This window comes from Scomber japonicus, chromosome 4, assembly GCF_027409825.1.
Source record: "Scomber japonicus isolate fScoJap1 chromosome 4, fScoJap1.pri, whole genome shotgun sequence".
Lineage (NCBI taxonomy): Eukaryota > Metazoa > Chordata > Actinopteri > Scombriformes > Scombridae > Scomber > Scomber japonicus.
In genome coordinates this window covers 29,700,829-29,772,917 of record NC_070581.1, presented here as the reverse complement: position 1 = coordinate 29,772,917, position 72,089 = coordinate 29,700,829, and the positions used below count along the sequence as shown (strand labels likewise).

Here is a 72,089-nt window from a genome sequence, read left to right as displayed (position 1 = left end):
TGATTTTATGATCCTATGTTTTTAAAAAATAAGATTTATTATGAACCGGAGTAATGTAACTATTTCAATTACTTCATCAAAATAATGTAACTTATGACATTTGATGACTTTTCTAATTTTCTAACCAATGTTTTCAGCTGTTAGGGTAAATGTTCCCTCCATATTAGGGCTGGACGATTAATTGAATTTTAATCGCGATATCGATTTTGGCCTCCCGCGATTATAAAAATGTAATAATCGACATAAAACGATTATTGTTCCGCCCGGCGCGGCGCACCTGTGACATAAATCCAACGCCCCGTCTTTCCCAGCAAGTTCTGTGTCCCGCCCCTTATGACCCGCTGGAGGAACGGTGTGTTTCTGTGCAGATCTGGGTGATTTAAAATGACAGAAAGGCCTTTGGTTGACAAGAAGAAAGGTAGGACTGGGACATCTTCAGTGACATCACACAGCTGTCAGGACGCTGCACTCTCACACGCGCTGCATTGATAGTCACACACACGCGCCCGCAGTCACTCTCTAGCGCGTGCTCTTGCTCGTTCACTCCAGACTTCGGGAGATTGTGTCTCATTTGCGGGCGTCAGGGAGCCGCTATCAATATGCAGAGAGTTGGGATGTATGGATTACATAATATATTAATGTCTGTGCGGTGGGATCGATCACTTCTCAGCGTGTGAACGGCTTGACACAGTGCACACCATGGCAACATGACCAATTTGTTTAATAAGCTATGTTTTGGCTATTTATTTTTATTTATTATTTTTACATATTGCTATTATTATTTCCATTTATCATTATATATTTTTTTCTTGATTTTAATGTATTTCTGGTTATGCTGTTCAAATATATTTCAAGTTGAGTTCTGGTGGTTCAATAAATGCTTATGTTTACACATCTATGAATAATCGTGTTTTATAATCGCGATTTCAATATCGATCAAAATCATCGTGATTATGATTTTTGCCATAATCGTCCAGCCCTACTCCATCTGTACTTCCTTCCTACCTTCCTTCTGTCCTTCCTACCTAGACATTTAAAGATGACCCTGAGCTATTAGCACAGACACTTTCACTTATTTTCTGATATTTGAATTAAGAAAATAAACAACTGATTAATCAATAATGAGAATAAACATTAGTGGCAGATGTTGACTAGTTCACTTCATCATTCTCTTGAGGCTAGCTGCTAATCAAATGAGTTTCATTAAGTATCACTGTATGTTAAACTCTCCTCCTGCAGCTCTTTGACTCAATCCTTTAACAATGATGATTAAAAGTGTGCAGAGGGTAAAGAAGGGATTAAGAGTCCTACCTTTGCAGCCTCCAGCATTTCCTGTGTTTCTTCCTGGGTGTGGCTGATGAAGACGTCACCGATCTGATAAGGGATCAATAGAGCGTCGTCGTCGAACATCATCAGGTCGTCACTGGCGTCCTGTAAGTTCTGCAGGGATTTCTGCACGGAGACATTAGTGAGACTATTAGAGAGTTGATTAAACACTATACTTTATAACATTAAAGGTAGACTCATCTTTTAGTTTAACAGCCTTTAAAATAACAGAAGAGTTTAATCAACACCTCTCTAGACGAGATTAAACAAACTGATCATTATAACTGTCATAAAAGTATTTCTTAAACTGCCAACTAAATATAAGTACATCAATTATCAATCCGTTAAGCCTATCAGGATTGTCTTATTAGAGCTATAATGATTATTTGATTATCAGAAAATTATTCATCATCACTATTAATTACTACTAATCACCATCTTGATAACTTATAAACCATTTTGAGTCTTTTTTTCTCAGAATCCAGCTTCATTCAACATTTTTCACAATTTTTTGTCATTTTATACTTAAATTTATATGTGGCTTTTTTTTGCAGACTCACTGTCCTGATACACTTTCACTTGGCAGTTGCAGTGTGCAGACTTTTTTCCTGCTATTAGGCTTAAATCTAAAATCACATTGGGCATGCTGTAGTGGGCGGGGTTCGTGCGCTAGCTTGCTAACTTTAAGCAGAATGTATCTGTTGTTATTGTTGTTAAGGCAGCTGTAGGTGTGTATGTGCACGTACATGGATGTATAAGTGTGTGTGATGAGTGCTGTGACCCACATGCTGATTTTGAGCATTTTGAAGACTTTCTAATGCATTTGTCTAAAAAAAATCAAATCATTTAGAGTTTAGTCTTTATACTAGTATATTCTGATTTTTTTTTACATAGTCTTTATCATGTTAATAGAAATGCACATAATCTCCCTTTCTTTCTCACACTGTTATTTATGATTGTGTTTATTTTATTATTGCCAATGTTTATTATTATTTCTCTCTTGACATCTAGACAACACTGAACTCTTTACACTTACTACTTGGGTAATAAATCAGATATTTTTACCTAACCTGACCACACACACAGTGACTGATTATTATGTGAGTGTATTCAGAATAAATACTTACTTTCTTTGCCTCTATTTCATTTTTTAACTCCGTCATTCGACTCGTGTTCCTCGCAAATTTATTGATCTTCTGCTGGTCCTCAAACGTGACATTAACATCTTCAACAGCCTGCAAAAGAAAGATAGAGAGAGAGAGAGAGAGAGAGAGAGAGAGAGAGAGAGAGAGAGAGAGAGAGAAGTTAAAGGTGTGTGACAGATAATAGTCCTGTTAGTCAGTGAAGCTAAGAATAGCACAAGCAAGCTATACACAGACAGTTTGGCGTCTTATCACCATTATTAAAAATCACAACCATATTTTTATTAACATTATCATCACTATTAACATCATGATAATTATCAGGGAGCAGGGCTTTTCAGATATCTGCTCTTCATTGAGTTAAATCAAGGCTAGCAGGGCGTTAGCATTCAGAGCTAACACACACGAGGGTGTCACTAACGTTTAAATATCATCGGCGCTGATACTTGTTGTCGTTTTTACACACATGCATTTTAATATTTAATTATCTTTCACACACTAAAGAGTGACAGAGTGGCTAGAAAATGTTGATATGTCTTTTTTTTAATTTTAACTTACTACAGGTCCCTTCATAGCCATGGTTGCTGCCATCTTTGCTTCTTCGGCTGTTCAAAGACGGCAGAATTTCACACAGCGGGCCGGAAGCAGCGCCATCTAGCGGCGACTGAAACCTGGAGTATGACCATAGACTGTATGAGTATGACAGGAAAATATGAAGTGAACATGCTATATTCTATGTTCAATATCTTTATTGAGTTTTCTACAACAAAAACAACATACAAAAATATACAGCGCAGACTAGGGAGACAAGAGTGGAAGGTTATGCCAGATGTAGCAAAAACAAAGTAGTACAGTTTCAGTTCCTTCACACATACGAACATGCTATATTCTGAAAAATAGAAATAAAAATAGAAGATTGTTTGTTTATATAGCACTTTTAAAAAAAATCTTACGTTATCATGAGGTTTTAAGAACAGATAAAAAAACTAGTGTGAAATACAAACAAGACAATGTTTTAAAATAAATAAATCACAGAAAATAAAACCTTCGCTAAAGTATGTTTTAAGAGGAGATTTTAAATAAATCATTGCGGGGCGTAAAACCCGGAGTATCACAGTACGAATGCTAAAGATTGTTTATTTATATAGCACTTTTAAAAAATCTATGTTACAAAGTGTTTCACAAAGGCAGAAAAAAAATAAAAATGAGAATGAGTTATCATGTTTAAAGAACAGATAAAAAACAGTTTAGTATGTAAAAACTAATTTAGTGTGAAATAAAACAAAACAAGAGAATGTTTTAAAATAAATAAGTCATGAAAAATAAAAAACTCAACTAAAGTATGTTTTAAGAAGAAATTTTAATGAAATCAATGCAGGGCGTAAAACCTGGAGTATTAAAAAATGACAATATCAGTACCAATCAAAGTACCTATAAAGTGAGACTGATACCAGTATGCAGTTGAGTGCTTCATTCAACACCCATCATGTGAATACAAGCATCAAATCGCATAAAATGCCACAGACTTCTCCACATCTAAATAATTAGATTTTTTACACAAATGCATTTTGAAAGTTTTCAAATTATTAATATATATGAATCAATGATCGTTGCGTTTATTGGTTGTGAACAAGTCTGTACAAATAGTCATATTTTCTAGATCTGGGTGCAAAAAGGATCAATTGCAGGTATCGTTTTATTTTGGTTGAGCACCAATACCAAGGCCTAAGTATGACAGTAAAAATACTATGAAAAATAATAATGATTATGTTTATTTATACAGCACTTTTTAAAAATTGATGAGGCAGAAAAAAATAAGAATGAGAAATCATGAGATCATTGGGTTTTAAGAACTGATTTAGTGTCAGAAAACAAGACAGTTCATAGAAAATAAAAACTCAACTCAAGTATGTTTTAAGAAGAGACTTTAAAGGAATAAATTACTTTCTGTTTATTTTCTTATAAGTCATTCAAGAATAAACAGTTTTAGGGATTGTGTCTGAGGGCAGATTTCATAATTCCCACCAGTGAGCGAGGACTCAGAGACAGCAGCTTACGTTAATACTCAATTAGCTAAAAAAAAACAAACAAACAAACAAACTCATAAACATGATGAAATCCTCTGTGTTACACTACAAGACTATAAATGTAATTCATAACTTATCCACACACAGTATTCAGTGTCCTGCTTCAGTTATGGTTGACGCAAAAACACTGGTATTGACACAAATCTCTTCACAGATCAGCCAAATTATGTTATGTAGGCTTTTTTATTCATCTGATCAATTTATAAGATGATACCAAGTGAAATCTATTGGAGTTTACATCATTTCCTACTGTAGATTTATATGAGTCATGTGAAAGATTTGACGTAATCAATGAAAGGGAAAACGTTAGCTCTTTTAAGCGGGCCAAATATTTTTTGTGTGAAGGTCATATTTGGCCCCTGAGCCACTATTTGCCTACCACTTTGCTTTACTTTGTCAGTTTTGTCCATTTAGTTAAATACATTTTCTGGCCTTCCCTTGACCTCACAGCAGAGCAACAAACATCAACCATGACCCTTTACGAACAATCAAACACTCACAAAACTAAGAAGTTGAACCAGTTTTCGTCATAACTGAGAAAGTACACAGTTTGGTTTACTTTTAGGGCTATCATTAAATATTTCGGTAAATGTTTTTGCACTTGATTACAATATGTCTAACTCGTTATTTTATCAACCGGAACTGCTGCTCTGTAAATATATGTCTACAGCAAACAGTACTGCACCCAAGTTCAAATATTTACTGGATACATCTGTAAAGCTACAGCACTTTTAAATTGGTTCAGACAAGATGCAAAGGATGTCAGTGAATCTTATTTAGTCTATCACTGCAAATGTAGGTAAATGCAGTTACACATTATCATGAGAAATCACATTTATTTATTTATTTATTTGACCTGGGTTGAATAAATCTTGACATACATGCCTGTTCTCTCCTTAAAACATCAATGGCCTTTTTGTAAAGTTTGTGCCACTATAAAAACATGTAGGCTGTCATGCGTTGGTACAACATGAAGAGACTGTTTGAGGTCTCTCAGCTGAAGGCTTTGCATGAAGTCAAAAGTGCACGGTCCAAACAGGGGAATCCAACTCCCACCTCAATGTGCAGGCTATAGGCTACAATTGGGACATTGTCTTCATGGATTCCAATCTCCGTCATAATAATTTCAATAAATACTGCACATTTTGGGATCAAGTCATTCAATTAAAACACATTTTTATTCAGCAGCTGCAGATAATGTGTAATTTGACTGATCTGCACAAAGAGGTTTAGAAGAAACAATAAGGACTAAAACACAATGAATGTTATGGAGCTTTGTTTAGCTTAATCTTGGCTTTTTTTTCTCACAAACGCAACAAATAATACACAAAGATAAGAATTAGAAAAAAGAAGGAAATCAGCTGATTAAAGTCAGCTTGCCTTTGATCCCTGAATGCCTCTCTGATAGGTATTGATAATCCTTTAAAGACATTTAAACAAGACTATGTAAAAGTCTCTTAAGAGAGATGATTTAATTACAGAGTTCTCTGTCTGTTTTAAATTAACATAATGAGGCAGATACTTGCTCTTTGCAACCCCCAAAAAAGCTTCTTTTTAAAAAGAAAATCAAATAACACCAAGGTAATATAATAGATATTTTAAGGTGCATGCCAGTTTGATTAATTTGAATAATTGGCTGATTTCAATCTTAAAAAATAACACACTTAGCATAATTAAATAAATGATGAAATGCTTCAGGTTTTTTAAATTATAATAACCAGGTTAATTCAACAGGGTTGTAAGAGTAAACATGTATATTTTCTTTTTTGGCAGTGTGGACTAGTATCCTTAACGCACATCCTGTTACTTCCCAGTGACAATTGTCAATAAAACTGAGCTTCACCGCCTCATCATAGTGTCCTTGATTATAACGTCACCTTATTATGATCGTTTCTTTTTCAGTGAGATTACCATGAGCTAATCATGTGCCTTTACTGAGAAGCACCTACACTCTGTTGGGCGGATGACTGGAGGAAATCCAATTGATTACTTAAAAAACAGTCCCACCCATTTTTAAAGCACACATAAAACAGCATGTTAACAATAGCCTATATACACAGTTGAGCAGGAGCAGCAAGGCCATCCCTCTGACGGAGTGACACTATCCCGGTTGTGTTTTTTTGAGGAGGAGATCACTTTAAGGCATAACAAGGTAAGATATTTGAATGATACTGAAGTCAAGACATTGCCGTAATATGATCAGATGTACAAATTTACTCAAAAGAAGTTGAACTTTATTTGCTGTATATCTTTGCTCGTCAATGCAATCTAACATAACACATTTCTGGTGTCTCAGAATTTGTTCCAGTTAAATTTGTGTTGGAAAAACCTGTTTCTTGACTGGAAGAAGTATGGGGAACGAGCACTCCAAGAACAAAGAGCTAGCGAAGGTAACATTATACTAATTACACAACAAACCTGTAACTTCAGTTTGGAAGAACATGGAACAGTATTTTTTTTGCTTCATAGAGCCAAGGTTTGAGCCCCCAAGGTTTCCAATCATTCATTTGTCTTCTTGGAAACTAAGTCCCTTGTGAACTGTGGAGCTGGCACATCCCAATATTTGTTTTCATTATTATTTTTATAGAACGGGAAAATATCTGGAAATGGAACAGTGAATGGCATTTCTACAACCGTCACAGCTAATGGTGAGTGAGATTTTCTTTATAGATAAATTAATGGGAAAGAATTCATGATAATGACTTCACAGCAGCACTGTGTAATGTATAAATTCAGGCACAAATGAAGTACACCTCTATAAAAACAGCAGCTAAATGCTCCACACCTAAATGTTCTCTAAATTTTCTTGTATTCTTTATGGAAATATACTGTATATCAGCTGATCTTCCCATGCACATGTTAGAATAGTCCTTTGGACTCCTCTAATACTCTGTAAACACAGTAACTCCCAGCTGGATGGTGTCTTCAGTCTTCCAAAGTAAACTCTAGGCGTAGTCTCACACACTGTCGACCTGTCATGGTGGTTTGTATCCCTACACTTACAGTAATGCTGAACGGATTCTCACCGACACTTAAGTTTGTTTAAGAGCTAATGCTGATGCTGGAGATAAGGATAATGTCACTTTCTTGGACTAACACATTCACGTCATGGTGGAATGCACAAGTACAAATCAGGCATGGTGCTGCATTCACAGACCTTAACATTTACATCTACATTGATATTTACCATCAGCAACACCTTTTTATGTGATAAAGTAGATGATTTATGAATTAGAAGAGCTGTCATACAGTGTGGGAGTGGTGGTAGAAGTCTTTTGTTTACATTTTGATCACTCATTATTTGTTTTTTGCAGTTAACACTGAGACCATAATCCTGCAAAATGGCACGGCCACATCATTAAATCCTGAAGTCACTGAATATGTGATAATCGAATCAGCCAGTCAACATGTCGATGGTCCAACCCCTGACACCGCTGTCCAGAAGGAGGAGATTCCAGCAACTGTCCCGAGCACTCAAGAAGAAGAGACCTCAAATAAAGATCAACCAGATGAAAGTGTTCCTGCCACGGATCCACGGCCGGTGAGTGTGTTTATTTTTAAAGGTGATATTTTCGTATTTACTTATTGCAAATTCCATGAAAAGTTCAAAACCAACTATGTATTCATCCTATAAGACGTATTATTTGTGAAGCTAAAGCATGATATCTTATCCTTCTTTGCCATAAGGCTCCATTGGTTTAAAACAAATATATATTTAAAAACAAAAGAACAAAAGAGCTACACCATTACATGGTGGTGACATGTTCTTTCATTACCATTAGACACACTGTAGTTTGTCTTGATTCAATCCCACATACATGTAATATGTGTTAAATGTTAAATCCACAGCTGAAATAGTCTCCAAATTATTAATTAGCATTATTATTTACTCCTGTTTCAGTAACGTTTTTTTTTTAAAGGAAATCATTTAGCTTCATTAAATACTTATATATATATGCATGACCCGCTTTTAAAGACATGGGTTTTGTGATCACTGAGAGACACGCCAAAGCAATGTTGATTTAGATAATTTCATAGGATTTGTTGACAATAAGAAAGCCAGCCTTATCTTTTAATGTTGTGCTATAATCTCTTTTGCCTGCCAAAATTGTCTGAAATCAGTCAAATTCAAATCTGATTTACTTAATAGCGTCACTTTTAGCCGTGCATAAACCATTCCAAGGTCATATTGCAAAAAGAGAATAAAATAATTTGTGTAATCACGAAGCAATTACATCACTGAGAGACCTGAAAAACATGAAATGCAATACCAGCCCTGCAATAACTTCTTCCTCACTTAAAAACATGGGATTGTCGTTGACACAATGGCTGAAATTGAATTCTGTGGTACATTTTGAGGCTTTTGGTGTAATCTTATTGTGCAGCATTATATTGAGAGGTGTTTATAATATTTGTCCACCTGTTTTACAAACATTGAGCAGTAAAATGTTATAAACACCTTAAAATATAATTAAATTCAATACAGTGCCACAAGCTAAAATATGCAGAGTTTAGTCAATACCTCTGTGACAACGATAATTAAAACTATTTTTCTTTTAATTAAGTATTTATCTTTTTGTTGGACTGTTGTACTACATGGTATTTCAATGAAGATGAGTTTCTATTTTTATAGTGGCTCAGTGTATACGGAGTGTGATCAAGCACATGGTTATTTGTCCCAGAAACAAACACCAGTTGTGTTTTATCTAAATGTGAATGTTGATGATTTTCATGATAAAGGAGTCGGATTCAAGTGGAGAAGAAGCTGCTGCCGGGATCATCGTCGAGCATCGAGAGGAGTTTGAATGCCCCCAACAAACGGTTGAAATATCAACGCAAACAGACATGAACACTAAAGCAGATATTTCAACGCAAACTGGTGATGACAGTGATTCAACTATTAATACTGAGAGCCCAGTGGAAGAGTTCACTGTGATGGAGACGGCAACAACTGAAGAACAATTACTACATGTATCTGCTGTTTCCATTGCCGAGGAGGTAGTTGAAGACACAGAAATTGAGGAGCCTTCAGACAACCAGACAGCTGGGATCATCATCACAGAAGTGGTCGAGATAGACAACAATGTGTACGAGAATATATTGTTCAGAGCGGAGAGGGTGGAAGTTACGGACGGTTTTGAAATCAGCCACATAGAAAACTTAAATCTTGAGGGAGACAGCATCGTTGAGCCACAAATCACCACAGAACCAGACTCGAGCCCAAGTGAATCCAATTTTGTAGATGAAACAGCTGCAGAGGACAATATGATTGAGGAAAGTGTGCCACTGGAGGTGTCTTTCAGCCTTCCCAAAGTGGTGGCAGATTGTATTGAGGCAGTTTTCTCTGCTGTTTCTGAGTCCAGTGACTACCCTGCTGTAAACACACCAGAGCCACAAGTGGATGAAGTAATTACTGAAAACAACGGTGAAGGAGCTGGAGACATGTCCGCTGATGTAGCACTGATTGAAACCACTGAACCTGAGCCTAATGCTGTCACTCCTGCAGCCGGGGAATCAAATGGCGTTCCCTCCCTAGACGGAGAGCCAGTGACTAAGGTGATGGAAACAATCTTTGTTATTTACGAGGAGCCAAATGCTACACCCGAAAACCAAGACATGCCTGTAGAAGAACCTGCTGTTCCTCTTGAGACACAAATTCTAGTTAAGATGGAAACTATCCATGAAGAAGTCACCGCCGATGGCGCTGCAGCAGTCGACGATGTATCAGAAAACCTCACCCCTGTGTCTGACGATGAACCTTCAGAGAAGAAGTGTGATAGTTGCCCTGAGGAGGAAATTACCACACTAGGGGCCATTGTGGAGGCTCCTTCTGAAGAAGATCAGCTTATCACCATTGAGGAACATCCTGAAGAAACTCAAATCAAGCTTCAGTCTATTTCTGATCTTACTATTACAGACGTTGATGTTGGTGAAGATGTGATAGCTCGAGTGGCACCTGAAACAGTTGAAGAATCAGAAGTCAGTCCTGCTCTTGTCAAAGAAGAATACAATGAGGTGATACTGGAGGTAGCAATTGATGCCCTCTCTCAACAACTTCAACTCAGTGTCGTCACTCCTCCAGAGCATGCAGCAGCTAATGCCGGCCCTCTGGTCGAAGAGTTTTTCTCTGCAACAGTGTTTGTGCCGCTCTCTGCAGAACAAGAAGCAAGCCCTACCATTCCTGAGAAGCCTGTGGGAGAGATGATTATCCAATACAAAGATGAGATAGTTGCTGAAGAGATGAAGGAGGAAGCTATACAAGCTTTATTATTTGACTTTGAAGCAGTGCCACAAAGTGTTGACGAAGATACCGCAAGTCCTACCATTCCTGAGGAGCCTGTGGTAGAGACGATTATCCAATCCAAAGATGAGATAGTTGCTGAAGAGATGAAGGAGGAAGCTATACAAGCTTTATTATTTGACTTTGAAGCAGTGCCACAAAGTGTTGACGAAGATACTGCAGGTCCTACCATTCCTGAGGAGCCTGGGTTAGCATCAATTATCCAATCCAAAGATGAGATAGTTGCTGAAGAGATGAAGGAGGAGGTTAAACAAGCTTTATTAATTGACTTTGAAGCAGTGCCACAAAGTGTTGACGAAGACACTGCTGTCCAAGAAACATATACTGCTGTAGAAGTTGTAATTTTTGAGGAACTTGTGGAAGAAAGTGACGTGGCAGGACAACAAATATCTGAAGATGAGCCACCAATGGAAGCCACAGAGGAGCCTGATGTAGAAGAAAATGTCACCCTAGCTGAAGTTTTGTCACAAGATGCTGATAAAGAGGCGGCTACTCCATCTGTTTTTGCTGTGGAAGTCTTGGAAACTAGTCCTGTTGTGTCCGAAGAGGCAGTGGAAGACAGTGCGAGCCTTCTTGAGCAACAACCAAAAACCAACATGATAGTGGTAATCTACGATACAACTGAAGATTACTTTACAGAAGTGTTGACATACGAAACAGACTATTCGGGTAATGTTGTATCCACGGTTGCGAATAACTCTGAGAATTCTCAAATTGCTGCTGTAGAAGAGAGTGTGGCAGCATGTGTTGAGGCCATTGTAGAAGAAATCACTTCAGAGGATGCTGCCGAAGTCGAATCTAACCCTGTGTCTTCAGAGGAGGGAGCGGCAGAGATCGTCACACAGCCTGAAGAGAAGTCAGAGGATGAATCAAGTGTGAACTCAACAGTCCCAAGTCCAGACCAACAGGAAAACATGGAAGCTGTACTTGTTAAGTTGTAGTCAACATGTGCATCAGTTGTTGAAGAATCAGCACATCAGCTAGGTGGTGGTGATTTAGCGATATCATCACCAAAAAATAGTATTACTGTTAACATCCACGTGGCTCCAAAGACAGAGCAGCAGTGAAATGTTACAGGTTTTGTAATGAAGAACATTTATCTACCTCATGTGTCATGTAATTGTGATTACACCTGGATTGTAAAATGATGGCAGCATGTGTCGAGGCCATTGTAGAAGAAATCACTTCAGAGGATGCTGCTGAAGTCGAATCTAACCCTGTGTCTTCAGAGGAGGGAGCGCCAGAGATCGTCACAGAGGCTGAAGAGAAGTCAGAGGATGAATCAAGTGTGAACTCAACTGTCCCAAGTCCAGACCAACAGGAAAACATGGAAGCTGTACTTGTTAAGTTGTAGTCAGCATGTGCATCAATTGTTGAAGAATCAGCACATCAGCTAGGTGGTGGTGGTTTAGCGATATCATCACATATAGTATTACTGTTAACATCCACATGGCTCCAAAGACAGAGCAGCAGTGAAATGTTACAGGTTTTGTAATGAAGAACATTTATCTACCTCATTTGTCATGTAATTGTGATTACACCTGGATTGTAAAATGATTTCTGTTTTGTAATAATCCGTTTTGTATGTATCATCATCTCAAAAGCTCACATTTTAAAGTGCTGAAACATTTTCCAATAAAATAAAAAATGAAACCCTGAATTTACAGCTTGCATTTCTTTATCCATGGCTTTGTTCATGTTTCACATATTCATGATCTGTTTGGTGATAAATAATCCTTGCTTTCACAAAAAAAAGTGAAGTAGTGATTTAATATAATGTCAGAAAGGAATACGTATAAAACCATAAATTAATATTCACACATTGAAGCAACAAAATAATCTCTAAATCCGGTTTGGGGAGTTGAGTATTTTAAATATACTCACCATCAGTACATAGCAAGGTATTTGAGTTTCCTGACATTTCTCAGGGCATAACTCTCACACATTGTTGAATATCAATGAGTGAGGGGTGGGACACACACATTAATAAAAGGGTGATTGTTGACAATGCCCCGAGTAGGCTGAGGCATGGTTGGAATTGCGCTCCCATCTCAATGCTGCGATTAAGACACTCACTGCTTGCATATCAGCCTCACTGCTCTAACGTAATTCTCAAAGGCTAATTCTTTGTGATGGTGTATAGGAGGCAGGAGACCTAAAGCAAGAACCAGAATCATTAACTGAGCCAGAAAGAGGGACGCCAAACTCTGGTCCAGGGGAAGAAAAAGCTCCTCTTGACGAGAGAAAAAGTGAGCCTGTGGAAAACCAAGAGGAGAGTATCCAAGAAGAGAATCCAGTTATGAACTTCTTCAAAACACTAGTAAGTGACACAGTTTGACTAAATGAAATGGAGAGTGGTTTATTTGTTGTTGCTTCTCATGTAAAATTCGAGTGTCAATGCTGCTTTAAAATTAATTCAGAGAATTGCTGTAATCAAAAGTAAAAACATTTTCACCCTTATTATTATCTGATGGTTACTGAAGGCAAACATCTGCTTAAACAGTAAACAGCTAAATGAAGTTAATGTGTGTGCTAATTATTGTTTAAAGCCTCACTGAGGCCAAGATGTTTGGTAATTTTCCTGATAAAGTGGAGATCAGTGATAATTAATTAGACTTCAACAGGCGAGTGCTTAAAATGTGACTGGTCTGTTTGTGATTCCTCTTATATTGTGTGGAGGCATGTAAAAATAGGAGATTGTAAAAAGCTGGTTTACTGGCATTAAAGGGATCCATAACAAATTCTGCCATGATGACTGTGCTTGATGGAAGACCTTCAAGACCTTCAAGACTACAAGAAGCTATTGTTTTTCCTCTTCATCATGCTGTCTTTTGGACTCATGCCGTTTTAAAGAGTTACCATTGCCCTTGCCCCATGCTAATCAAGTCTTTGAACATGCGGGAATGTGGTGGCCTATTGTTCGGCCCATAGTGTGAGCTCACAAGGGAGGCCTGTGCAGTTGGAAGTTGAGATTTGTGAAGATAGAGCGAGGGCAGGCCTACGCCATCGCCGGAGCACAATAGCTGTCACAATGACAGCGCATGTACTGTATGTGCTCTGTCAGGCACCTCAGTGTGGACTCTGTTTGCCTCAGTTAGCTTATCATAAAGGCCTATGTCTGCATTCATGAAAGGCCTCTGTTTTATCTAAATAATTATTTTTCTGTTCCTGTTACATCAACTATATCCTCTTATTTTGAACGCTTTATACTGCAGCTTTATTGCCAGCTACATGAAATAACATAATGCTCCATGCTTATACATTTAACATCTGAAGGTTAGGTATTTTACTTAGCTCAATTAATTGAGACAAAGTTCATTTTCCTTCCCTTGTTGCACAGGTGACTCCCACTAAAACATCCAAAAAGGAAACAGCTACCCCTGATGCCACAAAAGAGCAGGTGACCATCACATATAAAATATATTAAATGCATAACTCATGCAAGTACTATATTTGATTTTCTCTCTATTGTTTGATACTCATATTTATTTTTTAGAGCTATATCAGTGAATTCAGTAATGTTAGGGACTGACCACTAAACACAGGCTGTTGGTTTGGGAAATGCAGATAATTTTAATGGGTTGTTTCAGTTCTCTTTCTTGCTTGAATAGATTGTATTTTTTGCTTCCAAAACAATGCATTTTATTTCTAATGGACCAAAACGTCAAAGCATTTATATTACAGGATATGTAAACAAGCTTTTTGCCTATCTTTGTTTGCTTCATTTTAACTTTTCTTTTCTCTAACTGCTGCCTTTTTTTTGGGTTGCCAAATGGTCCCAGAAGGAGGCCGAGCCAGAGCCAACCACTACTGTGAGCACATTGCCTATAAAGTGTCTTAATTTGAAAAGTAGCAGAACTTGCAATGCACTATAAAGGCACATTATGTACATTTTTGGGTTCTGTTAAGTCCCAGAAAATAACATTATTTAATCTAACTTTAGCTGCTAATGCTACATTTTACATCCTAAGTTACAGCTTTGTTGCAGTGGGATGAAAACTTTCTGAATGATCACTGCCTTGCATTTATCTTATCATATCTCACCTAAATTTGACATTGTATATCCTAAAATTTGTTGGATGCACAAAGGTACATGCGTGGACACTTTGCAAATATCATCCAGCAAATAGCAAATTATCATTCTAACTCTCTGTCAATGAATAGGTTGCGCAAGTGTCTGATCCACCTGCAGCTGCACCCAAAGGAATGTCTATCCCACCACCACCTCCTCCAGAGCCACCAAAAATGGAGGTCAAAGCAGAATCAGCTGCCAAACCTGCAAAACCCACACCAAAAGAAGAGCCAAAAGCTGCTGCAAAGGAACCCGAGTCCTCAAAAGGAAAATCAGCCAAAGATACACTGAGCAGATTCTTCCGCTCAAAGGTAAAAACCTCCCCCAAAAATCGTCCGTAATTGCAGATTGCAAAATAAAATCGCTAATTTTACAGGATCATTACTTTATGTACTTTCAGGAAGTGTGTGTTAGATTTATAACGTAGTGTGAAACGTACTGTATGTGAATTTGAGGTACTGCTAGGTTTCAAGGCAACCAAAGAAAAGGGTGCTTCGGCAAGTGGAGCCAATGCCCCGGCTAGGACTGCAGCAGTGGTACAGTAGATTATCATATTCTCAAACTGACAATGGCTCATCCTCTTACTAACTGAACAAGAGCTGTTTTGTCTGGAGGTGGCAGAAACTGAAGCATTTGCTGTTTCCTAACTGGAACCAGTAGCAGTTGTATAGTGTTTGCTCTGTACTGAAACTTTGTATTGAAACTCATGCACGAGAATCACAAATGTTTTTGTTGTTCACTTTCGAATATGTTACTCCTCAATTAGACATGGAATAATGGTGTGACTTTGGTCAAAAGGTTTCACTGGTAACAAAACCTCAAATCTGCATCCCTGTTTCTACCATGGTCCATATTTCTGTGATAAATCATCACCAATGGCATTAGTGCTTCATTTCAATTTAAAAATTAGGTTGACGTTTTGGGAAATAGACCTTTTTGCTTGTATATTTACATGAGATAAAGAAGAAGATCAATATTGCTCTCAAGACTGTGTACTATGTATGGAGCTGATTAGCTTAGCTCAGCGTAAAGACTGGAGGCAGGGTGAAACAGCCAACCTGGCCCTGTCCAAATTTCACACTAAGATCTACAGCTCACTATTTAACATGTGAGCTCGTTTGTTTAATTTGGACTTTGTGATAATTTGTCTAGTCACTACCGTGAGGTTGCCAAGCAACCAACTGAAACTATAGGAAATGACAACGCCCCGCCGATGGTTGCCAAAACAGTGTATATGAAGTAAAGAAATGAAATACAATCTTTTAATGGTGAGATTTAGAGGGGCTGGTAGGCATATTTGTGAAGTTTGGAGAGGATCAGGTGTTTCCCTACTCTCAGTCTTTATGCTGAGCTAAAGTAATCGCCTCCTGGCTCCATAGTGTGTGCACATACATGAGGGTGGTATCAATCCTCTCTTCTAACTCTTGATAAGAGTGTGAATAAGTTGTTCCCAAAATGTCAAACTGTTCCTTTTATCAGCTCAGATTAGTCCGCATTCATTGCCATGATAACATATTAATCATTTCATAATAAATGCTTTTCATGTGTTTTTTTAGGACATTTCCTTTCTGTCTTGTTGGCTTTTACTCACACTAAGAATTCCTTCACTGTCCTGCAGAAAAACATGGAGCCAGAACAACCTGCTATAGAAATAGCAGTGCAGCAAGTTGTTGATTCACAGGTAAACTGGCGAGTGTGCTCAATCTCCTCAGCTGTATTCAGGGAATTTTTCATTCATGTATTCTGATGAGAACTTGAATCTGCATGCACTTGATTTGAGCAGATACTCAGAAAACCTTTCAATAGCACAGAAGGTCTCAACTTTGAACTGAATCATCACCTGAGTATACACAGACATTATTGCCTTTTCAAGGATCACAGCTGTGTTCATAACAGACATGAATTTTACATTTTCATCTTCATTTGCATCACTTCAGAATAAAAAAACAGTTTTATTCTGCAGGAGACACCAGAGGAGGCGGCACAGCCAGTTGTAGAAGTCCAGGTAAATCAATGGAGAACTCAATCTTGGGGTTGTCTTTCATTTTTTATTTTTAGGGAGTGGAGCATACTGCTGATCCTGATTATATCACATCACGTTGCTCTAATTTACATTGCGTTTCTTCCTTTTTATATGTTCTGACTCATTTGCATTTGCTCAGAGAGAAAATGAGGTTGAACCTCAGGAGACAGCAGGGGAGGTGGCACAGACTGTTGTAGAGCAGCAGGTAAATCAGCAGGAAGTGCTCGGGAATATTAATTCTTAATTTTCTTTGCTCTACAGACAAGTCTGACATGGTGTTGTTCCAAATGTTACAAATATTATGTCGTACCACTTTAATTCGTTTCAGTAAACTCATACAATCGAGGAAAAAAACAAAACAAAACAGCTATTTTTAAAGTTTTGATTAATCACTCCACTCATTTGTTAACATGTGTAATCACACTATGCCCAACTGGTGTATAATTTCCATCATGACAAAGGAAGGCAGCGCATAATTTATTGCATTTCTTGATTGGAAAACAAATAACTTTTCCTTCCCTGCAGACGGTGGAAGAGGTACCACAGCCAGTAGTAGAAGCTGAGGTAAATTAAAGGAAATAATGTATGCTTATTTGCTTTCCTGGCTAATGTTAGAAGAAAAAAGATTGATACTCTCATGTGTGTGTACATGAAGGAACAGCTTGGAGGCAGTTAGCTTAGCTTAGCATAATGAATGGAAATGGGGGTAAACGGCTAGCCTGGTTATGTTTAAGGGTAACAAAATCGGCCTACTAGCACCTCTTAAGCTCACTATTTAACATGTTACATCTTGTTAAACTACAATTTCAATTTTTACACTTTGATTTCTTGTGTATTAAACAAACAAGACATAACATGTTAGCTTTACAGGTGCCGGCGGGCTTTTTTTTTAACCTTTGGGTGGAGCTCCACTAGATGTCTCCAGTCTTTATGCTAGGCTACGCTAAAATGCACATGTTGGTTTATATTTAAAAGACAAATATTGATATGGTGTATCATCTAACTCTTGGCAAGGAAACAAATATGCATATTTCACATGATGTTGAACTACTTATTTAAAAAGGACAAGATTTTTCTTACCGCATTTGATTTGACGGGAGAACATTTAACTTTTCTTCCCTGCAGACGGTGGAAGCAGTAGCTGCGGTAGCACAACCAGTGGTAGAAGCTGAAGTAGACGAGGTAAAGGAATTCAGCATTTTGTGAAATGCTTATTTGCTTCCTTGGCTACTGTAAGATAAGAAGATTGCTACCACTCTTATATGTGTTTGTTATATATGACGGTAGCTAGCTCTGTCTAACGGTAACAAAATCGGACTCCCAGCACCTCTAAACATGTTATATATTGTAAAATATATATATAAAAATATTGATATGGTTTATCATGTAACTCTTTACAAGGAAGCAAATATGCATATTTCCCAAGATGTTGAACTAAATAAGGACAATCTCAGAATCATTAATTTTCCTACTTTCTTCTCTTTCTACAGAAAAGTACCTTCCTTTATTTTGTCCGTCATGCTGTGGGGTTCTTAATCCTTACAGGGTCAGGGTCTTGTCTTGACTGATTTTTCTGCCTCCTGTCAGCTCTGATCCTTGATACTTTCTCTTTCACTTTCAGGTGGCAGCTCTTGCTCTTACTCTCTCAGCTTCATGATGGTGGGCCTCATGTCTTTAATTTGTAAATAGCTCATGATGTGTATTTTCCTCTCTCCTGTTTTGATAAAAGAAGGTGGATCCCTCAAAAGCCAGCACTCTGGAGGCTGCTGCGAAACCAGAACCGCCACCGCCTGTCCAGGAAGACAAGAAATTAGCCGCAAAATCATCATCCTTCTTATCTTTCTTCAAACCTAAAGTAAGGACCTATTTATTTAATCCTTAATAGACCTTAAAATATCTGAAAATATTTGTGTGTCAAATGTGGTGGACTTAGAATAACAGATTAATGTGAATTTGAGGTACTGTTAGACAACATGACCACAAAAGTCCAGGCAGCCTCCACAAGTGGAGTTCGGCTTCTCCGGAAAGCTACTGGAGTGGTAAATACAGTAAAACTGCCTAATGAGAATAGATGTATTATTAAACTGTGTAATTTCATTAATTACATCCGGTATGGTTTCACCATTTATTATTATCTTTGAAAGTCATAACAACGCATTTCAATGCTTCTGTGATCATCCCTCATAATGCTGCAATCATTAAGACTGATTAAGACTGGGTCCTAACAGCAGATGTACATGTTAATGTCACTTCAAATTTTACATCTGATGTCATCTCAAATCCATCTAATGACTGGAGCGCATAAAACATTGTTATATAACCACGCAGATGCTGCATCCTCAGTTGCTCTCTGGAATAATTGAGCTTTTCATTATGTGCCCTCGACACTCTCAGGCTGATGAACCCAAGAAGCCGACCCCAGCCCCAGCTGCAGGAGCAGAGGCAGCTCAGACAGTAAAAGCCAAAGATGAACCTAAAGCAGCAGCCAAGTCATCTGAGGCCGCTGTAGATAACAAACCAGCCTCAGATGCCCAAGCTGGAGATGATGCAGCCAAAGGACCCAAAAAACTGGAGAAAAGGAACTCCATCCATCTGTTCTTTAAAAATCTGGTATGGATATTAAGACTTTAAACCCTAGACTTCTGGAGCAGAGATGTGATATTTTGTAGGCTTGTTTTTTTGAATGGCCTGTTATAGCGTTATCTCACCACTAGATGGCAGCAGCAACTAAAGCTGTGAGCCTTTCTTTACTGCATATAATAAGAATTGTGTCCTCTGTGTAACCTAGTTCACATGACACACATTCCATGCAGTGTTGCAATCAATGCAGTTTAGTGAAATGATACAAGTGAAATAAAGCATTAAGCTTGTTGAAGAGGTACTTTTAGAAACAAACAAACAAACAAAAAAAAGAAATTGCTTCCCACAACTAGCAAAATGAATAAGACTTTTATGAGACTCAACATAAATAATGGGTTAGTTCAACTTTAGCATGGCATGACATAGATGAAAAGAGATAGATACTGTGACAAATAAACATTTATGGGTTGTGTCTGTTTAAAACTGCAGGGTCAGAAACGTCACTCTACAGATGCCGGCGTCCAGACAGAGCCAGCGGTTGTTGCTCCAACAGCTGAGAAGGCCAAATGAAACCAAAACCAACACTGACATTTTCCTGTACAGACCCCCTTTCTCTTGTTCTTGCTCTTACTCAATCTTTACTGTATCTCTCTCTCTCTCTTTCTCTCTCTTTCTCTCTCATATCAACCTTTCAACCCCTATTGAATTACTTTAACGACACTTTTTTCTTGTTTTTGTTACTGTTTAGTAGTTACTATATGAAAAAGAAAGGTCGCTAGAAGGATTAGAGCAAGTGAAAAGGTGTGAAAAAGAGGAACAGTGGTCAGGTAGTTGAACACGTGCAGGTTTGAAATAGTCAGAGGTTTACATGATGGTCTTGTTGTCAAGATATATATATATTTTTGATCATACAAATGTCTTGACAAATATAGCAATGTGAGAAGAGTGAAGCCTTTTCTACAGACATTTAATGTGACTTCTTTCTGTTCTTGCAACCTAACAAACTGGGCTTATGCAATATACAGTGCCACGCTTAGCTTTTAGCAATTAATTTGTCTGAAACATTTTTTTTTTTAAAACATGTGTCGTATAGGTTATATTTTTTCAGTTCATGCCAGAAAAATCATGCAGTTGTGGCAACTCTCAGAGGTTAATATGAAATGATTTTAAAATGGGTACTTAAATTTGTATGACACTAAAAATTAAAAGCACCACGATAGATCTGTTCTGATAAGAGCAGCATGTTTATGTAACACACTGCACTTAAGAGATTTTTTTTAACTTTATGTGAAGCTATATGTAGACTAAAGCACATTCGTACATAGCAAGTGTTTAACAGTCATGCTTTGGGCCCATATGGAAAATCACAATCTTTACTGTTCTGTTATATTCTGTGGGGAACTGATTGTAAGTATTCAGACATACCAAATGCATCTAGGGTGGCAGAATGGTGTTGTCGTGCAAATATGTCATTGCGGTACGTTTTTTGCAGTAGTCATAAATCACATCCGATTAGCTTTTAATCACATAGCGGCACTTTGTGTGTCTTGTCATTTTATGGAAGTCTTTTGGTGTTTTGTGTTTGGCATATGTACAATTAATATCATGCTTTCGTTTGCCTATATGTATGCGTGTATTTGTAACTATACAGCTATCATGAAGACAATAAATATGTTCACCATTCGTCTGTTGTTCATCACATGGTGTTAAGACATTTAATCAAGAATAACCGGGTGCCAGTTTGGCAGGAATTGAATATGTAATTTTCATGCATACTAGTAATGCACTAAACTTGTAAGCTAAGGTGTGTGTGTTATGAATCACACCTTGCTATGTTGGGTGTAGAAGCAAACTGCTCAAGGCCAAACTCATCTGTGTATTTATTTGTGACTGACAGCTGACTCAAAAATGAAAAAGGGACCACAGAGCATTCGATCGTTTGTAACTAAGACAGACTACAAGACAACACAACATTTTTAAAGTCCATGAGACACACCTTAGAGATAAAAAGATCAAACAAGTGCTAAGCAAATGTAGATTCCAGGTAAAGGAGTTCCTCAAATCTTTCTCAGCCATTAATTGATGTAATTTTTATGATTGATAGCACAGTGTGGTAGCTTTGAAAGGGTAAGTTTTAGATAGCAGTGTCTGAGACCCACCATTCACCAACCATTAAGTGAAGACTGGTGGACTCGTGGCCCCCAGAAGGCATAACTCACACTGCTCCCTTTGTTGTTGCTTTTGACACATTCTTCTCGCATTACTCTCTGTAATAGGTGTGATGATTTTAAATTGTGAATCAAAGTAATTGCTGTGGCATTGAAAGAGCTAAAGAGATGTATTGCTTGAACATTGTAAGACACCTAGTCCAACATATCTTTAAATTAGGGTGTAACTTACTGGGAGGGGGGGCTGCCAACAATATTACAAGCATATGTGAGTTACCAAACATAAACTATAGTAGTGATGAAAGTAGCAGATACTAATTTTCACAATGAGGCAAAAGGTAATGGAATTTTGAAATAGCAACACTATCCTGCAAACAAAAAACATTCACACAATCTCAAGATAAACATTTATCAACACTATCTTTAAAATGAAGAACTATGTAAAACCCTTATGCCAGTTCCTTGTGTCTTTACTTCCCCATCCTGTTACAGAAATTAGCTCAGCAGCCTTTTATGCATTTATAGATCTCCTGGCAGGACTCAGTACAGACAGAGATAACAGCTGCATGCCCCTACTTGTCTATGCCAGAATTGGGAGCTTTTATTACACAAATGCTTTTAAAGGGAAGGCATTACTGTAATATTATTGAAAACAATCGTATTTCATGAGGGCTAGACAATTCAGACTATAATGAAGTGGGGTGGCTTATTAAAATGGAAGTGGTTATAGGTATGGATTTGACAATGCAAAGACTGTACGCTGCACAAGATCTGCTCGACGACCATGTTGCTGCAGTTCATCCCAGGACAATGCATGTGACTGTGTGAATGCACTGAGCTCAGAGGGGGTGGAACAAGGGAACAGTGGGCAGGGAGGCCTGACAGGAGGCCTGCTGTCAGCACTAATGTGCATCACAGCGCTGCTCGCTAGTAACAGGTCTGTTGGGGAAACATTGGGGTGAAACGATTCCAGAGTCCAATGAGAAGACACAGTAATCGCCATTTCTGATCTGATAACAAATGAATGGCGGTGATCTAGCCTCTACGGTGCAGTCTCATTCACTTTAGCTAAGGGTGAATTAGCAGGTCCTGCAGGCACAACGTGTGTGTTTGTGTGTTAGGGAGGCATTCTAATGCAGATGTGATTTTTTGAGGGTTGGTTTTTTGTGGGTCTTTTCAGGGGAATGTTACATCCTGCAGGAGGAACAAAAGGCGCCTTTAGTTTGATACTGGAAGTCCCATGAATGGCTTAAGCTATTATAATGTCATTCAAAAGTTTTGAAACATTCCTATTGTGAGATATTCAAACATTTGCCTGATATTCAAATCAGTGATGTGATAATATTTGCATGATGCCTGTGTTTTAACCTCAACTGAAGGCCATATGTTTAGAAAACCATTTGAGCTTAAAACCCTATCACAAAACATTTGATGATTTGAATGATAGGATTACAAGTCTGTCTTACCACATACTATATGTACAGTGAAACAGATTTAGCTAAACTGACATGAGGCTTCAGCCATCAGAGTTCAGAGCCAAATCAAGTGGGTATTTTCTGAAATAACTGTCCTTTTGGTGCCAAGTTCCCTCTTTGTGCTTACACAGAAAGTGTTTCCTTGTTGGCTGGCAGTTGGAGGGGAGATATCCACTATCCAGCTCTGACTAACTCAGACTGTTGAAGCCTCATACAAACTTCAGATACACTTGTGTAAATAAGGATTATGGATAATGTCTCCCAACTCTTTCATTGGATGAATTTAAGAAAGGGCTCCTTTAATAATGGCCAGTATGAACAGCAGGAATGTTTACAGCATTAAAATTATGCTTCAGTGTTAATTTGGTCATCTGACTATATATACTGTTACAAGACAGACTTGAAAAACTGTAAACCTATCCTGTAAAGCAAATGTCAGGAATGTGTGTCTGTTTCCATTGTTGTACTTTGTTTGGTTCCTGTTGTTGCAAGTAAGAAGAAGCAGAGCAAAGTGCATTATGATAATGAGATAGGATATAATGAGATATATATTAGAGAGAATTGGGAATTGTAATTAAAATATATGCAAACATGCAACAGAAACAGTATGATAATGGTAAATGTCAGCCGAGAATTGATTTGTAAGGTTAACAACAAAACAATAAAAGTGAGTTATCTTATTTATGGCACGACTGTGGAGATATCAGTCCGTAATACTTTTAATGAACCTCAGATTCAAGGATATTTGGATCTTCAGGATTCTGAGTGTCTTTTCTTGCTTAGCCACAAAGACAGAGCAAATCCGCCTATATTTAGGTGTAGTTGTTTTAAAGAAGACATATTTACATAATTATGTCCCAAGACCCCTGTAGTTTAATATTTGACAGAAAATCAAAGTAAAAAGTACAACGTGATTCATGTTTGACCTAGTTTTGATAATGAGAGAAACACAGACAGATACTACAGGATTAATCCAACGTCAAACTAATTTGATCTAAATAATAATGTCTTCTCCTGAGTATCTCTGTGTACACTCATTTACTTATCATTTCCTTCTTTGTTGTGTTGTATGTGCCTGTTTCTGAAGTGTTACTCTTCTCTTTCTATCGTTTGTAACTATGTCCACATACCGTCTTGAAGAGCCATTATAGAATAAAGAAAACCAAGTCATATTATTTGAGGAGACTTGTTTATAAAGTTGCACTTCCTCCATATAACTCAAACTACTATTGCCTGGTTGTGATATGTTATTGATTTATTTGATGTTGGTGGATTTTAAATATATATATAAAGTAATGTTTTTGCTTTTTTTGTTACTCTTCTCTTTCTATATGTCCACATACCGTCTTGAAGAGCCATTACAGAATAAAGTAAAGTCTTTAAAAAAAGGTATAAAAGTCAAAAAAGGTCATGAAGAGAAGATGGCAGTGCACTATAGCAGTAGAACAAAGCCCTTCCTCTCTTTTTTTTCTCAATTTCTCCTCAAGGAAAGAAGCAAAAATATTTCAAACATGCGCACAAGTCAGAAAAAGTTGCACTGAGGAATGCTTGTGTTGTGGTGACTGATAAAATTTCTTTGATGATCAACTACTACACAACAGCTGGTTGCACTGAATAAACATTACAAACAGACTACGGGGTGAGAAAAGGAGATTATATATTATCAGTGTCTTTCAGGAGTGACACCAGGATTATGAAAGAAGCCAGGCTGTGAATCCGGAGGAGAACAATGCAGTCAGCTGCTCCTGACACGTCAAGACAAAAAACAAGCCACCATAGTCTTTCCCCATCCGTTGATCCAATTCTTATCAGGGTTGTCTGTCTTCTGAATACATAATTATTCATTCATGCATTTTTTTTTTCAAAGATCCTGCTTTATCTTTAATTAGAAAGTCGTTGCTTTGGGTTTAGTGGTTAAAGTATATACATGTGTGTGTGGGGGGGTTTTTTAGCATTTGGAGGATTTTAGCAAGAGAAATTACATTAGCATAAAGTCAAACAACAGGACAAAGTTAATTAAATCAGTTAAAAAGCAAACAATGTTTACCCACTTGTTGCTGTCATTGCCACTATACAGAGGATGCATGCTAATTAAATAACCCGCAATAGAAAAGGAAGGAAAAGATCGTTACACACACACACAAACACACACACACATACACAAAAACTAACATCATCCCCCTTGAAAGTGGGCTTCTCATGGTACAGCATCTCTGGGCTATTGCATGATCCTGAGGCATCATACCGCTGCTCTTCAGATTGATAGCCTTTCACAGACCCTTTGTGGTCACAGAACAATAGGAAATGAGCGGGAGGCCTCGATGTGTCACATGTGGTGCCTTTGATTAACATACTAGACTTGTTTGTGTAACAGGATCTCGTGATGAGGCAAGAATACCAAAATGTGAATCAGTGAGTATTGCAGGAGAGAGAGAGAGAGGAGAGGAGAGGAGGAGGGGGGGGGGTGGTTTATAAAATGTTTTAATTTAGGGCAGCAGCACTTCTTCTAAATGATTGAGTCTTACTAATGCAAAACAGGATCTGTTGTTTTTGTATTGCGGGCGCTTAGAGACAAGCACATGGCCTATTTTCAAGCTTCAAGCAACATACCAACCCAACCCCATACTCTGAGTTTTGATAAGATTAAATAAACATTGTTCTTTTAGTATGTGTAAGATATTTGCTGTTGTATTAGCTTAATGTCTAATGTGTGTAAGGCTTATGATATCTTTATTGGTATCTGGCATGTACACAATAATCACATTCACTGCTGCGGCAAAGCATTTTTAAGAGATCCGCTTGCCAAACCTGCAGATCTACTTGTTGTTGGGTTTTTTTTATTTTATCACATAGCCGATCATGGGTTAGTCAGAGCTGTTTGGTGATAGCAATGACTTCAAAACAGCTTTTAATATATAGGTAAAACAGTATGGTAATCCATAAAAGAGGGAGGGGGGGGTGGAGGGGAGTTGGATAAGGCAACAAGCCAGTCTAAAGTGAGAGATGTTTTTTTTGCAACTGGAGTCTGGCAGTCTTTGTTCACTGTTCCCTAACTGGGAGTGGTTACTGATAAAAGTTTTTTTTTTTTGTACCCTTTCAGATTCAGACATTGCTGCCATTCAGTAAGGGAGACAGTGTGAGTCTCACTAATGATGAGTGTACACTGGAGTCTAGTGAATATCTCTCATTGATTGTATGATGCATAGCTGTAAGCTAACCACCACCATTGCCTGCTGTCTCTCTTTGAGGAAGGCTGTTAAGGGTGGAGGAAGGGTTTTATTTTCACCACACATTACTCACTGTAGGTGTTGATCATTATCTCACACACAATCTTTTTTTCCATGTTGTAATTTAGTATTATCAATAGCATTTTTTAAATTATTATTATAGATATCTTTAAATTAAGCTATACATTAATCCCTCCCCCCACCCTTATCTTTAAGTTCAAACTATTAAATTCACATTTGACACTATCACAGTTGACATGATATGAGAATGAAGCTGCTTTGCTTATGTTTCGTGTTTAATGTCGTGAAATAGGAAGAACCTGAAATTTGTCATGACTCAACCAACCTGCTTCTGCAAAAAAACAAAAAAAAAACAACCTCATGTAACAGTGAAAAAAGTTTGAGGCACCCCTCCCCCACCTCCACATGGTAGCTGATGCATGACGTGCGAGCGTGAAAGAAGAAGAAGAAGAAGAAGAAGGGCAACACTTCTTTAGGTAGGTCCAATGCGGTATTACCATTACACATCAAATGGTGTTGTTGTGTAGCCGTGTTTGCTTTAAAGAAAGCACGTTAAGTCACTCTGTGGCACTTTACACTCATTAAAAGAAGCTTTAGACGCGTTATCAACAAGCCTGCTCAAGGTCAGTAAACTCAACAGCCAAAAAAAAAAAAAAAAAAAAATCAACTAAACTGTATAGCCATGGGAAGATTGGCAATTAACAATAGAAATCCACATGTTGCTAATATATGATTTAAATTATTACACTAGGTAAATCAACTTCTGGGTGAGATATCTATTATAAATAGCATAATATAAATAATGCATCACTTTAAAAAAAAAAAAAAAAAAAGTTTAATTTATTGACATGTTAACTCAGATTATATGCACTGATCCTTTTTTCTGTTACTAGCAGCGACCACGTGACTTGCCCTCTGTGTGGTGGTTTTGTTTTGGGGGTGGTGGGGGGGGTTGACTGTCGTGCACGCGCTTCCATCTTCCCCCTTGAGAAGCGTTGTGAAGAAGGAAGAAGAAGGGAGGGAGGGAGGAAAGAGGAGGAGGGAGGGAGAGAGAGAGGTGGAGGGAGGGAGCGCGCCTCGGAGCTCAACAGCTGCACAGTGAGGAGGACTCGCCAAGTAGAACAAATATGATGATTCACATTCAAACAATTGAATAGGTGAGAGCTGCGACGCGATTGTGTGTGTGTGTGTTTCTATCTGCTTGTGCGTGCGTACGTGCGTGCGCGTGTGTATACGTATGTGTGTTCGAAAAATAATTGAAATGAAGAAGCAACTCACACACAACAAGTAGTAGTAGTAGTTGTAGTATTAGTAGTAGCCTCGCTCACTTCAACTTCACTTCACTCCAACTCAACTCGCTCGCAGTGTCAGTGTCATTATTAATCCGGAAATTCAAAAAAAGACAGAGAGAGAGAGTTGGGTAGGTATTGTTGGGTGAGTTTCTACAGTTTGATTCGACAACCTTGATAACAAAACAAAAAAAAAATGTTTAGAAAAAAGTAGGGTTTTTTTTTGCTATCGTTCGTGTCGTTAAGAAGTAGTAGAAGAAGAAGAAGTGAGTGACCCTTTCATGGAGAGTTCAATGGCTTAACTTTACACATAATAACTTAGCGACGGGTGTAGCTTATCGTTAAGTAAGAAGAAGTAGTATCTAAAAAAAAGAGAGAGAGAGAAGGTAGGAGAGAAAGTAAGGAAGAAAGAGAGGCGTAAGTAAGGACACACGGTGTGGTTAAATGTTGGTTTCCACCTCTTCTTTTGTTACCATAATACAAATATCGTCATCGGAAGTAGTAGCCTATATGTAGTTAAGCTAAATTAAGCTTTATTTTAAATGATGTATGATGAATGAAGCGTTTCCACAATCACAGTTAACGTCAACATCAATAACGTTAATGGATTTGTTTCGGTTTAAAATCATCATCATCAACATCAGCCACAACAACAAAAAAGAAACGGTAGCTTTATAAAAGTTTATTATTATTTCTTGATTCATTTATTATTAAGCACATATAGAAATGTAATAGAGGGTTAAATTTTTAGACTTTCGATTTTGGTGAAGTTTTATCTGTTAACTGACACGTTGTGCACCCCTCCTCCTCCTCCTCCTCCTCCTCTCTTTCTGAATAACAAGGTGGCTAATGTTAACGCTGAGGCTCACACAAAGCATGTGTTTCTCTCTCTCTCTCTCTCCTTCTCTCTCTCTCTGTGTGTGTATGTGTGTGTTAGTTAAAATAAAACCCCTTTAGGTCATTAAAGATAGTTTACTGTGCTCACCTGGATTAAGAAAAAAGTAAATCCATGCTGACTAAATCTAGCCAGGTAAACAATAAATAGCATCAAAGTTCAAAGTTTAAAGTTATATTATTTGAGGAGACTTGCTTATAAAGTTGCAGTTCCTCCATATAACTCAAACTACCTGGTTGTGATATGTTATTGATTTATTTGATGTTGGTGGATTTTAAATATATAATCTTTAAGTAATGTTTTTGCTTTATTTTTTTTGTCCTCAATGTTCACCTGGATTAGCTTAATTGTTAGTCTTTTAAGGGCTTTGAACTTGCTGGTCCAGTTACTCCACTCTTGAGCCTTTTTTTTAAACTAGGTGTGTGATTTAAATTAGTTTTGTAAACTTTCCATTCTTTACATATAAGCAAGTTCCTTTTTCTCATTAATGCCGAAAGTGCTACTATGACAAAAACTGCAGTGGAGGTAACCCCCGCTGTCTCAAAACAAAAGGGAAAACTCCTGGAGCGTACCATTTTATATAAAAAAAAAGTTTGACTAGTTTAACATAAAAAATATATAGTTTTGAGTCTTCATGTGTCTGACTGTGTTTAATCTTGTTTACTGGCAATCAAACTAAGTCTATAAATACACCTTACTTTTTTGATGTGGTGTGGAATCAACATAGTAATTAAATGGTGGTATTTTTTATACTGTTGTATTCAAATGCAGTGTATTGTTTTGACATTTTAATAGTGACTCTTATTTAACCACAATTTCAAAACAAAGTAATCCACAATATAATCTAAAGTTTAAATGTCAATATTACTGATTTTAAACATTATAAAAGTCTGTAGTTCATAGCTCACAAGCTTAGTGGAGTTATACAAACTAAAGTAAGATTGAAAACACAGGTTTTTGAGCAGGGGAGATAGTTTTACATGTTCTACCACTGTCCTCACTAACATTAAGGAAATGAGTTGTCTGTGCAGTTGATTGCAAAAAAGATACATTTCCTGTTTCAATGTAGGGGAAGACATTTCTCTTTGTGTGGTGAATTTTATCTTGGGTTTGGTCATAGCTACCTGCTTTAATTTTGACAATAAGCAAGGCCTAAAGAATTTTCCTTCATTGTTTTTCAGGTTCCCCCAAAAAATCTGGATAGTGTGTACAGCAGTGGTGCTCCACCCTTCAGAGGACAATGCCAACTCACTCATTGCTGCCGTTTGTGGAGAGCCCAGATGGACTTGCTCAAGACAGTCTGATTAGTAACAGTGCAAGTATCCCAGGGCCTGGCTCTAGCATGACACCTCACATCACTTACCCAGAAAAGGCCCTGCTGCAATCTGGAGGGAGTACACCATTATCCTGTATGTTCTGTGATCAGACTTTCACTCAACAGGATGAGCTAGGACCCCACGTATTAACAGAACACCCTACAACTTTCTACGAACCAGCTGTGCTTAGAGTCGAAGCAGAATTTAGGATCCCGGGAGACAGAACCCGACCCAAACCGAGTAGCCTCCCTGCTGAAAAAGAGGAGGTCCACAGCTGTATTGTGTGTGGTCAGATATCACAAGATGCTAGTGAGCTCGAGACCCACATGAGAAAGCACAAGGACTACTTTACTTACTGCTGTAATGTGTGTGGAAGGCGGTTTAGAGAGCCGTGGTTTCTCAAGAACCACATGAAGATGCACGTAAAACCAGGAGCAAAGAGCAAAGCCCAGCAAGACCAAGAGACCCCGGTCACAGTTAACGGCGTCGAGCAAGACCCTGTTTCAGAGCCTGTAGTCACTGCTTACAAAATGTGTATGGTTTGTGGGTTTTTCTTCCCTGACCACGACAGTTTGGCAGAGCACAGCAAAGTACATAATCGAGAAGTGGAGCCCGGCAAAGATAAAGAGACAGAGAACATGGATGGCACTACTGAATCTCTTGCCAAAGAGACATTTCTTCAGAGTCTCAATCTTCAGCCGTCTACAGGAAATAGCGTGGAGCCTGTCAGGTCATCAAAATGGATTCCACAGCTTGATCCTTTCAACACATATCAGGCCTGGCAACTTGCTACAAAGGGGAAAATAGCAGTCGGTCCTAATAATATTAAAGATATTGGTCAGGAAGCCAGCACAGACAACGAAGACTGCGGCTCTGATAAGGAGGAGTTGAATAATATTTGGACTGAAGGCCAAGGAGACAAAGCTATGAAAGAGGGTCTTGGGAGAGAGCTCAAGTCTCAGCAGCAGACTGTGGCAGACAACCCAGAGCCACAGCGGAGGTCGCTAATGCAAAAAAATAAGGACAAAGAAAGGCCAACCACTTGTGAGGAATGTCAGAGGACGTTCAGGACCTACCACCAGTTAGTTCTCCACTCCAGGGTGCACAAGCGAGAGAAAGGTGGCGAAGAAAGCCCGACTTCTTCTGTCGACGGGAAGTTGTCGAGAGTAGGCTCGCTGGATAACGCAGAGGAAGGCTCCGAGGAGGGCTTTGAGGAAGCTGCAATGACAGAAAGTCTGGTTTCAGGTGAATTTTGGCCTTTAAATGCTCATGCTTCACACATACTGCCTCACTAGAGAGGTGTATTGTTTCATACAAAGAACTCTGTTGGCAATTACTCCCTCTGCTGATCAGAGAAGTCATTGCACATGTATTTTGTAATTATATTCTCCTCCTTTTTTATTTTATTAAGTATTGTCTGTGTCTGTTTTTTGTTTTTTTAAAGGTGAAGATGGTTTCGATCGATCAAAGGTCAGATCAAAAGAATGCAGCTACTGCGGCAAATCATTTCGATCCAGCTATTACCTCACAGTTCATCTGAGGACTCACACAGGTACGTTCAACACATTTCTTTACAAATCTGACAAATGTGAAATGAATCATGTACTGCAGGTCTAATTCTGTGACTGATCATTTTAAAGTGTGCTTATATTTTAAACTCACTGTAGCACTCACTGTATGTTTCAGGTGAAAAACCGTTCAAGTGTGCTTATTGCAACTATGCTGCCGCCCAGAAGACGTCACTGAAATATCACCTGGATCGGCGTCACAAGGACAAACCTTACATGGAGATCCCCAGCAGACCTGTGCCTTTAATGCCCTCACCAAATGACAGAAAACATGGAAACGACAAAGAAAATCCTGCCCCGAATAGATCCAAACTCTGGGTTCCTGCAGTAAGATCATGCACCAATGGAACACCGGAGGACAGATTTGATGACAGGGGTAGCAAACTCGGCAAACCACTCATCCAGATGAATGCTGAGTACGAGAAATTAATTGTTAAGCCTGCTTACTCTCCGACTGACGATGTGCTCATAAAGTGCCCCGTACCTGTTAACCTGAAGATGGAACGGGAGGAGATAAAAGACGAGAACTCTGAGGCCCCATTAAATCTGTCCTTAAAAGTGTCTCTCTCCATCCCTGCCAGTGCAGAACCCAGAAACACATTAATCCCAATTGCCTGTTCGATTTGTGCATATAAAACCATCTACCCAGAGGTCCTGATTATGCACAAAAAGCTGAATCATAAAGACAAGTCAGACGGCACAAAAAAGAACAGCTTCGGAGGCAGTTTGAAACCAAAGCGTTACACAGGCTGCCCCCCTGCGCTCGATGGGAAAGATGTCCCTCCACTTCCAATGATTGACAGACGCCACCCACGTCGAACCAAATCCCCAACCCCTCAACCTGCAAAACCACAAGAAAAGACACCTGTTAACCCAAATCCTGGTCCTAAAATGTCCCCTATCCATGCACCTGTGCATGACCCCCAGGAGACGCAGCGACATAGACAGAACATTGACTCACACGCCAGTCATGAATCCTCCAAGTATACGGAGCTCATGAGGAAATCCAACACGGGTGGCAAGTATGTAATGGACAGACCAGCACCCCCGGACAGAGTGGGAATTGGTGAGAGGAGTTTCCCAGCGAGAAGCGGCGTCATTTGGCACGCAGACGCCGCCAGGCTGTGCTTGTCAAGCCGATTTGGGAGCCTACCCCAGATTGATTTTGGTGAACCTTCCAGCAAGAGATTAAAGTACTCTCTAACGACGGGCAGAGAAGCCGACACTGGTGAGAAGCCCGGCTTCAGAGGACCGTCAGGAGATGGATCCAACCGGCTGCTTATCTCAGGGAGAAGTGTGAAAACCACATCGCAGGGGTCATGTCCATCCACGGCGTCTGAGGCTTTGGGTTCTGTGAAGAATACTACATCTATGGGAGGGGTTTTAGACTCTGACTGGGGAATGATGAACCTTTTGCACCCCTACACACCCAATGACCTGGCGTCTCTCTATCACCCCACCCCATCTAACCACAGTCACGCGGGCCTGGCGAACCCGAGAGCAGGTACGTATTAGGTTAGCTGGTTCAGGGAAGGTGATTTTAAAGCAGTGTATTTCTTTTAATTCAAATTAGGCTGCTTTATATAAACATATTCTAGCATTTAACATCAAAGGATTTTTTTCTCAGGGGGCAGAACTGTGCTGTACCAACACTTACCCACTCTGCCCAACCTGCAGAGGAGAGACCCCTCAGGCCCATTCCCTAATCAACGCTATGGGAACACTGATAAAACTACCTAAAGTGGCATCAAGGTAAAAACTTGGAAAAAGCGATACAGTAGGGCTTCGTTTCTTTTTATTTTGAAACCTTACCACAAAATCTTTTTGAAAAAGTTTTACCCTGGCACTTGATAGAAATGAATCAAGTCACATTTAGATAAATAGATATATATATTATCTTTTTTCCTATCTCTAGATTTGAACTGTGCTGCTACCTTATTTCGGAGAACTTCTTGGAAAATTAGTTTAATGTACAGAATAAATAAGAGAGATGGTTTGTGTTGAAAAAGACTTCCTTAATTTAATATTATTTTCAGTTATAGAAAAAGTGTTGCATACACATTTCAGGGCTCCAGTGGTCTTCAGTGTACATTTTAATTTTTTTTCTTCTTTTTTTTGAATAAAAAGGCACAGATCATCTCTCTTTTGAATATATTATTCCACTGGTGTGCACTGATATTTTTGTGTCCACTCAGAACTTTTTTTTTTTTTTTTTGCTTAATCCATATTTGACCCACACTACTGTTCAGATACTCTAAGTGTCTGACATAACAGTACGATTTATATGTGGTAAGTGAGCTTTCAGTAGATTTAAGAAAATAAAAATGAAAAAAAAAAAAACTGTATTAAAGTAAAAACACAAGAAACATAATTTGTGTGAAGAATTGCTGCTCTGTTAATTTACTGTTAATGTGCAGGCAGTAATTAGCACTATCCTGTATTTTTTAAAAATGTTTCTTTCCATTTCCAAAGCACTGAAGGGTGGGGATTTTCTGTCAAATAACTTGATGGCTTTGGCCCAGTGGTTTACTAACAGGAAATAAGTCCATTTTCTGTATGTTGAAGTGTTCTACCTCATGTTGTACTCTAGACACTGTTTTATTTGTTTTGTAAAGCTGCTGTAGCTATCATGTTAGCTGAGCCTGTATTCCTAGTTTTTCTATCGACTAGAGGACAGTTGTTTTGAGTCGGGGAGTAGTAGACAATATAAAACTAGGTTGGGGCATGTGTTTTGTCAGGCACCACATCAAAATACGAGCTCAATCTGGTGACATGGAGCAACTACAGCTGAGGCCGTATTGACTTTATGGCACACACAGAGTATAAGTAACGCAATTTGGATTGTGGATTTATTTTTTGGTATGCACAGTATTTACAAAGCCTGGTTTTAAACAGCAATAGATTTCATGGTTCATAAATTGTCCTTCTTTTTCTTTTGAAACTGCAGTGTCTATATCGTCTGCTTTTAGTGGCTCATTAAATCCATAAGCTGTAAAACTACAAAAAAAAAAAAAGTACCAACTGTCAATTCTGTTTGTGTTAAATAGTCCTGCTATGTACTTTTAGTTCCCGTTGAGGAGGTTGCTTCCATCTATGCAGAGTCTTGCAAGTGTTAATTTTGTTTCAAGTGGCAGAAATTAGTCCCAGCTGGTCATAAAGTAACCTTTTTTTTTTAGATTTATAACTGTTTAGGCGGAAAAACAACAACAACAACAACAACAACAAAAGCAGCTGTTTAATTGCGCAATTAATTGTACACTGTGAATAAAGAGTCTCAGGTTAACTGCTATCTACAAGCTATTTAGTCATTTTGTGTGATTTAGTGTTGTGTTGTATTTTTGGCCACTTTGAAATGCTTTGGGTTAAGTTATTTGTTTCGTTTTATTTTTTCGTTGTTTGGTTTGATATTCACATTGCATGTACACATGTGTAAAAATGAAAATATTGTTTGAGATTTGTATGACACATTTCAGTAATAAAGTGAGAGGTCGAAAGAGCTTTGTGTGGCATTAGTTGTTCATTTGCAGGTGGATACTAACTAACCATCCACAACCTTCATAGTTTTCTTTCTTGGGTGACACAGAAAACGGTTTCACCTGCCGTTTGAGGGGCTTTTTTCTGCATTCACTGATCTTTTATTGTCCATCTGCCAGGCACAGGTCACGCATACCTGTAGCTGAAACACTTACTGTATTCTCTTCCAACTGCTATTTTAAAGTAAAGATTGCAAAGATACACCTTGATAAACTACTGTATTTCACCTCTTCAGACCGTGATATATGTAATATTTCATTTACATGATTACTTTGTCAAAATAATACCCTAGTGTCTTTAGTCAACAAGAAAGAATTCAGGCTACATGTTTCAGCCTCATACCTCCATTGAAACACGAACAAACACAAACAAAAATAGCTTCTTTTCCACTAAAAAAGGTTCACCAATAATTTACATTTTAGTAAAAATATGTGGTTTCTACATTAGATTGAAGTCTCTTTTTATATTCCCTTTCTCTGCCAATAACTCAGATTGACCACTAGATGGCAGTATTTACTAAATCAAGATTAAATCCTACTCAGATTTTGGTTTCAAAGCCTTTGCATGCTCACTCTGAATAGCAGACCTTATGTATGTAATGATTAAACTACATTGTGGCCAGGTTAAAACTGGAATCACAGAGAGATATATATAGGCTTAACTTTTTTTAATGATTATTTTAACCCTGATACTGAATATAGATCTAAAATATGCAATTTTATCTTCATTTTAAAAGGTATGTCTTGCACAGGATGATAAAATTAAATGTCGCTACATGACTCTTTTTGTGTTAACTTACAGTATGTTGCACTTGTAGGCCACACCTTAATTGATGATGTCACACAGGTGTTGCTTATCAGCCGCTAAACGGTAGAGGCACACCTGCTTTGACATCATTGATTGTGCTTGAAAGTTTGTTTTAAGCAGTGGCACAGCATTGCCCCCACCTCCTCACCCCCTCACCCCCCACCTTTCTGAGATTGAGAGAGCAATTCACTCCCTTTAAAAAAAAAAGAAAAGAAAAAAACGAGGCTTCCTGAGAGAAGTATGGTAATAGCTTCTACATCTGCAAGACATGAGCGCACTATTTTAGTTGACTTTCCTCATATCTATAAAAGGAGGAGACTGACAAATCCTTTCATGGTCGTGCATTCTATAAACAACAAATTGCAAGGGACAATCTTCAGCACATTGAACACTTTAAAACTTTGATTTATTTATTTATTTATTTTATTTTCCCCCTGCTGCTCCTCTTCCTCATTCCTCCTCCCTCCCTTTTTGAGTCGACCACATCTGTTTGCTGTCTGTTCCCCTGGGCCAGCACTGTGTTATCTATTGCATTAGCTCACATTAGTGCATATCGCCCATGGGCCTTGGTAATCACAAACGCAAAATGAGCATTTCACTTAGCATCACCCTCATATTCCCCCCCACACTGTGGCAAACTTAGTGCAAACGCGTGGCTGCGAACGCAAGTCGACAACAGCTTATGACATCCGTCCCGTTACTCTCTGTCCCTGTGTCCAGAGTGCTGCGAGGGCTTTCATGTCAAAAGCTTCTTTAATAGGCAAAGATACTGTTTGAATGTTTTTGTTTACTTGGCTGTTCTTGATTTTTATTCCTTTGCCTACATTATTCGGATCCCAATTAAGGGGTCCACACAACAAGAGCAACAGTACATCAAGTAAAGATTTAAATAAAACAGGAAAAAACTAGATATGTCAAATATAAAGATCATAAAATAAGTGAATAGCTCTACACATACATCTCTATATCCTGAAGCTCTGCAGGGCTTTCTCTCATTGTGCTGCATTATAGGTGGACCTTATTCTCTAGAAGCCTGAAATATGGATTTTTATTTGACTGATTAATGTTGTAGATCTTTTCTTTGGTCCAATATGAAGCTTTTCTTTCTCTAAAAGTTACAGAAAATTGATTTTAATGGTTATTTAATGATAATCTGATTAAAACTGATCTGATTTATGTATTCCCCCATAATAATACAATGAAGCCCTTTCTCATTTTCTTTGTCAATTATACACAAATATCATCTATGGATATTCACTTGGGATTCACTTTTTTGTTTTTCCTCCTCAAAGTCTTCTGGCATGAAACACCTGAGGTCTTCACAGCTCCTTATCAAGCTTCTCTCATCACATAAGGGGGGGTTTCTGTGATAAGGATTCACACAGCAGCCATTTGAGCGCACAATTCAATACACAAATGGCATTTTATGCTTGCATTACCATCCATTCATCTGTTCAGTGTGTTTGCTTTTAGGTGCATACATGCATCTGCGACAGAGGATGTGCTAAGAAGTTCCACCCTCTCTTTCTCTTTCTTGTCGTATGACTTATCAAATCTCTTACCTCCCTCCTTCTTTTGTAATCTTTGTGTGTATATGTGTGTGTTTTTTTTCCTCCTTCCCCTTAAGTGTTCTCCCCTCTTATTTTCAGTCCTTTCATCACTCATAATTGTTGCCTCCAGATTGTCAACTTGCATGAATTAGCAATTGGGCCAACAAAACAGATACGGTCAAATGCTGAATATCCTGTCAGAATTTGAGGCAGAAAGTCTGCTCCGGTTGTGATTGCTCATCATCGTCACCCTATTCCTCTGAGGAAGAGCAGCAATGTAATGGTTCCCACAAAAACAGCCCCTGGCCTGAGGAAAGGGATTTGGGTGTCTGGAGACAACAGGGGCCATATGGAGCGGGCTGAGATAGCAAGGCGCATGTACAGAATAATGGATGACGTGTCATGTTTCATGTTGCCGAGATGCCATCAAGAGACTTGGTTTGGGGAAATCAAAAAGCTCACATACAGCAAAAGCGACTGTTGGACCATTTAGCAGTTTTTGTTTATTTTCATGTAGTACGAGAGCTGATCTTATAGCCTCAAAGAATGTGTTGCTCTATTTTCGAGGCCTTTACTCTGTTGAGGTGTGGTTATATGTAAGCCTATATATATTATCATAGCAGATGACTTTATAAGCATAATGAACCAAACACCTGTTTATGGAGATTAAGACATTTCAAATATGAAGGAATAATTAAGTGAAGATTAAAATTGATACAAAAATAACTTGTTTTGTTCAAGATGGAGGCCAATATTGTATTATACAAATCTTTTTTAGCTGCACTGGTGAGGTGGATCACTTAGATACAGACTGAAATGTCTAAAAAATGAAAGGATTGCCATGAAATTATAGCTACAGAGTCACATGGTTCCCAGAGGGTGGATCTGAATAACCTTGGTGTTTCCCTGACTTTTCATTTGGTGCCACCTGCAGGTCAAACTCTTCACTCATCCAGTGAAATAACAACATCAACTAAATGGATTAGAGCAACATTTTGTCCGGACATTCATGGTTCTAAGGTGATGTATCCCAATGACAACCAGCTGGTCAACGTCTGTTTTGTCTCAACAACTATTGGAAGGGTTAACATTTTGTGATGACTTCCTGACTTTTCATCTAGCACCACCATCACCAGCACACTGATTTAAAACTAATTATTAGCTATACTAATTTTGAGCCTGTGTTGCACTTTGTGTTTAGTGCTAATTAGCAAATGCACACTAAACTAAGATAGTGAACATGGTAAACACATACCTGTGAAACGTCAGCATGTGAGCATTGTCATTGTGAGGTTGACAGCATGCTGATGTTAGCGTTTAGCTCAAAACACCACCGAGCCTATTAGTACAGCCCCTCAGAGACAGCCTCTTAATGATCTCTGTTTCAATACATGTGGAAATCATACAGTATAAGGCAACATAAATATATTATAAATCCAAAATATCAGTATCAGGCATGTAGGACAAAGAAATTGTAGGACATTGAAATCCACTTCTGTTGTAGAGATAAAGCTTTTTCCTCTTCTGTCCGGAGGTCTCCTGCCAGGGGGCCACTGTATACTTAGTCCCTCCCTCCCCCCACTCTATCTGCTCTTACCTGCATGTGGAATAAGCCCAGGCACCTCACCACTGTTTTTCTCCCAGTGTCAGAACTACACTTAAGTGCTGTTTCCGATACCCATGAGTAAGCCCCATAAAAGCTGCCCCATCGCCACAGCGTTATTGTTTCTTGCGGATGATTGATTGATGGATGAGGGCTGACACTTCAATGAAGCCATTTCCACTGGCATCTCTATCCGATGATGTGCAGCGTATATTTTCCATCCGCGCCTCATTGCTCGCCTGTGTCATTCCTGGAACTTCATTTACACCATGTTCCCTGAAGGACCTTTTTTAGCCCCATCTCCCTTTTTCTCTCTCTCTCTGGCTCCTCTTTTTATCTCCTCCTTTTTTCCATGCCATAAAATAATGCTATTTCTTGTCGACTCTGGAGGGGCCTGGAATCATTTGCAGGGAATGATAAAACCAAAGGCATGGAGGGGTTATTTACAGGAAGTGTATCCCTGACAGGGTCCCACTGTTCTGCTTTTTTCACTGTCAGATGCCAAGTCCACGCTGAGACAGGGCAGGGCTATGATATACATTTCAGACGCGCTCGACCTACACTGCATGCACACACAATCATTTACTGTTATCTTCACAAGCCAAATAGGGACTCCCAGTGTTGCAGATTCTACCAAGATGTTGTCCAAATCTTCCCCGAAAAACATGTTAAAGTATATTAGTTCAATGACAGTGTGATTGAGGTGCCTTCTCTGAGACAATTGCCTGTTTTTGCTCATATGGGGAGCAGATGGTAAGCAGGCATCAGTGCGGCAGGCTTTCTGGGATGACAGCCATGAGATTCCCCCTCAGGTGCCATTGGAGCCCCTTTAGAAGGAGAGAGTGATTGGTAGGACATGGCACCTTCTAAGCAAGTGTTTTTCCCTTAGTTCCCCCATTTTACAGTTCTCATCAACAAGCTACAGTGCGGTAAATATGCAGTAACTTTCCATAAAATGTGAGATTATCAACTTAATTTTTGCACGTTTGACAATATGCGTAATGCAATATATTTATTTCTAACAATAACATTCATTTAATCATCCATTACATTGAAAATAAGAACTATTTGCTCCAAATTAAGATTTATATCTGTTTATAACACACTATACTATGTAGCTGTAATCAGATATAAGGATATTTATGTGCTACTCCTTTCTGTTTACAGTTAATGAACACTTTATAGCATGCTGTGTCATTGTTATAAGCTAATATACAATGTGTTATATATACAAATATGTAAAACTATAATCCATCGTGTTTGTCCATTCATCCTTATTTAGAAAATCATAGTGATTTTCTGAGTGTACTGTAACTATAAATCACTTTCCAAGAGTGTTGGAAATTGATTTTAATACAGCAAAAATCACTGTGTATTTTATTTTCCAGTGTGTAAATCAGTGTGTACTCTATATTTAGAGTCAGTGTCTCTTCCAACAAGAAGGTTTACCAAGTTATTTCAATAACTTTTTGGACAAAAACCCTAAAACCTTCACAAAGCTGGAACATGGATTCATGTAAAAAGGCCTGTTGATGACTCAGTTATTCAGTCATCCAGATAACAAACCTCATTCATATATTGATCAATGCTGAATTAATACATTTGTTAACAATTTATCTCCTGAAAAGAGAACCTGCAGTAAAAGTGTGCACTATTTATGATTTTTATTACTGATAAAATGCTTATTAAATCTGGAGTGTGTTTGCACATTGTAGTTTCTATAATACATACTGAATAGATGACTTAATACAAAACAGTCAGCTTAAAATATATTCTAAAGAAATAAGAAAAAACAAGAAAGCATCCTTCACATTTTCTGTTAAACCTTGTATTGTTTATATCTTTGTGCTATTGTGATGTTTTAAAGGGCTAACTACTTCCTGTTTGTACCAGCTGTGCTTTAGGGGGCACATCTCTTGCTCGGGCCTGACAAGATGTCCCTCCAGCAGCGGCACCTCAAAAAGAAATAGAAAATGGAACAATTTAAGATAAAGACAGACTAAAGTGAGCGCCACAGAGAGAGCTAATGTACTGTCAAATACACTAAATAAACTATGAGCATGATTTATGAAACAAAAAGCTACATGTTGTGTCATCTATCTGTTATCTTATGTATGTGATGGGCAGGAGGGTCAAAAGGTCAAAGCGAAATACATGAAGAAAAAAAAAGAACAACAAAAGTGTAAATAGAGAAAACTGAGGTGGTTGAGTGAAGGAGGCATTTAAATGAGCTATGTGGCAGTTAGTGCGGCCATTGCAGTTTACAACTATAGCCAAGATGTAGGATTATAACTGTAACTGTAATAACTGTTGTAATGTGTTATCAAATATGAATTTTACTTAATAATATATTTTGAAATTGATACCTTGAATGTATAAAAATGGTTAAAGATAAGAAATGTATACATACTGAACATATAATTCAAGAACTATTTAGAGGAATGTAATCTGCTTCACCTGTTTATTAGTTTTTTCTGTTTGTTTGTTTTTTTCTATGTTAAACTTTGTATGTATTCTGTACCTATTTAGTTTAATTTATTTGACCTCTAAATCTATCAATCTATATCTATCTATTTTTTTTTTTTATTTTAATGTGAGATGCCAGACTTCAGAGTTCGATATTACCAAAATATCAACACTTTTTCAATAAAGTTCTGAAAAAAAAACTTAATAATATATTAGTTATGAATGCTTTATAGGGCCACATTGCAGTTTACAACTATAGCCAAAATGTAGGATTATAACTATGTTGTAATGTGTTATCAAATATGAATTTTACTTAATAATATATTAATTATGAATGCTTTATAGGATAATACATTGATAAACATTGTCCTTAAAAATGTCTGTTTGTACCTTTATTGCAGTGTTATATAATATATAACACACTGTTATCACACTGTCCATAGACTGTTATTACAAAGACAAACTCGTCTAGCTGCACATTTAAACCGAACTGTCCGTGGGTTATATTAAGTTGTTAATGTGATATATCTAACCACCATTTTTGTTTAAAAACACATCGGCCTTTCAGCATCCTGCGATCGAAACACACCCTGTAGTGGACTAAAGAGGAAATAAAAGGACATAATGCACAGTTGAACACATGATGCATTTACTATAACTGTGTGTGTGTGTGTGTCTGTGTGTGTGTGTGTCGGCTCGGTGTACTTGACCTTGGCTGCTATAGGACATTTTGGTTCATCAGGAAAGATGATTGTTTCCTTTAAAAGATATTAGGAAGACTGTGTCTAAAGGAAACTGACATGGCTCCCTGCATCCCTGATGGTTTCCACTCTGTTTCTTTTATAGTCGCTCAATAGGTGAGGGAATAGTGTCCCACCACAGTATTTATACATTAAGCGACGTTTCCCCCTCTCCAGAAACACGAGGGGAGCAATGATTGGCCCCAGAGTATAATTTTTCCCATGTAGACATTGGCGTGTCATCCTTTATCAATAATCACCTTGGAGGGAGTGCTGCTCTTGCTCAAAGGAGATTGACCTCTGCGGTGATGAGGCTACGTGGACGGTGGTCATCCGTTACCACACAGCCCATACTCGGCCCCTTTGTAATATCCACAGATGGGGAGGGTGGGAGGTCTGCCTGCAACCCCCTTATAGTCCATGCTGGTAGCCTGCATACAGTAGGTGCCCTCCTGGCCTTGTCACCGTTCCAGTAAACCCATCTCAGATCTGTCACTTCCACCACATGCCTGGTAGGAAAGAAGAAGACGAACAGTGTCGCTTTCACAATAAGATAAATGGCAACAGTAAGAAGTGGAGAGGCTCAGGCCTGTATTTGCCCTTTAAATGCATCCCTTAAAGCCATTATCTGATTGCAGTACATTTACATTTGATCATTTTGTTACTCTGTGTGTTGCTGCAGAAAAAAAAACAAAAAAAACATGCGAATGAATGAGCAGCTAGAGGAGGAGCGAGGAAGTTACGCATCCATTCCACAAAGCAATAGCCCTCGTCTTCTAATGCAATGTGACACTGAATACTACACACAGAGAAACAACTAACCTCAAATTGGGTTATTCTTCCTACCTGCCAGTAATCCAGTTGATAAGCACTATACATGTAGATTTCTGGGGAGCAGAGAAATCAGATTACCCCGAGCTGAACTGGGATTTTCAGTCTAAATTGGCTGTTGTTCCTCGGGTCTCTCATTCTATCAGGATGAATGAGGGGAAGTAAATGATTTGACTTTGCACCAGATAAATTGTCTGCACAGGAGCACACAACACAGTAAGGTAAAGAAAACAAACACAGGGCTTATTGAGCATAGAAGAGATGCATCACATTTATACATATAAAACAAAGAACATAAGAAGATAAAAATCCACAAAATATTTGGATGATTCATGTAAAGTCATCTTCAAGGAGAGAGCAAAGTAATCTAAGATAAACTGAGATAAGCTGTGCAGTGTTTCTTCACTCATCACCTAAACAAGTTGAGACTTCTCAGCTTGTAACTTTTCAGTTTGACAAAGGGCAAGCAGGCACACATTGGCTGTAGAAACAAAAGAAACTGGAACGGTTACTGTGAACTTTATTGAACAACCCTGACTAATCTGGAGTCACGGATGACCAGAGGGCGGCTCGGGAAAAACAGGGCTTATTGTGAAAAGCCTGTCTTGAATGAGCCTGAGAAACTTAACGAAGATTGATCTGTTTCATAAAGTCAACCCAGAGCTAATGAGCTCAGACAAATTCAGGCCTTGTCTAAAAATACTTTTAAGTCATGTTAGGAGTGCTTTGAGACAGTGGTGCTTTTCAGTTAAATGCTAATGTTAGCATGCTAACATTTTCACAATAATAAGATTGGCATGTTCACGTTTGCATGCTAACATTTTGCTCCCTGCTCCCCTTAAGTATGTAGGAGAACCTACAGTGGGCATGAAATTTGCACAAAATGTGAAAGGCCTTCTCTAGAGCCAGTGTTTTGTTTGTCCACTTTAGAAATATGGCGGTTTAACATGGTGGGCTCTATTATATACAAAGGGCTCATTTTACTATATACCCTATTTAACAAGATATACACTATTTAAATCATGCTTATGAGTATTATACTCCTTTTCTGCCAACTCTGTTCCGCTAGATGCCACTAAATTCTGCACACTGCACCTTTAAACCTGCTTTATGAAACAGAATCCACTCAAAATAAACCTGATTTATCCCACAATAACTAATAATCTGGCTCAATGAATGGCAAGGATATTTGTTATTGCGCATATATGTATTTCCAATTTGTAATAACCACATCCACAGAGCTATTCATTTATTCATACAGGGATTGCACTATATGCATCTTTAACATTACCTAAAAGACACCCAAATTTAATGGAGATTAAATTCTAACCATTTCCTAGCAGTGGTGCATTTAATGCCCTGAGTTCTGCACACCATTTAGCCAGAAAGCATCAGAAATGTAAGCATTCATGTGGCCCTTCACATCCATGGATGTGTGACTTGCATGCAACATCTCAGCATGATTTATGTCCTAAAAAACTGCCTTTTCTTGCATTGCAAGTAGCCAGAGTCTCAGCCTCTCCTCTCCTGTTTTTGTATTTTCTAACATGACACATGAATCCCCGGTGGCCCTGGAAATCAGACAACCCAGGTGCAACACTAATATCCTCCCAGTATCCAAACATTTCCTTTAAAAGTAACTGGCACATTGGGGCCCATAAATTAGGGCTGAACGCTGCTCAAGATGTCTGGCTTCCAATAAGACGGTACCCAGAGCAATAAACTTTGACATTGCTGCTTGAAAAATGCCTGCCCTTTTTCATTGTCAAGTGTTACAAATTGATGAAATGAGTTCATCGATGTTCCCTGGTCATTATCTCTCCAGTGGCACTTTGTTTTACAGACAGTGGGAAAAGGGACAGTGCAGATTAGAGGCTCAGGCACAGTTTATCAAACAAAATCTAATATCATCCATAAGAGAGGAATCTGGAAATCAATACTTCATTACTAAATTGTTAGTGGGGATGAAGAGTAATTGTGTGAGTTCAGAGATGTGTCTCGGCGGCCGGGGCATAGGAAGTTCAATGTCACCCGGGAAGTGATAAGTAAAGGCACTGATGGGAAGAAACATTTCTGTAATGGGGGGTGCTGGAGAAGGGCAGTGGCCTGAGCACAGAACAGACAATAGACACTGGTTTGCCATTGATTGGTCCAGCTATAAAGATGGAATGGTTTAAAGAGCCGCAGAGAGAGAAAGCGGGGGAGGCAGAATGAGAGAGGAAGAGAAGAGGAAAAAAAAGAGTTAGAGTGAGCACCATCTTCTCAGTTCAGTCTACCCTTGTCTTGTCACCAGTTTTTGTGCATGGCATAAAGTCGTCTTCTTCTTCTTCTATGGTCACTCCAATCAATCGTACCGGTACATTTGCATCTTGACAGAGATAAGTGCAATGATAAAACAGTTCCTCTGCAAAAATGGAAGACCGCTTGATGACACACGGCCATTACTGTTGGCTGAAGGTTTGCCTTTGAAATGGCTTCGCGTTAATGAAGGTTAATAAATAACTTTGATGATTAATTATAGTCATCGCTGCATGTCCTGTAATGTTTACAGTACAGTACATCCGGCGTTCTGTTAGGTGTGTGATCTTAGCAGAGCCCTCTAGCTCTTCTTTTGTTCACGCTGTGTGTGAGGTCGCATCAGTGCAACGAGCACATCACCTCCATGCAGCTTGGCACAGCCTCATCCCTCTAAAAGCTTGTGTCTGGAGTCCTTCTGACCTGTTCCCCTGCCTCTCCATGTTCAGCCATGCAAATCAGAGTGCCTTCAATTTGAACATTCATAAGCCGAACCTGCAGCTTCTGTTTTGGAGCTGATGGGAGTTTGAAGGAGGGTACAGTGCTGCCTGATGTAGAACAGGGGACTTTTATATTTTTTGGTAAAAGGACAAAAAGTGACCAAATGAAATGGGAATGTTCTGATTTTTTACTTTTTTACTTTTTACTGTCTTTAGTTATATCGTTTAGAACCACCTAGGAGTCATTTTTTGATTATTTGTTGATCATGAGTACAACCATTAGAGCTTAAACTACAAATCTTTTAAAAAACAATCACATTTTTTTCAACAAATCAATTAATTAAGTCTATAAGGTGTCACAAAATATTATGAAATGCCTTTTACAAGTTCCCAGAGCTCTGGTTTACATCTTCAAATTGCTTGTTTTGTCCGAACAACAGTCTAAAACCCAAATACATTAAATTTACAATGCTATAAAACTTGAATAGAGGCTAAAAAATGAATTGATTGTTAAAAATGTTGTTGTACATTAGTCAGTTCGGTCAAGATATGATCTCTAATTAATTCTATCAATCAAATCTGTTTCATTTATAAATTTGAAACAAGAGGTTGAAAGGGTTCGTCAAACTTCCATTAGCTGATTGGGGTTTTTTTTCTTTTAGACTTGCAGTAAACATTAACTTATTGTCATTTAAAGTACCAGTGGGTAAGATTTAGGGGGATCTATTGGCTGAAATGGAATATCATATTCATAAGTATGTTTTCATTAGTGTATAAACGATTGAAAATAGGGATTGTTGTGTTTTCGTGACCTTTAAATTAGCTATTTATATCTACATAGGGAGTGTAGATATAAATATTTCTACAGTAGCCCAGAAAGGACAAACCAAACACTGGTTCTCTAAACCCCTTTTCTACTGAGCTGGAGCTGGTGCTGGTTCGGAGCCAGAGCCTGACTAAGCACCGGTTCTTCGCTTTTCCACCGCCAAAGCTCCAGCCCCGGACCTCAGAACGGGAGCCAGAACGAGCACCAATTCTTTGCTGGTCTAAAAGAAGAACCGATTACGTCAGCGGACTGGGGGCAGCGCTATCGTTTCTTAGCCAGCTAGCAGGGTTAACATTTATTAGCCGGCTAGCGGGGCTAACATTTATTAGCTGGCTAGTGGGGTTAACGTTCATTAGCTGACTAGCGTGGCATTTACAGAGGGTTAAAGATTTGTTGATTAAAAGTACTATTTTTATCTTTTTTTTTGCCAGAGCTGTCTAGATGCGTTGCGCCATGTTGCTGCCTCTCACTGGTGAATCATGGAAGTGCTTCAAAGGTGCGCGCTGGCGACGTTACACAGTGACGTAATCGCGTGGCTCCTTGCCGGTGGAAAAGCAACACGATTAGCACCAACTGAGCACTGGCTCTAGCACTAGCTCCGAACCAGCACTGGCTCCAGCTCGGTGGAAAAGGTGTTTTTCGTCAAGGGGAGGGGTGCATTCAGCTGGTTGCAATCTGTTGCCTCACCATTAGATGTCACTAAATCGTACACACTGGTCCTTTAAATTGATATGTTGAACTTGTTAGCAAACAGCTGCCTGTTTATAAATCTTTCAGTTATGCAACATTAGCATTTGTTTAGGGTGTTGTTTCCGTCTACCAGATTAATGCAAATCCAATATCCACCCTCACTTTTTTGTCTGTTTTTCTCTGCACCAACTCCTGACTGAAATATCTGTCTCTTTAGCTGCTAAATGCTCCACTATGTTCCTCAGGTATTTGCTAACTGTGTCTGCCTGCTTGTTTTTTGCTGGGTTTAGGGTACAGTGGATTTTTAAAGCTTTCCCTCTGAAACTGGGAGTGTGAAAGTCATGGGTAAGAAAAACAAAACAATGAGCTGGAAGATGCTGAAATTATCAACTAAGGGTGATATTTACTTCTCTCATTTTAACCATTGTGAATATAAAAATGTTGATGACAGCAGTTTTAAGTCCTTAGAGACCATCAAAACATGGATTATATGGAAGTGAAAGGAAGTAAAACTACACTTTATTAGGTAAAGAGTCTAATATTCTGACACCTTTCTTCTGAGGTATATGTAAATATCCACCACTGCAAATTCTACAGATGGAGAGTTTTTCTAATTAACAAAAACACCACATCGCTTACACATCAAAAACTAGCGGCAGGAGTGATATAACAAGCTGCTAGAATCCAGATACTCTCATTTCATAACATGTTTGAATGTTCAGCAAGTATACTGCTCTATTTAAAAAGAGCCTCTCCCCCGTTGTTGACAGAGATAAACATTTTTTTATCGCAAAGGCTTTGACGTTGGTGAAGTGAAGCTGACAGTCCAGTAACAGGGGCCGTTTGCTAATGATTTTTGAGCAGCCCCCAACTGAGTCCTAAATGTCTGCAATATCCATAAACAACTCTATACTGTCCAATTAGGCAGACAGAGATGTACTGGGCTGTCAGACAGATTTGCATGGCTAAGCACCTGAGATCCAGAGGATGATGAGGGGGATGGTTCACCGGCCAGGGAGAGAATGTGCACAATGGATGACTTTCATTACAGCATTACCGCTTTACATACACAGTCATCCAATTACTGCCTGGATTAATTGATCATCGTACCTTTCTTTTCCCAGCTCTGGCTACTGGTGCTGGTTTGTTTTTCTCCCTTCTGTATCCACCACACTGACCTGCTGTTTTCACTCCTTCTGCTCTATAGCTCCTCTCTCTCTCTCTCTCTCTCCCAGGTTTACAGCCAGAGCTCGTCATAAAAAAAAAAAAGTCTAAGGGGACATTTTGAGAAAGGAGGGGGAGGTAGAGGTGGTGGTGGTGGTGGGTTTGTTAGAGAAAACCGTCGCCGGCCACCACAGTGAGGACGGCCATTTGCAGGATCGCATACATTGGGAATAATTAGAATTTATGTGCGCTCGTCAATCCTGCCTCGTCCTCTTCTCTGCTGTAGACCCATCAGTGGTCAGAAGGGTTCACCGGAGCATGACTCATCCCTGAGTGCGTTTGATCAGAATGAATTATGCCTTTTAGATTCATTATGGCACTTTATTTCTCCTCTCTGTCCTCCTCCCTTGTCCGTTCAGCACCAGGAATGAAATGTACAAGACAGGGTACATATTTTATTGTATGCATGCTGTCATGCACACACAGTTAGGGATAAGAGGTAGGCAGTGGTGGTTTAGCTCAGCTACTCAGAATAATACAACACTTTCTTATGACACACAGTACAGTGCAAAGTATGTTAGAGAAAACAATCACAACATATGAATATTCCTGAATATTTACGATTTCTGTGCACAGGCCAGAAGACTTGCAGGACGACACAGGAAACGTTGGTCGGAGCCATCTTGCAGGTAATTCGACAAAAGCACAACTGGAAGACTTGAAATGTGGCATCATGAAACCACTTTAATATGACAAAAATCTAATTGAACTCACGCTGTTTAGTGTACAGGACTATGACAAGTGCTAATGGGATCATTTAAGATCATTTAAAATACAAACGAGTCTTCGCTTTCTGTTCATTAATTACTGCTAATTATATGAACAGCTAGCCTCGTCAGGGCACTACATTTGGCTGTCTCTGAGTTGTGAACATCAGGTCTGAACTATAGCGGATGTCCCATTTCCCTCCTGGATGACTGGTGATGTGTGGCGATGGGTAAGATGAATAAACATCACTGTGCTTCATGCAATGGCTTCATCCTGTGAACTGCACCAAAAGCAGGAGAGAAAATATGAATACTGCAAATTTGAATGAATGAATTTATTTAAAGCTGCATGCGTACAATACATGTAAAATACTTTTAGGTATCAGCAATTCATAACTGTCCGTTTTCTAACTACAGCTCAGTGAGATTTCATGAGAATTAGTTCACAACATCATTTAGAGTGAGCAGATTGCATCAACTCATTTCTGCATTTTTAATTGTTTTTTTCCCTCTTCCATGGCCCCATTCCCCTCCAGGGAAAGAGCCCAGTCTAACAGAAAGGTTAGCAATCTCTGATGCAAGCAAGCTGCTAGATTTCAGATCATGTCAAGTCTTTCTCTGTTAGCGTTTTCAGAGTGGTTAATAATGTAGTTACCTATCCCTGCTAATTTATGTATGCTTACATTACCTACTGAGATTAAAAAAAAAAAAAAGGTGATATCTGAAATAATTACACTACCAAGTGGTCAATCTTTCTTTAACTGTTGTTTTCAGCCTCTGTTCAAAGCTTCATCAGTAATCAAGGGTTAATTTCACACCTCAGTGGATTGCCTGCCTTAATCTCTATTCAGTGTAATTAAATCTGTCCAATAAAGTGAGCTCTTTTCCTCTTTGTTCTCTCCCATCTCCTACTCTTTTTTTTATTGTTTTACACCCATCACATCTCATCGTCTGAACTACAGGCCATCCAGCCTCGTTTGACAGGCAGAATCTATCCCTAAAATTAAAACATTCCTGACCGAGATTGTAAGAGGGAAAGAGAGAGAAGGAGGGAGGGGGAGAGACAGAGAGAGAGAGAAAGAGAGAAAGAGAGAGGGGGTGTTGCTGAGCTTGAGAGAGGAAAAGGAGAGGAAAAGGAAGCTGACACATCCTGTGTCTATTTTACTTTCTTTTTTTTCTCATTTCAGCAGAATGGAATGTGAAGATTTGACCCTGTCAATCAGGCCTCTTGACAAGTTTAATCACAGTGTGCCCTCTGCAAAATCATGGCTAAATAGGAATGCAAATAATAGAGCGCTGGGGCCTCTTATAAATGGTAATCAAGAGGACTAATCAACTGACAGGTCCACAGATCTGGCTCGCTCAAGGAGTCACTCAAACTTATTTTTTTATTTTTTTTATTTTAAGCCCTTGCATATTATTTTTTTAGCTGCATTAATATATTAAAAAAAACAAGACCATTAACAATGATTTTGTCTGAAATCAGCTCTGTCTGGTCTTGTTTTTCAGTTGCATGCATATTGTATGTGTACCATTTCAGTTATCATTGCTTTTTATGCTCCTGGCTATTTATTTTTTTAACTTCTTCCTCAGCGGAGTAGGAGACAAAAGGTTATATTTAAGCCTTATAAAGGGTATCTTTCTTTTCAAGTTAGACCAGCCGCAGATTTCTGAACAATGTAAATGAGCCTTGCCAATCCACTTCTCTGTGATCTGCCACAAAAGTCAAGGGCTCCATGAAGACTTTGAAATGTTGATTCGGTTTGAGTATGGTGACTTCCCTCTGCACCTTTAAAAATACAACTGATCTAAGTTTTATGTGCGCTTGAAAGTTGTGAAGGTTGCCTCTCCTCCCAGTTGTCAAAGATGTCAAAGCTAAATATGAAATTCTGTCTTGCCATGACTGCATCAAAAGTCGGGGCATTTTTTTTAAAAAGTCCATAAGATCAGAAACATTGAACAAATCCCTCTAGTTTGCCATAAATCTATTCTAAAAGCATCCAACTAAATCAAGTGATCACTAATTTAATCTTTTATTTGCATAACACAAGTGGAATTTAGATCCAAACCCAGAAAAAAAAAATCCTGAGATATTCCTTTGTGAAACACTGTAGTTGCTTTATGTTTTTAAATCTATAATTCATTTATTTAGAAAACCTTATATTCAGAAAGGGTAAATTGGATTTGCCTCGCCATAATTACACATGATTTTAGATGGTTTGGTTTGTTACTGGGAATAAAAGGGTTTATATGGCACGTCAGCTGGATCTAACATTTTAAAGACTTACACTTCTCCGCTCGCTAATGATGGTTTACAGGCCAATTCTCTGGGGGCAGTCTGAGTGCTTCCAAGATATCACATCTTCACAGGCAATCCACATAACTTAGTCTGGCAATGCCAAAGGGAGGTTTAAAGACAAGCCAAAAGAGTGAGTAAGAGATGTGTCAGAAAACAGCACCGTATATTATAAATCTCTGCAAACAAAACATTACAAAATCAAATCCTCTTCCACCTTCTCGCTCCTTCTCTGGCTCGGCTCTGTCAATTGCAAAATTGCTCATTTAAACACTAATGGGGAATTTTCATGGCTTCACCGTAAATCCTTTGCCTTTGATTTCTTCTTCTTACATTAATGTTTATACACTGAGGCACATCCATACAGTACGTCGCATCGGCATGCCATATATAATAAATAACAACAACAACAAAAAAAATCTCATCAGTGATATTCACCCTGTGTTGGATTATAGTCCAGTAACATTCAGCCGCCTTCCTTATACCTGCAGAGGAAGATCAACATCCAAACAATGGAGCAGCCAAGACCAGACATCATTAGGCTTCTTAACACCTCACAAGACACAGGCAGACTGACATCCAGCCAATTTGGCCATGAGCTGAGATAGCTACTAGTAGTCTGCAACCTCACTATGGACTAATGATGGTCTAAGCCTGTCTTGGCCCTTCACAGGCCTGTTTGATCAGGTACAGTAGAAATCCACTGTGACGTGAGGTTGACTATACATTCAGCAGTATTTACCCGTTTGAATTCTGTCTCGAGTTTGACAGATGATCAATGTAAATGTTATTCAAACTGATGCAGATCAGCTTTTACAACACAGGACCTGACACCTGTCATTCAATCTACGCTGTGTGTGTGTGTGTGTGTTAAATATGTGCGAAGAGTTAAAAATATGTATCCAAACAAAGATACAAGCTGTTGAGAAACATAATAAAACATGTATATATGATTTAATGTGCTGTCATTAGGCTGTGGACTCAACTATTTTGTTCTTTTTGGTTAAAACAAATGGCAGAGGACTGTAGAGATTGTTTGTCACTTATCACAGACCCCATCTACTCAGGACTGCAGACAGCTGGATGGATGGTATGAAGGCAAATATAAGGAATGATGCGCAGTATTTATAGCAGCCAGATAACACTAGGTTTGAAATTGACAGGCCCACCTAATGATGCTCCTCAAAGTGGCATGGATGCAGACGAGTGGACCTCTTCAAATGGGAGGCCGATCCCTGCTGACACAGGGAATAATAGCACAGCGTTGAGCCCATTGTCTGGGCACCCCACACCATGGCATTTGGAACTGAGCGGCCCCTGTTCCTATGGACAAATGATCCACACGCTGCCAGGGAATGTCAACCATCACATCCCTCAGTCAGTCTGTTCACATGAGAGATGGTGGCAGAGGCCTCTATCTCTTAACCCTGGTGGTTAACGCATTCCTATTTTAAATCGAGAGGTGGAATTTTGGAGCAGCCTTCCATCTGAATCTGAGGTTTGGTTTTTGGCAGCTGCTGAAAAAATGTTGCCCTTGTTTTGATTACTTTGGTAATGTGTCAGGCATATGTATGTTAATGTATGTGTGCATGTAAGTAAGTATTTATGTATGTATGTATGCATTTATGCATGTATGTATGCATGTATGTATATACTGTACCCTACCTACAGTCTTAAATAATGATAAGCCCATCTCCGACCTGTCTGTCCTGGCTAAGGTTGAACGACTGAAGGGTTCTTATCTTCTGACAATATCTTATCTGATGTTCAATCAGGTTTTAGGGGAAAACACAGTAAAAGTACAGCTTCCTTAAATGTTACTGATATGATTGACATATAACATCATTGACTTATCTGAAGCTTTTGACTCTGTGGATCATGCAATATTGAAGCAAAGACCTCAGTGTACTGTCAGAACGAACTGTTGGGTTGAACATTATCTATCAGGCAGCTCTCAGTGCATGCAGGCAGAAGGTGTTACCGCTAGCTCCTTCAGTGTATCCAAGGGTGTACCCCAGGCTTCGCTCCTGGTACCACTATTATTCATAATCGTCTCAATCAAAATGTTTCTAACAAAAAAATCCCTTTTATGACGATGACACTGTGATATACTGCTCCGTCTATACCATCACAGACTCTTTGCTAGCTCCAACTTGCTTTTAATACTGCACAACACATAAGTTTTGCTTTTCCTTCGAGGACAAAAGGAAACTTTAGGAGACACCTTTATTGGCGCTTTTCCACTACACAGTTCCAGCATGATTCGACCCGACTCGTTTTTTTTTTGCGTGTCCACTAGGGATAGTACCTGGTACCTGGTCCTTTTTTAGTACCTGCTCTGCTGAGGTTCCAAGTGAGCTACTAAATGTGACGTCGACAGACTGCCGGCCGCTGATTGGTCAGAAGAGTTGTCGCTGGAAGAGTCTTGAGCCGTCCCACACAAGAATCAAACCCGCCATTTTAAAATACCGGCAACAGCGTTACAGCCATACGGCTCAATTTTGTTGCTTTGTGTGTGACAGAAAGCCTCATACAGCCCCCGCCCACGTTGAGTAGGTACCTTTTTGTAATGGAAAAGGTCGTTCCTGGAACCGAGTCGAGTCGGGCCGAGTAGTGCTGGTACTGTGTAGTGGAAAAGCACCATATATCTATGAGTTATATACCTGCATGCATCTTTGTAATGCCTGCAAGCGCTGGATAGTGTCTAGCATGGAGCACGGAGGTTTATTACAAATCTTAAAGCCCTCACTCACTATTACTCTTTGTATGTTCGGGTCACATGGTCTGCCTTGTCCACCAGTAGACTTGACTACTATCATATTCATATTTATAAGGCCATCTTGGTCTGTTTACATCTTACTTTCAGATCTACATTCTTCTGAAAAAGTATGGGAAGTCACTGTCTTCTCTCCCAGGACTCATTCCTACTATCTATCCCGAAAGCTTTTACAGAACTGGGAAAAAGGGAGCGCTCCCTCTACTTGGATTTAGCTGCAAAATTACCTGAGTCTTCAGGAGGTGGTCTCACTGGATGCATTTAAAATGATTTTTTACAAGACTTGGAGGCAGGCACATCTGGCTGTAGATGTGTTGACTGAAACTTATTGCCCCTGTTTGATCCCTTCTGTTCATGACTTCCAGTGAATACGGATGAATGTTTTTAGTCTGTCTGTCTGTCGTATCTTCAGATGTATTTATATATGTTTAGCTGCTCACAAACTTACAAGATAACATTATAGATAATAAATTAAGCAAATCATAAACCGTGATTTGTATTTGAACCCTAACCGTTTTAGAAAATAAAGAAAAAAGAAACAATAGAATAGTGTTTTTCAGAGTTACATTGGACATAAATTAAATTATTTGTCTTTAATTGATCTGAACTGTTGATGAACAAATATGTGAAGTTTTGTTTTGTTTTGTTATTTTTAACATATTGTGTGAAAAGCATTCTTGGATCCAGTTTGAATACACTTTTAAGACGGTCCCTAACTTCAGCTTGTCACTTTTCTGTCTATTGTCAAGTCACCTAGGTGCCAGGCTTCAGCATGAGATCATGAGGTAAAAATAACAGCTGTGTGCAATATCAGTCAAGCTTTACCCTGCACTGCTGAAGACCTGTGTGTGTTATTAGTTTATGGCATTTCTGCATAATAGAAATCAACGCTACTTTAGCTGCTAATAGTTATTGATTATTCTGAATAGACGACAATCACCTGGATTATGTTAATACTGAAGGTAAAAGCCTGAATCTGATAAGTATGAGAACAGATCTGAAGTCATTAGGAGTGATTTTTATTAGCATTGACTTGTGGAATCTATCCATCTATCCATCTATCCATCTATCCATCTATCTATCCATCTATCTATCTATCTATCTATCTATCTATCTATCTATCCATCCATCCATCCATCCATCTATCTATCCATCCATCTATCTATCTATCTATCTATCTATCTATCTCAACCTGGATCTGTGTTATAATTTGGAGTAAACAAAAGAAACACTCTACAGTCATTATAAACCCACCCACAGCTGCCACTGGGACCTCCATTAAGCCCAGTGTTCCTGAGATGCTCTGGTCTTATCTGATTCATCAACAAGACGTTGGCTGGCATGATTTATCTATGCCACTTACTTGTTTTCATTTTGCCCGGGGGCTGCTGCCAGCATCGGGGGCTTCTTTTTTTTACAATGTGACAGCTCCATCTCAAGAGAAAAGACTCCCCCATGCAAAAACAGTGCATCAAAACAAATAAGGCCGGAGCCACTTAAGAGAAGGACCCATTTTCACTACATGTCAAGCAAATGATGCAACGGCACGCACAAATCTGCATTACTTCTGTGCTCATGCCTTTGTCTGGAAATCACATGTATGAGCCTAAAAATAGGATTTAAATACAAATATATAATATTATGCGTTTACTTGACTCCAAAATTAAACATAATGATTTTTTAAAATAGATTGTTTGTATTTTTTCTTTCGCTTGCAGGTTTCTATTTATCCATCTTTTCTAAAAAAAAAAAAAAAAAATTAAATAAATTCTCCACTCCCTAGTTTACATCCCCCTTCCCCTTTTTCGGCTTCCCAAATCTACAGGCAACGGGACGCTCTTGTACATTAAATAAGAACTGTCACCCTGGGCAACTTGCAGCAATGAAGCATTTATTCTGCCTCACATTTCCTGGCACTTAGAATTATTTCCTTCATGCCTGATAACCAAATTACAATATGGCAGGTCTCCCCGGAGCCACAGGATTGTTAGTGCCAGCTCACAACATACTTTCAACTGATGTGGCATTTCATGTACAGCTGCCAATCAAAGCCAGCAGAAGGGAGAGATGTAAATGAGGGCGGGCCCGACGGTGTTCAATTACTGCTCTGAGCTCTGCATAATCCCCCTTCCCACTGACTGACTGACTGACAGTTCCACATTCCTCCTCATCCCCAGCTTTCTCCCCTAATTTCACTACCTAGGTTTTTGCCTCATACTGGGACATGGAATCAGACATTGGAGGGAATTTCTGTCATTTTCATTTCCAGTTAGAATAGTGAAAAAAAAGGAAAAATAAAGCATTATCTGACATCTGAAGCACTATAAAGCAAAGGGTACGTGTATTCTGAAAGTAAATCAAACAAAATTCCCTATACAAACCAAACATTTTGTGACCAAGAGCTCAAAAGCTAAACAATGTCTCCTACAGGCTATGTCAGTGTCTTTTCCTCTGTTGAATATGATTCTCTTTTTTCCCATTATGAAACAATGGGAATTTCAACAGCTGAGTGGGCTGAGATACTCTTAGCTGCCTACTCAGCATCAACCTTTGGTAAATACTCAGATTAAGAAGATCCATGAATAGTGCTGGTATCTTTTTGCTCTCTCTGTCATAAAGACGCCTTTAGATTCCTCTTAATCCCCGTGTTAAAGGTACGCCAGCCGAATGGCTTAAGCAATGTTCTGCTAGTGACTGAGAAATGATGCCATTAGACCTGCAGGATTCAAAAAATGCAATGCTTTGTACAAGAGTGTTTTTATACCACAATGTATCATCGGACATAATTCTATATAGCTCGCTTGGCTTCATTTAATTTTAAAATATCAAATTGTTTTTCTCCACAGTCACCTGATTTTGTCTGCCGTTGCCTTTGTCATTTTCTCCTCTCGTCTGTCTAAAACTGGCACTTTTGTTGCATTCCAAGAGGTTGATAAATCAATCCATCAAAAAATTCTTTGCGGTGAAACTCAATCAAGAAAGGTCATGTCGGCGGGAAAAGAACAGATTAAATTAGCATTGAATTAGACATGGAAAGTGAGCTCTGTCAAAACCATCACTGTGCTCAGCACAATTAGAATATGTTAATTATGCATTTCATTAAGGGGCCTCAGCGCTCTTTGAATGTGAGATGAAATGTCACTGGTGTAGGCAGCCGAAAAATGGAAGATTGCCAGGCACAACTTTCTTTGTGCAATGTGTGACACCTTCATTAACATCAGGGATTGCTAGTCTGATTAGACTTTTTGTATTAGTTTAAGCCTTTAGGCTTTCAAATGCTATGCCTTTTTTCTCCATTTTGATGTGGCAGCAAAGACCCATCTCCATTTCCAAGCAGATATTGTCTATGGTTTAATTCTTTGTTTAAATTCTCCAACAAAATGCCGTGACATCGGACGTAACATCTCATTGTCTTTGTGTAGATGACGGCATTTACCGCCTCTTTGTTTCACATAATCTTGGGTCACTTTCAGCAGGGCGAGACTTGGAGAGCCAAATTCCCACACAGTACGCTCATATTCAGGATATTCAGGGAGGCCTTTGTGTTGACAGTGGCTGTGAATTGGTCTAATTTTCTATTTAAGCTTTGAAACACAATAGATAGATAGATAGATAGATAGATAGATAGACGGATGGATAGACAGATAGATAGATAGATAGATAGATAGATAGATAGATAGATAGACGGATAGATAGATAGATAGATAGATAGATAGATAGATAGATAGATAGATAGATAGATAGATAGATAGATAGATAGATAGATAGATAGATAGATAGATAGATAGATAGATAGATAGATAGATAGATAGATAGATAGATAGATAGATAGATAGTTAGATAGATAGATAGATAGATAGATAGATAGATAGATAGATAGATAGACAGACAGACAGACAGACAGATAGATAGATAGATAGATAGATAGATAGATAGATAGATAGATAGATAGATAGATAGATAGATAGATAGATAGATAGATAGATAGATAGATAGATAGATAGATAGATAGATAGATAGATAGATAGATAGATAGATAGATAGTTAGATAGATAGATAGATAGATAGATAGATAGACGGATAGATAGACAGATAGATAGATAGATAGATAGATAGATAGATAGATAGATAGATAGATAGATAGATAGATAGATAGATAGATAGATAGATAGATAGACGGATAGATAGATAGATAGATAAAGTGCAGGCAATTTCTCTGCGCCAGTGATTAACTTCTGAGTGAACTCAGGAATCTCCCACAGACAGTGTAATGCTTGACAGGTCATCATATTGTATTCTGTGGCAATCACACGGAGAACAGATGATAGGTAAGTGAAAGTTGGACTGCGGTGGCAGCTTACATTACAGATCAGCCAACTTTTAAAACTTCATTAAAACAAAATGAAAGCACTTCCTGGCACACTTAAATTAAATCGAAATGCTTTGGGAAGAGATGATGAAAGCCAGAGGTGGGAGCTGTCTGACAATTTCAGCGCTCACATACTTTCATGACATAAGATGATTCTTGTGTGCTGAAAGTGAATCATAGGAATGATTGTCTCTGGAAGACCCCATCTCACAGATGTAATATAGATGTCTTGAATGAGTGACTACCTGCTGGTCTGTCTTTGTACCCATAACTGTGAAGGAGAATATACAGTAGCTGTAGAATAGGGCTCCCACCTCAGTAGATTGCCTTCTTATGCCAACCACAAGAGGGTTAAGGAGGTGAGACTGGAGCTGGGGATCAATTTCTTTATGTCTTTATGGTTTGCTGTATAACGGTCATTCATGTAAAATCAATCACTGCTTGGATATTATATTTTAATAACAAGATTTCCTCTTTTTTATGAAGGATATGACTTTAACACATACAGCATCTCCTGCAGAACTCTTTATCTTTGCCTGAAAGGATGTATTACAGCGCGTGACGGTTCATATTTTCTGTGGCTACTTTTCACTTTATCCCGCCTTTGCCCGGTCAGCATTACGTTCCACATGAGAGATGAGTTCAGGAACATCCACACAAGGATGAGGGTCCTGCAAACGATGGAGTCGGATCATTCACTGTCTCCGTTTTCCGTTTGAGGTTTTGGTTTATGAGGATGCTGCGGTTGCACTGAAGTCTCTTGACATGTGCAGGACTGACTGCTCAGGTGGGAGAAATTCAGTCCTCCTCCAAAACTTTGCCACAGGTGTGTCGTTTGCCTCGCTTGTCTCAGTGTCAAGCGTTTGTCACATTAAAACCTCAGCAGGTCTGACAGTTGCACTCCTAAGAGAAGTGGAGTAATTAAAATGTATCAATCTCTTGTTTTAGCACATGCCGCTTTTTTCTTTTTTTTTTCTTTTTTTTCCCCCTACCCCCCTTGTTTGATGTGATGTGGACAGCAAATAACAAAACGAGCAATGAAAGCTTCATGTTAGAAAATAATCTACTTACAGGTCCAGCACTGCAGGGAAGCACTCGATCAAAAGTGAAAAATGGAAGTCCGTGTCCAAGGCCTAAATGTATTCCATGGCCGGAGAATGAACTTGCTGCCCATGTGACACATGATTTACACAGGAAAGGGCCTGTGACTCTCTACAATGATAGATCTACGCTTAAGTCTGCCTGGGCTCACTGTATGACATATAATCCTTCTCTTTTAAGTTGTAAGATAGATATAGATAACAAAATGCAGTATTGATTTGGCTGTCTGCACACTGGCTGGGTTTTTAAGACTGTACATGTCCACGTCTGAATCTTTGACCACTGTGACAACTGTCTTTGCAGCTCGGACTCTCACTGTTGCTTACTTTTGCATCATTAGATCAATTTAGCTTGTCGGGTATTGAATGAAATGTTTAAAAAAAAACAAAAAAATAAAAAAAGACACCTCAGTGCTTTTGTAAGATATCTGATGTCTTGCTGTAAAATATGATTAAATGTGTTTCACTGAAGACTGTACTCAATAACAGCTGCAGTGTTCCTTCCTTCCTTCCTTCCTTCCTTCCATCCGACTCTCTTTCTTTCCTTCCTCTCTTTCCTCCCTTCCTTCCTTCCTTCTGTACTTCCTCCCCCTTCTCTCTTTCCTCCCTTCCTTCCTTCTTTCTGTCCTCCCTCCCTCCGTCTTTACTTCCTTCCTTCCTTTCCTTCCTTCCTTCCTTCCTCCTTCTCTCTTTCCTTCCTTCCTTCCTTCCTTTCCTTCCTCCCTCCTTCTCTCTTTCCTCTCTTCCTTCCTTCTGTCCTTCTTCCCTCCTTCTCTTTTTCTTTCCTCCCTCCCTTCCTTCCTTCAGTCCTTTCTTCCTCCCTCCTTCTCTCTTTCTTTCCTTCCTTCCTTCTTTCCTTTCCTTCCTCCCTCCTTCTCTCTTTCTTTCCTTCCTCTCTCTTTCTTCCCTTCTTTCCTTCCTTCTGTCCTCCCTCCCTCCTTCTTTCCTTCCTTCCTTCCTTCTGTCCTTCTTCCCTCCTTCCTTCCTTCCTTCCTTCCTTCCCTTTTTAATATGTTATAGCATGCTCAGTGTATAAGACGTACATACACGTTTAACCAGTGTCATTTTGTTTCCCTCTGATCACGGAGAGCTGCTATTCACGCTTGGAGAGGTTTTTCAGCTTTTTCATGAATTCATAAACTGTAATGAATTTGAGCCATTTTTTCTCACACCAGGCTGGACAGGAGGAATATTTCAAATACACGGAGAGGATTGAAGATATTCTTAAAATGGGCAATTTGTTTTAGAAACCTTAAGAGGTAAAGTAAGACTTACAGGGGTCATTACTTTATATGGTTTACTTGATGTAAGAAGAGGAAGGTCTATTCACAGCCTCTCTCGCACCAATATACAGAAAAGTCTTAAAGCTTAACATTTATTTGACATTTTGGACACATTAAAAATTACTAATTATTTGGTCGTTAATCAAAATAATTAATTAAAATGTATGATTGTGAATATGATTGTCTTTATTTAACCCTCCTGTTGTCCTAGTGGGTCAAATTGACCCCATCTCTTTTGACTGTTCCTTCCTTCCTTCTTTCCTTCTTTCCTTCCTTCCTTCCTTCCTTCCTTCCTTCCTTCCTTCCTTCCTTCCTTCCTTCCTTCCTTCCTTCCTTCCTCCCTCCCTCCTTCCTTCCTTCCTTCTTTCCTCTCTTCCTTCCTTCCTTCCTCTCTTCCTTCCGCCCTTCCTTCCTTCTTTCCTTCCTTCCTTCCTTCCTTCCTTCCTTCCTTCCTTCCTTCCTTCCTTCCTACCTTCTTCCCTCCCTCCTTCCTTCCTTCCTTCCTTCCTCCTCCCTCCCTTCCTTCCTTCCTTCCTTCCTTCCTTCCTTCCTTCCTTCCTTCTTTCCTCACTTCCTTCCTTCCTTCCTTCCTTCCCTCCTTCCTCCTGTCCGTCCTTGACCTGAGGACAACAGGAACCTTAAAAAAGGTTTTCTCTGCATGTCTGTGTAATATCAAACTGTCACAGGAAACACAAAGGAAACTCTTTACAGTGCAATTATTTTGTTTATCTTGGGTACCACTTATGCAAATATGTAGCAGGACACAAGAGAAGAAGAAAAGAGGGTTAGGTAACAACTTTGTGTTTAAAAAGAGACTTAAAAATAAATTACACTGTAAGTATTTTTTAAATTACAGAGTACCTATTCAATAATTACAAGGTATGATGATATTGTTAGAGGGTGACAAGAAGACTGGAGTGATGGTGGATTCATATCTGAAACACTTGCATTAAATTTCTCTATAATGGAACAAAAGCGTCACAAACTTCACCTTCAACATGACAATAAAGTTACATCAACGCCTCTCAAAAACTGTTAAAGAGACTCACCTGAATATTAACTGTCAATTCTGTGTATTTCAAAAATATAAATTGCAGCAACTTGTAATTAATGTTACTTAACCCTCCTGTTATCCTCGAGTCAAGGAAGGAAGGGAGGGAGGAAGGGAGGAAGGAAGGAAGTATGGACAGAGAAAAGGAAGGAAGGGGGAAGGAAAGGAAGGAAGAAAGGAGGGAGGAAGAAGGAAGGTAGGAGGGAGAGAGGAAACAAAGAAGGAGGGATGGAGAAAGGAAAAGAGGAAGGGAGGAAGGAAGGAAAGAAGGAAAGAGGAAAGAAAGAAGGGAGGAGGGAAAGGAAGGAAGGAAGGAAGGAAGGAGGGAAGGAGGAAGGGAGGAAAGAGAGAGGGAGGGAGGAAAGAAGGAAGGACAGACGGAAGGAAGGAAAGAAGGAAGGAAGGAGGGAAGGAAGGAAGGACAGATGGAAGGAAGGAAGGAATGAGGGAAAGAAGGACAGATGGAAGGAAGGAAGGGAGGAAAGAAGGAACAGTCAAAACAGACGGGGTCAATTTGACCCGGGAGGACGACACGAGGGTTAAGTTTTAAGCCCCGTGTATTTATCAGTTCTTACAGTGTAATCGTTCTTGTGTTACTGCTTCTTAAATAAATCTGTTTTTAAATACATTTTTTACTCCGAGTTCCTCCGAGGATCAGCATTGTCACTCTGTCTCACACATCCTGTTGGTCCTCTGCCTCTACCCTGTAATTACGAATATTTACCAGGTAATTTACAGTCATTTATTCCTCAATCTCTCCTAAATGAAAAAAAATTTAACCCCTTAATTCCCCTCATGTACCCAGTAAGAGTTTAATTGATTCAGCATATCTACAAAATATTTACGCTGGAATTTAAAATGTTATCAACACAAGTCGGCCATTTATGTGGCTGCAGCAGATCTAAAGGTTAAAGGTACCTTACGTCATTTTTCTAATAGCACTACGGAGCTACGTTTTTTTGGTTTTTTTTAAATAAATGCTTTCCCTATGTGTATGCGGCATGCACAAGGATTCACATACAAGTGCACGAGCGGCGTGATTTACTCTCTGACTGACGTTGGGTTCATGTTGTTCCACTGCTTAACAGCTGGTGGCAGTAATGTGTCAACCGCCAGTAAAAGCAGTGAAGATGAAGAAGAATGGATGTAAAAAAACCTGTTTTGGATTTTTTTTTGGGGGGTGGGGGCTTCCGCTTGCACTCAACATGTTTTTAAGGCCTCAAGGATACACATAATGCATTACGGTGAAAAACACAAACGTAAACTTCACTTTATTTTTGTTTATAAAAGAAAAATCCTCAGGGGGGAATCTTAAAACAACATCATGCAACTATTTGACCCTAAAATAACAACTTCAAAATAATTTTGATGGTACACTGACTTTTAACAGGGAGACTGACACCTCTTTCATTTCCAATCCAAACCAGCTAAAGGCCTCTTCCTGCACAATGTAGTATATCTGGATGTAACTCCAGTACTATGAGTATGTGCGGAGGAGTTTTCATGTTCATATTACCCACAAAAAAAAGAGTTGGAAAAAATGGATTACACATTTTTTTAGCCACCTATCAGACTGTTGGGAACCTAATGTATCTGGAGGGCCGTGTACACTTCAAAAGGGATTCGGGAACAACAATATCACTTTCTGATAGCACACAGACTTCATGATAAATCGACATTATAACATCAAAGCATTGTATGTTAGATTGATGAGAGGCTCACACACACTGCCAGAACTATGAAAGTGTGTCCTCATCTGGGGCTGAAAAAGTGAGTCGCAGCAGCATGTCATGTCACATTAAAACAACCTGATTGTCATTTCACATTTAATTGAAGTTATATCACGAAAAAACAAAAAAAACATGTCTAACCATATTCCAGCTCTTGTGGGTCACTTGACTACATTTAGTAGTTTTGGGTGGGTGGTGGAGAATGGGGGGACGGGGTTTTATAATAGATTTTTTTATTTTATTATTTTGCTAGAGGCCCATGGTCCCAGGCTCTGTTTACAGACTGAGAGAAATAGCTTAAATCTGCTGGCGTCAATGCTGATTCATGTCAAAATGACTGACAGGTGACCCGAGAGCCGGCAGCCAGACAGTGAGACGGATTACAAGTGAGCAAAACGCCAACAACTTCTGGCCTGCTGTGGGGCAACAGATGACAGCAGAGGAGGGCAAGAGGTGGAGAGCTCTGTACTCAACCCCCCTCCATCCTTCTATCCATCCATCAACCCATCCCCCCCCTCCTGGCCACTATCCACTCAGGCTGACTGATAGACAAGGGAAAATGAGAACATTCAGCTGTTAAAATAATACGGCTACGTCAGATTTTCCAGGTCACATTTTACAGATTTAGATTTTTACTATTTAAATACATTGTGACGACATATATATATATAAATATATATAGGGTTAGGATCTCAATTAGGTCATTATGTTCAAAGCAGCAGTGTTTTAAAATGGCTTGTCAATCAAAAAGGTCATTGTTTCTTACATGGTAGTAGCAGCTGTGATTAAATTGTACCTCAAATACAAGCGAGGAATAAGTGTTTCTGGCTTTAGGGCCAACAAGGCTGCAAGTCAGGAAGTGATCTAATAATAGGAAGGTGTGAACAATATGCTCCTCATAAAAAAAGTGCTCCTAAAAAAAAAAAAAGAGCGAGAGAGGGAAGGAAAATGCTTCAGCTACCCTACAAATTTATAGTTGCAAAAAAGAAACCATTCATGTGCCCTTGTTGACTGCTGGCTGCAGCAGAGCCAACAAACCCTGAATTCTCCTGACAGTGTCTGAGGGGTCCAAATCCAATCCCATCCAATTCTGGTTGTTAGTTTACAGCAAGGACGACCTTGCACAGTGCTGACAGTCAAATTCTTTCCAGGCTGTTTCCTTGAGTTTTATAATCATTATACCTCACAGTGTTATGATGTTAAAATGAGTTTAAAAATGTTTGCAGATGAATTTCCATTAACAAAACGATTCATAACTTCAATATTCTATAATGTGCATGAAAAAAAAACACCCTCTAAAATTTCATATTGTTAAAACAACGTAATAGCAATCATGTTTCGAACCCAAAATATCCCCATCTGGGCCAATCAGCAACAAATGTGTCACTAAATTTTGAAATGTAATTTCCCTTTGGACCAATCAGTGTAATTCTGAATGCCAGAAAAGCAGCGGTGAGATGCATCATTTTCCAAGTTTTGTCAAAGTGAGATCAGTCATGTCGGATGTTTTGTGTTTGACACCATAAATGAGGAAACAGATGTTGCACAGACCCTCCTCAGGCTCATCTCTGTAATTCAGCTGTGAGTTTCAGCCGAATCCAACAAGTCAGGAAATACTGATGTGCTCCTGTATTTATCAATTTAATGTTAAAAAGGACAGAATGCACCAATCTTTAGCTGCATTTATTAAAGCTGCTCTCATCAATAGTTTTATATTAACGGTAAATCAAATTACTATATATAATGTTACAGAAGTGACTCACAGACAATCACACTGTGCAGTTCCCCCTCAGCTCTGTGGAGGACTTCAGCATTGTTTCAGGTTTTACAGCCCAAAACTTTAAGGTTCTGGTTCAGTCTCAGGCGACTAGCTTGTGAACACAGAGGAGCATTTAGAGCCAGATGTTTGGCAAAACAAAGCTAAATGGAGAGTTACTACTGGACTAATATTTGTCAGATGGACAGTTTTATTTCATTTTACTTATTTTAATTGCTTTGCTTTCAATGTGTAATTGTAGTATTTGCATTTAAAGTTCTTCTTCCTCTTCTTCTTCTCCTTCTTTTTCCTGGTAATGCGCCATAACAACTTTATAAGGTGATATGTGAATGTTGTGTTAACAGCTTGTTGTGTTGCCCCCTAGTGGCCAAAAAAAATGAAACAATAAAATCAGTTTGGGTTTAAATGAAAACTTTCGTACAGTTTTTCAGTCATATACAGAAGTCAACTATATGTATCCTAGCTAGTATAACAATTTTGGCTTGGTTGATTGGTTTTTTTAACAAGTATTTCTGCTTCCTGATGAATTCACCAATATTTTCACAATTGCTTCGTTTTATCAGCACCCATACTAAAACTTCTGACGTCCAGTTTTGATGCCAGTCTGAGCGCGAGTGGTCAAATGAGCCGACCCCTCACTGTGGCCGATGTCTGGCTGCAAATGACATCTTCTTATTATTTATTATTCATATTTATTATTGTTGTTGTTAATACAAATCCAAAATAAACTGCTAGTCAACTGTGCGGTAATGCGCCAAAACAGCTTTATAAAGGTGATATGTGAATGTTGTATTAACAGCTGGTTGTGCTGCCCCCTAGTGGCCAAAAAATGAAACAATAAAATCAGTTTGGGTTTAAATTAAAACATATTGGCTGAGGCAAAACACTTTTTTTTCGTATATGTGTCCGGAGCTTACACAATGAAAACATCATATTCCTAGCCAGTATAAAGACTAGACTTGATTGGTTTTGGAACAAGTATTTCTGCTTCCTGACTAAAACTTCTGACCTCCAGTTTTGATGCCAGTCTGAGCGCGAGTGGTCAAATGAGCCCCGACCCCTCACTGTGGCCGACGTCTGTGGCTGGCTGCAAACGACACCAACAATACATCTAAAGCTGGTTGCCTGCTTCTACAGAAAGCTGTAGTAGTCAATTGCTATCTTGCTCCTGTTGGCACCGGCTGTTAAGTTCAGTTTATCTTTGAGGAACATTTGAACACCCTTTGTCACACACACTGGTATCAGAGCCTCGTGGAAAATGGGTTTCTGTTGGCTTAGAGTCTGACAAAAAAGTAACTGGGTTTCTGTGTGCTCGCAGCAGTAAGTCTTTACGGTCCCTGCTAGGATATTATTTGTTCTTGAGAGCTGTGTGTCTCTGTTGTCAGCATGTCTTACAGCTACTGGAGGTATCTGAGAAGCTCAGCAACATTTTTTTTTTTTAAACAACATGATCGTCTGGTCTGGACCACCTGATGTACATCTTTACTGAGTTGTAGTTTCTGTGATTACTTCCTGCTGTGATCTGATAATACTGACAACTGCATCCAAAATCTTGTTATCATAGTGTTAAAATAAATAAATGATCACTGAAAATGTTCTGGTGTGTTTTCAAGGAGAGGGAATGAAATATTTAACACTTATTTAAAACCGTAGTTATTTAAAAGAAAAATCTTGTCTCTAGTCGAGCCCGTCCTCCCAAGAAAAAAAAAAGACACTACAGGTCATAAACTCAGTCGCCAAACACAACCTATAATTACGTTTGAGTGACAGATGCCATTTAGCGGCTGCACTAATTATGACCCGGGGAAGCGACACATTTTCAGATGACGTCAATATGAGGTGACTTCATTATAAGGTGGACATAAGTTTGAGATGTGAGGACAGCTAGATGGTTAGTGAGATAACAAGAAATGGTAAAGGATGCAGGAAGCTGCTGTTCACTTCCTGTTTCCATCTGCAAGTGTCATGTGCATTTACTGTTGCCATGGTGATGCCACGTTTAACCACATTCCATTTGAACCCAAAGCATGTCTCTAATGGCGAGCCCTTTATATCTATATAGGGAGCGGGTCCTCTTCAACAGAGCACGCCATTTTCTACAGTAGCCCAGAACGGACAAAACAAACACTGACTCTAGAGAGGCACAGCCGCCGAAATATGCCACTCAATCTCACACGCTGGTTCTTTAAAAATAAACAAAACTTTTAGTTGGACGTTTACTTCGAAACAGGAAATATAATACTTGTGTTAGTCGGATAGGTGGACATAAGTTTGAGATGTGAGGATGGCTAGATAGTTAGTTAGATAAATGCTTCCTGTTTCCATCTGTGAGTGTCATGTTTTCATTAAAAACATTAAAACATAAAGTGGTGTTTACTGTTGCCATGGTGATGCCACATTTAACCACATTCCAAGCATGTCTCTAAGAATGAAGCCTTTATATCTACATAGCATATTCAATAGAGTACGCCATGTTTCTACAGTAGCCCAGAACGGACAAACCAAACAATATAGAGAGGTCTTTTGCATCTTTTTGCGACTTTCACAGCCGCCGAAAAATATGCCACTAAATCTCACACGCTGGTCCTTCAAAATAAACAAAACTTTTAGTTGGATGTTTACTTCGAAAAAGGAAATAGGATACTAGTTTTAGTTGCGTTAAGATCAATTCAAATGTAACTAAAAATGAATCTTGTGTTATTGTTGGCCTCAGTGTTTTCTATTCACTCCCATATAAATATATTTTTTTAAATTAAATGTGAATGTACAACTCACAACGGAGTAATCCAGTATATACACAAGAATCAAAACTGGACATCCGCTTTCCCCCCTAAGATCCAATATGATCAAACATGTTCCCAGATATAATCTCTCTCTACAACACATACATGGATTACTCAAAGCACAATCCTATTTCACGAGTTACACATGCTCTTACTTACCGCCACATTAAAGGCTCCTTATAAGCATAGGTGTCACCCCTTGTCTCTGGTGTCTGGCCATTTGCGTTTCCTCTGTGAGTCCAGAGATGCTTGAGAGGCACAAGCAGCCAGTCGGCAAGAATTAGAGCAGCGTCCATGATTGTGCTGACGTCTGCAAGGGGCTAGGCTGGAGATTAAGCCCAATAAAAATGTGTGATTTGTTGCTTTCATATTTGGAAGATGTCAGCTTCAATTTGAGCTAGCACGCTGCCTTGAGGCAGGCTGGGTGACATATATGAAGGATGCACTGAGGAACTGCTGGCAATCAAGTGTTAGTTCTCTCATCCACTATATGATGGCAATGAAAACCTCCACATATTTTTACACAGGGGTTTGGCAACAGCTAATGGTATCAGCTTTTATATAAGATCATATATCAGCTAAAAAAAAAAGAGAGAGAGAAAGAAATGTGGTTATTTATTAATCTTTTGTTCACTTGTTTGGTCAGTTATTTAAAGGTTTGACCTACAACTGAAAATATCCCTCTGATTAAAAACTCATTTTAAATATATAGATATATCATAAATAATATGGATATTGTTTCTTTAGAGTGGTTACTGTCACCTTAAATGTTTTTGAGAGGCTATAATTTGTAATTTACCTTTAAAAGAAATGTACATTTTAAATTATTTTCATAAAAAGTAAATAAAAACTAATTTACTCACATACTCTTCTTTTAAAAAAAACTCAAAAGTTATAAAATGAATCGCTAAGTAGTGAATATCTGTAAATACAGCTTTAGGCATCATTAGAAGTGGATATCTAAAAGGAAAAGGGGGGGGGGCTTGTAATTTACCTTAAAAAAAAAATGGGGTTAGGGTTTAGGCCATGCATGCCATATACGCAGCCGACCCCGGTTCGAATCCTGGCCGGAGGTCCTTTGCCTGCATGTCCCCCCCCCCCCCCCCCCTGTCTCCCATGTTTCCTGTCTGCCTACTGTTGAATAAAGGCGTCTATGCCAAAAAAAAAAGAAGTATATTTTAAATTATTTTCATAAAAAGTATAAACTCCACAGAGGTGTAGTCCTCAAAACAGGTAAAAAACTCAAAAGTTATAAAATGAATCACTAAGTAGTGAATATCTGTAAATACAGTATCAGGCAATCATTAGAAGTGGATATCTAAAAGAAAAAAAAAGGGGGGGGGGGGGGTGAAATAATTAACGTGCAAAAAAAAAAAAAAAAAAGTGCAAAGTCTGAGGAGTCGGGATCGAACGACTGTTTAAGATTCTGGAAGTTTGAAAATACCTCATGCATTATAAAGCACCACCCTGACTTCTCTGAGTTTAATCCTTTTTGCAAGTGCTTCATCAACCTTCAGCTTTTTTGACAAGACAGAAGTTTCAGCATGTATGATTAATAAGATACAAATGTGCAACTGATATTTGATAAATGACTTTGGTTTCATATTCATGATGTACAATGAATATGCAGCACCAGGGGCTTAGGCCTACTTGATTGATCAAATGTATTCCATTCATCACTTATTTTTGCTTAATTAGCATATTTGAAGCAACACCATTAACAGTGAGAAGGACTATGGGCTATTTGGGAGATATGATGTATGTATGAGTGCAGACATACATGCATTCCTCTTTGTCTTGTAGAGCTCTCATTCTCAGGAGGTAGAATTTATTATAACGAGCCTAAAGAAAAGCACATTTTTAGAGGTTATTATTTACCAAGAGGCACAGCACTGAAAATAATATCTGTAGCTGTATCGTGCAATAGTACAATGCAGGTAAAAAAAAAAAAAAAAAAAAAAAAGGACAATGAAATGTTCCGATATATGTCTGTGAAAGGAAATGGAGAGATGTAATGCTTCTCTTTCTGGGAGATTTCTCAGAAGGACGTAATAACCTGAGGACTTTGGGGAGAATAAATGGGAGAAAGGGGAGTTAGGATGTGGGTCATTATAGCTATAAGTTCTAAAGCCCTTCATTAAACACATGAGCCAGTCATTACCCTGCTGCTGTGTGATGAACATTTTGAAACCCCCCACCCCTCCTTCCTCCCTCCCCCCTTCCTCTTCCTCCCTCCCTTCCTCTGGTTTACAGGCCAGATGATGCAGAGAGAATCCATGCTTGTCTAGCACAGGGCGAAGCAAAGTCAGGCACAGTGTAAATGTTTTGTGTGTATCCAAGCAGGCAAATTCTGCTGCTGCACATTTGCCCTATTACAGCACATCAGCATCAGGGAGACACACGCTAGTGCGAGCAAGGAGCGTACACTTATCATTATTTGATAGCATGTTTAATGACAGATTGACAAAGGATTTGCAAATGTGAGCTGGCATCAATTTTGCTAAGGTCGGGTTTCACTGCGTCTGCAATGCAAGTGTACTTATGTGCATAATTTGATCTTTCAACCAAGCTATTAGAAGTGTTTCAGAAAGTAACTCCAAGCCTGAGAAAAAGAGAAGCACTTGATGTTTTGAGAAAAGAAAGCTGAGATATTATCTTTCTGGAGTTTGGAGTATTTCTAAACAATTTCACAGTTAAATTTCAGTAAATCAATGAAACTAATTGTAAAAAATAACAAAAGAATTGAGCGAACTATTGATTTAATTTGATTTAGAGTGATTCCTCGAAGAGTCAAATTGAATACAGACTACATTTGATCTATTATTTGTATTTTTTGCATTAAGAGGACTCATGAATGTGTTGAACCTGATCACTGTGAGATCGGCCCAGCGCTCTCTGGCTAACACAGTGTACTAAAAGAAAAAAAAAAACTTTCTTTCTTACTTTCTTTCATGTTAACTGTGTGTGTCCATGTCACTGTGCATAATATCTATCATACTCAGTCAGTTTAAAGCACAAACATCTGTGCATGTGTGTGTGTGTGTGTGTGTGTGTGTATAATTGCAGAAAGCTGGCTGTGTTCTGTAATTAGCCATGACATGTTAGATATACGCTGCGATTAACTGTGTTAATATGCAAACATCTAAAAATGAATTAATATAAAGCATCAAAAGAATTACGGGTTTATTTCACTTAATTACCTGCGATGTGTTACCTGAAGTATATCACTATTTAATAACTCATGTATTCATATTACACAACATTATGTTTCCTTTGAAAAACAGGAGGAGCTGATTGGTACTGTACAGCCTCAGTATTTTTGGTTTTCAAGCCCACTACCAGTTAATCCAGCTTTTTGAATGATTGGTGATTATTTGATAAGAATCATATTAACCTATGAGATAGTTTAAAATTTAGATAACAGTCATAATGCATTTTTGTGTACTAACAATAAATCCCACAGAGAGAGACACATTGACTTATTAAAGAGGAATTATGGTCAGAGACAACTAATTTCCTTGTGTGATTGCACTGATGATTGCATTTTTCTTTTGGTTGGCCTTGGGTGAATCTACTAGGTTGTGCTGAATCCTCAAATTATACTTATAGCCTACTACTACTATGTATGCTCTGAATAATGATTGGTGTCTACATATAGGGAATTGCTGTGGAAATTAATTTCCAATGTTCCAATGAAAACGGATACACCCATGCATTGCAT

The 72,089-nt window shown here is 38.8% G+C and overlaps 3 protein-coding genes across 4 annotated transcripts in view; 2 read left to right on the top strand and 1 right to left on the bottom strand.

Annotated features, from left to right (window-relative positions):
- Positions 1-5,674, bottom strand: part of pfdn4 (prefoldin subunit 4) — a 10,407-nt gene extending 4,733 nt beyond the window's left edge. Inside the window, exons 1-4 of the mRNA XM_053318055.1 lie at positions 5,584-5,674; positions 3,027-3,073; positions 2,454-2,561; positions 1,312-1,452 (exon numbers count right to left, since the gene is read on the bottom strand). Coding sequence (XP_053174030.1) covers positions 1,312-1,452; positions 2,454-2,561; positions 3,027-3,073; positions 5,584-5,674 — 387 coding nt within the window. The remainder of the gene's footprint in view (positions 1-1,311; positions 1,453-2,453; positions 2,562-3,026; positions 3,074-5,583) is intronic.
- Positions 5,675-12,933: 7,259 nt separating this feature from the next.
- On the top strand, positions 12,934-20,189 carry bcas1 (brain enriched myelin associated protein 1). Of its 2 annotated transcripts, XM_053317514.1 has the most exons (7): positions 12,934-13,176; positions 14,197-14,256; positions 14,633-14,668; positions 15,021-15,239; positions 18,681-18,806; positions 19,346-19,561; positions 20,021-20,189. In XM_053317514.1, exons 1-7 carry the CDS (start codon positions 13,156-13,158, stop codon positions 20,099-20,101), a joined length of 759 nt encoding a protein of 252 aa, XP_053173489.1. In that variant the 5' UTR covers positions 12,934-13,155; the 3' UTR covers positions 20,102-20,189. The 2 variants fall into 2 exon arrangements, with proteins under 2 accessions (XP_053173489.1, XP_053173490.1); XM_053317515.1 differs by lacking the exons at positions 14,197-14,256; positions 14,633-14,668.
- A 7,344-nt stretch (positions 20,190-27,533) lies between these two features.
- znf217 (zinc finger protein 217) lies at positions 27,534-33,769 on the top strand. Its single transcript, XM_053317512.1, has 5 exons — positions 27,534-27,579; positions 29,788-31,167; positions 31,367-31,474; positions 31,609-32,994; positions 33,118-33,769. Exons 2-5 carry the CDS (start codon positions 29,847-29,849, stop codon positions 33,228-33,230), a joined length of 2,928 nt encoding a protein of 975 aa, XP_053173487.1. The 5' UTR covers positions 27,534-27,579; positions 29,788-29,846; the 3' UTR covers positions 33,231-33,769.
- Positions 33,770-72,089: the final 38,320 nt, after the last annotated feature.

What these genes read in the sequence shown, in the direction of transcription:
- bcas1 (XM_053317514.1), top strand. Translation starts at nt 13,156, where the DNA reads ATGAACTTCTTCAAAACACTA. An exon ending in GCAGATTCTTCCGCTCAAAG is followed by an intron (nt 15,240 to 18,680) that starts GTAAAAACCTCC and finishes TTTTGATAAAAG; the next exon opens with AAGGTGGATCCCTCAAAAGC. An exon ending in ATCTGTTCTTTAAAAATCTG is followed by an intron (nt 19,562 to 20,020) that starts GTATGGATATTA and finishes TTAAAACTGCAG; the next exon opens with GGTCAGAAACGTCACTCTAC.
- znf217 (XM_053317512.1), top strand. Translation starts at nt 29,847, where the DNA reads ATGCCAACTCACTCATTGCTGCCGTTTGTGGAGAGCCCAGATGGACTT. An exon ending in TCATCTGAGGACTCACACAG is followed by an intron (nt 31,475 to 31,608) that starts GTACGTTCAACA and finishes TGTATGTTTCAG; the next exon opens with GTGAAAAACCGTTCAAGTGT. An exon ending in CCTGGCGAACCCGAGAGCAG is followed by an intron (nt 32,995 to 33,117) that starts GTACGTATTAGG and finishes TTTTTTTCTCAG; the next exon opens with GGGGCAGAACTGTGCTGTAC.